At 39.8% G+C, this 72,089-nt stretch overlaps 1 protein-coding gene across 1 annotated transcript; it reads left to right on the top strand.

Annotated features, from left to right (window-relative positions):
• The first annotated feature begins 31,617 nt into the window (after nucleotides 1-31,617).
• LOC145582106 (uncharacterized) lies at nucleotides 31,618-53,964 on the top strand. The gene is made up of 8 exons (XM_081639131.1): nucleotides 31,618-31,704; nucleotides 31,968-32,398; nucleotides 32,850-35,068; nucleotides 35,145-35,414; nucleotides 35,505-35,585; nucleotides 52,755-52,857; nucleotides 52,956-53,022; nucleotides 53,278-53,964. Exons 2-8 carry the CDS (start codon nucleotides 31,987-31,989, stop codon nucleotides 53,369-53,371), a joined length of 3,246 nt encoding a protein of 1,081 aa, XP_081495257.1. The 5' UTR covers nucleotides 31,618-31,704; nucleotides 31,968-31,986; the 3' UTR covers nucleotides 53,372-53,964.
• Nucleotides 53,965-72,089: the final 18,125 nt, after the last annotated feature.

The raw sequence follows: 72,089 nt of genomic DNA, 5'->3' as shown, positions 1-72,089 counted from the left end.
TATATGGAGATTTAACATAAAAGAAGAACGGTTAGTTTCCTGAGCACTTAGATAAATCACTTTTCTTTTATTGTTGAAATAACTTTAATTGAATAAATAGTGTTGTTTGATCACTTTAAACAAACTTTTAATTAATTTAATTCCCATAGTATTCTTGTATTAATCAAGACTAGAATTTGAATAATTAATTGATTATTTTATCGCCTAAGTCAAGGCGAACATTATTTACTTCTTGTTCTTTTCACGAATTTGAATAACAAAAGAATAACGACTTTTGCAATGTAATTCTTACGTGATTAATGCTTGTAAATAAAATAAAATAGCTTAGTTTTTAGGAGCCACGTTGCATATATTGTTTGGTGATGAAATTGTGAAAAAGGAAGAGCTAGTAGAGGCCGCACTAGGGCTAGAATAGCGATTCCTCCCTAAATGGAATGTTATTTTAGTACCCTCGCTCCCAAACTCATTTCTGGTACACGTAGACCAATTTGGGCATGGGTAAACTTACGATTCCTGCTAAATATCCCTTGAACTTTACTTGGGAGAAACGCATGAACGAGGTTTATGAGTTTTCCTAAAACTCATTGGCGACTCTTACTTGTTTCTTACAAAAAAGCGTAATGATTGGATTATTTCTAATTCAAGGTCCCCCAAACAATCAGGAATTCAAATCCTAATACACCCTAACAAGTGTAAAGTCCTAGGCTTTTAAAGGGATATGGGAATTTAAGGAGAAGGATCCCCTATGATGGGCACACCCTCCTTACAACGCTGTTGGTGGGTTTGGACATGATGCAAAGCTGCCAAGCGTTTTTCGTCAAGTAAAACTAGTTCATCATATCTCGCGCTAATCTAGTCGACTTCATCTAGTTGGCTTTCCAACGCAATTCGTAAAGAAGGGATTTCGAGCTCTATTGGTTGTATGGCTTCAACGCCCCCGTTGATGTACAAACGGAAGTTTGATATCCCCAAAGAGCGAAATGTAGCTTGCTTGGACAATCTTTGTAATTTTCTGTCATCTTTTCTATGATAGTTTTCACATTCTTATTGGCCGATTCAACCGCACCATTCGTTTGTGGTATGTAGGGTGATGATCTGTGATGCTTGATATGATATTTCTGTAATAGTTCGGCGCACTCAGCTTGGAAATGCATCCCATTGTCACTAATCATTTTGTGCGGTACACCCTAGCGGCATATGATGTTTTTCTCGATGAATTGAGCTACATGTTTTGTTGTAAGTTTGCATAGGAAGCAGCTTCGACCCATTTGGTGAAGTAGTCGATTGCTACAAGGATGAACTCATGTCCTCTTTGTCTTGGTGGCGTTATCTTCCCAATGATGTCGATTCCCCAAGTAGAAAAAAGGCCATGGAGAAGTGTATGTGTAGAGAAGCGAAGGTGGAACATGTTGCAGATTTGCGTAGACTTGACGCTCCATACATTTCTTGACATATTCATGGCAATCTCTCTCCATATAGTAGTCCAATAATAACCTTGTCATTGAATCTTTTGGACTAACATCTTAGCATTCATATATGTTCCACATATTCCGGCATGAAGGTTTTTCATGGTTCTATATGCTTCTTTTTTAGCTATGCATAAGAGATTTCTCCCTTGTGCGGTCCTTTTGTGGAGTTCTCCCCTGATGAGCATATACTGTGAGGCAAGGAGCCTCAAAGCACGGTGTGCCCTTTTGTTAGTGTTAGGAGGGTATTCTCCCTTTGTCAGATAGTTAAGGATATCTGTATACCATGGCTCTTCGTCTTTTTCTTGTGATTCTTGTTCATTATCAAGTGCATCAACATACGTCGGCTCTTATCTTCTTTCTATGGTTAATGGCATTCTGATTGTGTCTCTTAGAATTCGCACCATCGATGCCAACTTAACTAGTGCATTGGCAAACTGATTCTCTTCTCTAGGCAAGTATATGTATTCCACTTCATCTAGTTGCTCCATGAGAGTTTCCAGATGAGCTTGATACATAGCGAGACTTTCACTTCTCACTTTCCATCTCTTAGAGATCTGGTTGATGATTAGTGACGAGTCGCCATAGATTTTGAGCTTCTTGATTCCCAAGGCCACGGCTGTTTCTAATCCCAAGATGCACGCTTCATACTCTGCAGCGATGTTGGTGACATCAAAATCGAGTTTCATGGAAATGGGAATGTGCTCTTCGTTAGGTGATACGAGCAAGACTCCTACACCACAACCCTTTTGGTTCGAAGCTCCATCAAAATAGAGCATCCAGTTATCATCTTTGGTCATGAGTAGATCTTCGTCAGGGAAATCATACTCTTCTTCTTCTTCTTTCTCAACTTCTTCTAGTGGGATATCTGCTAAGAAATCAGAAAGTGCATAACCTTTGATGGCCTTTTGTGGTACGAATTTCAAATCAAAATGAGCAAGGTTGACTATCCACCTTGATAATCTGCCATTGAGTGTTGCCTTCTCGAAAAAGTACTTGAGAGGATCCATCTTTGATACGACATGCACTGTATGAGTGAGCATGTAATGTCTTAATTTCTATGCGGCCCACACGAGTGCGAGACACAACTTTTCAAGTGGCATGTACCGGGTCTCATAACCTTGAAGTTTCTTACTCAAATAGTAGATTGCATTATCTTTTCTTTCGATCTCTTGTGCTAGCAATGCTCCCATCGTTTCTCTTGTGATTGTAAGGTAGAGTCGAAGAGGAAAGTTAGGTATTACTGGCGCTATCACGGGTGGATTTGCCAAGTACTCTTTTTTCTTGTCAAAAGCTTTTTGGAAATCGTCATCCCATGTGACTGGAACATTCTTCTTAAGTTCTTGAATATAGGTTCACATATCGTAGTGAGTTTGGATATGAACCTACTTATATATTGCAACCTTCCTATAAAACCTCGAATCTCTTTCTCAGTCTTGGGTGGTGGCATGGCCATGATTGCTTTGACTTTTGTGGGATCTATTTTATCCCTCGAGAACTAATCACATAGCTAAGAAGTTTGCCTGATGTAACTCCAAATGCACACTTTGCTGGATTTAATATCATATTGTGTTTGCAGAGTCGTTCAAAGAACTTACGGAGTGCAATGATGTGGCCTAGTCTATCTTTTGACTTGACGATCATATTATCAACATAGACCTCCACCTCTTTGTGCATCATGTCGTGTAACAACGCTGTTGCTGCTCTTTGGTAGGTGGCACCCGCGTTTTTCAACCCATTGTGTAATGAATATGGTTTTCTCCATTACTTCCTCGGCCATCAGTACTTGATTATATCCAACATAGCCGTCCATGAAGGAGAGGAGTGCATGGTTTGCTATGTTGTCAACCAGAATGTCGATGTGAGGTAGAGGAACCCATCCTTTGGGCTTGCCTTGTTGAGATCCCTATAATCAACACACATTCTGACCCTTCCATCTTTCTTGGGGACTGAAACCACATTAGCTATCCACTCTGGATACTTGGATACTTTGATGAAACCTACAGCCAGTTGTTTTCTAATTTCTTCTTTGATTTTAAGAGCCACATCTAGTTTCATACGGCGTAGCTTTTGTTTAACAGGCTTCATACCTAGAATGAGTGGTATCGTATGTTCAGCTATATCCCTGTCAATACCTGGCATATCTTGGTATGACCAAGCAAATACATCAAAAAATTCACTAAGCAAGTTAATTCGCCCTTTGCATTCGTTTTGACTTAGTGTTAATCCAATTTTAACTTCTTTGATAGTCATGTCATTGGAAATATTAACTGTTTCTGTATCTTCAATAATTGCCATTTTATTTTCATGTTCTTCCATTGCTTTTATTATTTCTTTATCATTTTTATCATTAGCAAAGCAATATTGATCAGGGTTAGGGGAATGACACACATCGTAAGCAAAGGTACCATTTCATTGAATTCATTAATCATTACATCAAAGAGGGCGAAGTTAGTTGCGACCTCGCCGAAATCATTTGGGATAGAGGGAGGAGACTCGACAAGAGGCTCAACACTAGGAGGAACTATAGAAAAAGACTCGATAGCAGAAAAGGGGTCAGCCTTATATCCTACAGGCTCATTAATAGACTCAAGCTCGGACTCGGACTCAGACGATTTAGATTCATTAAACATAGGGCCTTCGCCAATGGTCACTTCTAGATTTTCTCCACTCGGCATAGTGATCTTCACCGTTTTGTGCTAACCCTTTAGAATACCATCAGCTGGGACAATCAACTCAGAGGGGTCAAAATATTTGCTTGATATGACAGCTTGAATGAGCTCATAATTATCATTGTCGATGTGCTTAGGTTCATTTTTTTCCATCCCGAAAAGAAGACTAATATTCATATCACCAGAGCCTAGACTAGTTGGTTCCCCGACTGTTGAGAAAATATAACCTTCGTCGATGAAATCACAATCCATGAACATCTCAAACCTTGGCTCACGCTTCCCATTGTAGATGAAAGGCTCAGGAAATTCATAGCATGGGAAATTCTCCCCTTCCTTGATGTATTGGCCATTCAGAGTGAGGGGATAAGGACTCATAGACATCTCTTTGTTTGTATTATGAGCTGTGTTGCGAGTAACCATCTTGATCGCAGCTTGCTTCATGTCTTCTTTTGTTGGCTTGAATCCTAAGCCAAATGTGTCCTTTTTGTGTGCACCAGGATAGCCCCAAAGTTCAGCCATTTTCTTTTTAAGTCCAAGGGTCATTCTAGGGAAATGCCCTTGCTTTGTCATAATTACATTGACGTTGACATTTGAAAAGGGATCGAAGTTGAGGTGACACTTCTCCTCTTTTTCAATCATGAGAACGTCTTCTAGAGAGAATCCCCAGAGATCCTCGTCTCCCTCATCATGCTCGACATGGACAATGGGAGTGTCAATAACTTGGATACGCATAGGAGAGGCATCAATGGTGATTGGAACCCCTCTAACTATAGCTTTGACCTTCTGGTGCAGCAATGATGGGATCGCATTTAGCTCATGAAGCCAAGAGCCCCCTAACAACAGATTGAAAGAAGCCTTAATGTCCACCACTTGAAACTTGATGCAACGTTCGATGACTCTAGTAGTGATATTCAATGTGATAGTACCCAGGCTTGATGGCGAGTATTATCATAAGCACGAATCCCTTGAGTAGAGGGAATCAATTCTTCATCTTTTATGCCCAACTTCTTTGCAGTGCGCAGCGGGCACACATTGATAGCTGAGCCATTATCAACTAGGCTCATACGAATATTCATTTGCCTATATACCATAGTAAGGTGTAAGGTCTTGTTATGTTGATTCCCTTCCGGAGGCAGATCCTTATCATAAAAGGAAATCAAATTGTTGGTGCTTGGTAGTTCAGTAGTGAGAAAATTGACTAGCCCTTGAGGAGTCATATCACTATCAACTCCTATCTTCACTAGAGCATTCATCACAGCCTTTCGATGCTCGTGGGAGGTAGCTAGAAGCTTCCATACATTCATTTCCACCTTAGTCTTTTGTAGTTTCTTGATCACATCGTTGCGTACAGGATCAATGGGATCAACTATCAGTTGTGCTTGCGGTGGAGGTGGAGGTGGATTAGGTTGATGTAAGCTTCCATTCCTGGTGAGAACCTTGACCTCAAGGTCCCCGTAAACATCTTCGCTATCTTCATGGTTGACAGCGCCAAGAGATGAACTGGCTATGCCTTTGAGATAGAGAGATAGACGTCGTCGTCACTATCCCAAATTCCATTCACTTCTTCATAGTTTAAAACAAAAACAACTTCTGGTAGAGGTTCATCAACAGATTGGATGAGTAGTGACGGATCAAAGGAGACTTCATCTCCTGTGACTAGTACTGTCAAAACGGTTTGACAGTTCGGGTTCGGTTCGGTTTGAAATCGGTGCGGTATTAAATCAGGTCGGTTTGAAATCGGTTTAAGTTTCTCGCGGGTCGGTTTCAGTTCGTTAGAATAATTATCGGTTCAATTCGGTTTTGGTTTATTCTTGAGCGGTTTTAATTCGGTTCGGGTTGTAAACAGTCCGGGTAGTAAACGGTTCGGTGTAGACGGGTCGCGGTTTGTTAACGGTTCGATGTAAACGGTTTTTACCCCGGTTCAAATAGTTTCAGGTTGGAAACGGTTTCGGGTTAGAAACAGTTCGGTTCTTTTTCGGTTCAGTTTATAACTAGTTCGGTTCTTTTTCGGTTCAGTTTATAACTACTTCGGTTCTTTTTCGGTTTAGTTTATAACTAGTTCGGTTCTTTTTCGGTTCAGTTTATAACTGGTTCGGTTCTTCTACGGTTTAACGTTATTCGGATCGGTTCCATTTCGAGTTTACTAAATTACGGTTCGAGTCGGTTTTCGGTTTCAAAAAATCGATTATTTATCGAGTCGTTTGGATTCGGGCAGTTAAATGGTTTTGGTTTGAAATTTGATAGTACTTGCTAACCTTTTGTTGGTTAACAAGTTTTATATTAAGTCGAGACTTCATCATTTCTTAAATAGCCATCATATTATATAAAAATTCTCATTGATTTTATAAATACATATCATGTTCTGTTTCATGTTTAGCCATACCGATCTTACTAGTTTGTAGCCGATTCGTTTATAAGCGGTCTGGTTCATAAAATGATTCGGTTTGCGAGCGGTTTGGTTAATAAACGGTTTGGTTTATATACAGTTTGGTGCAAACGGGTCGCGGGTTGTTAACGGTTCGGTGTAAACGATTTTTATCTCAGTTCAAACGGTTTAGGGTTGAAAGCGGTTTCGGGTTAGAAACAATTCGGTTCTTTTTTGGTTCGGTTTGATTTCAGTTCGGTTTAGAACTGGTTCGGTTCATTAATGGGTTCGATTCTTATACGGTGTAACATTATTCGGATCGGTTCGGTTTCGAGTTCATTCACATACGCTTCGGGTCGGTTTTCGGTTTCAAAAAAAAAGTTTTTAATCGATACAGTTCTCATTTGGGTCGGTTTGTTTCGGGCAGTTAAACGGTTTCGGTTTGAAATTTGACAGCACTACCTGTGACCAAAGAATCAGAAAGAGGACCTATTTGAATATTAGGCTTCTTGGCCCCTAGAGGGACAGGAAGCTGATTAGCATCAATCAGGTCTTGTATTGAATCCTTTAACTTCCAGCATTACTCAGTAGTATGACCCTTTCCTTGGTGAAACTTGCAATGAGCGTTAGGGTCATAGCTAGTAGTTTTGTTCTCAGGTCTGGGCTCCGGAAATGGCCCAATAAGCATGATCAATCCTTGACTGTACAGGCGATCAAAAGCAGTATCATAGCTCATTTCCAAAGTTGTATAAACCCTCCTTTTCCTTTGGAATTTCTAAGTAGGAGCATTGAGAGCCAACACATCATTGAGGTTGATGTTGTTAGTAGCATTGTTGGGCTTAGAAGATGAAGAAGAAGGACTGTCATTCTTCTTGTTTTTCCAAGTGTTATTGTTATTATTGCTACCTACAGTCTTTATCAACTCGTCCTCAATGTTGATCCCAATATCGTACACGGCTTCGAAAGTGTTCAAAGGCAGAAACTTCAAGTGCTGCTTATACTTATAAGTCAGATTCTGAATAAAGAGGCGAACCATCTTCTTCTCCTTAGGAGGATACACCAAGATTGCAGCTGTTTCTCTCCACCTCCTCAAATAGGCAGTGAAGCCTTCATTCTCTTTCTGTTTGAGAATAAAGAGTTCACGTTCAGAAGTCTTTGCCTGGATGTTACACTTGTAGCGACTCATGAAGCTTTCAGTAACATCGTCCCAAGTCCCAGTATGCTTGGAGACTAAAGAATAAAACCACTGTTGACATGCGTGCTCCAAGGAAAGAGGGAACACAGTAGGGAAGAGTGCCACATCTAATCCTTTGAGAGCCATGGTTGCTGAAAAGGCTTTCAAGTGAAACATAGGGTTATTAGTAGGCTTGAACTTTGGGATGTCAGCAGTAGAAAACTTCTCAGGAAGCTTGTCCTTGACAGTTAGAGAAGTGGAAAATTGCACCACATAGATAAAGTCCTCAGAAATCTTACTCATTTGTTCTTTGATCTTGTCCATTGTAGCCACATTGATATTAGTCTATTCCATGGTGGAGACCTTAGTAGTGAGCGTTTGCACCATGGCAGCGAGTGCCTCAATGGTCTTGTTAATGTTCTTGACGTCTTCCTTAGTGGGCATTAGAATGAACTCAAAATGAACTGGAGACGAAGGTAGGTTCTGTGGAGATGATTGTGGAGGTTTCCTTGTATGCCTCGTAGGTTTAAGAGGTTTTTGTGGTAATGATTCGAACCGTAACAATCTACCTCTTCTTCTCGACCAAGCGTTGTGATATTAAAAACAAACGCACCTTTAATGACTAGACTCAACCTTGACCCATCTGGAAAAGAAAAAAGCAAGAAATTTTTCGAAAAAAAAATTTAATTTTTTTTAGAAAATAAAAGTATGTATGGGAGGATACAATCCGACTTACTCCCTAAAAAAACGAAAAAACGACACAAGACCTTCGTTAGTACGGTTATAAATTACATGTGCATGACTCGAAAAGTGTGTGAACTCGACATGACTTGTGAGTGATTAAGTGAGGTTATGGACGCGTGGTATAACCGTACAGCTAGACATGGCTCTATACCGGACATACGAACCACATAAGTACGCACAAAAGCCAAAAAAAAGACTGATAGGGCATTTTTCCTGGGCACAGTGTCACGGTGCTAACTGTCGTGACACGGTGCAACATACTGTCAAACGGTACAAAGCTCCGTGTCATGGCACTGCACACCGTGGCGCGGCATATATGCCGTGACACGGTGCACAGTTCCAGGTCCAGTTTTGATTTAAGTTTGTTCTAAATTCTATGTGGAATAAAAACCCTCGGTCATAGGTTAATCCGAAAAACAAAATGAACAAACACATGTGGGGTTAGCACCAAATAGACCACGTAGCACTTAGTCACGATGATGCAAAGAAAAAAGTTCGCAACATAAGGTCAAGATCTATGTTCAACTATGGTCAAGCTTTTGGTGTCAAAGGGTACCATGGTTAAGAGTTTGGACGCGTTGGCAAGGCAGCCTCCCTTGAGGGTGTATGTGAACGGGCGGCTCCGCGAGTTCGTGATGAAATCGAACTCGACTCCATGGTTTAGGTGGATTTAACAACTCAGATGAACCCTTATTGCCATGAACGTTTTTGGGTTGATAGAGCTTAAATCCCTCGGCGCTAAGACGTATGTAGAACACACATGTTTTTTCAGAAAAATCGAAGGAAGCTGACTGTGAGAAGATAAATAAAGCCACTGGAAAGATTTCAAGACTGCCGCGACACGGCAGAATATACCGTATCACGGTGCTGAACACTGCGTGACGGTGCCCTGCGCCGTGACACGGCATGCTCTGCCGTGGCGCAGCAGTTAGGAAATCTGACTGATGCCTCTATTTTCTTCGTTCTCGACCAGGTTATCCAATTTTTCCTACGGGACAGACCTGGATACGACATTAAAACGTCTATGCTATGCAAAAATGCCAAATTAATCACAAGAATGCAATTCAAGAACTTTCCAAGTCTCATCCACTCATCTTAATTAAATACATATCACTCCAATCAATAAGTAACCAAGAATCCTCCCCAGTGAAGTCGCCAAATTGTAGGCTTCGTTTGAAGTGCGCCTATGTTAAGCATGTGTGAATATGCTTGGCACTCATAGGAAATGGGAATTGACGTATACAATTAGAACAAATAAAGTAGGGAGCCACCAAAAAGTTTTTAAGGAACTTGTAAACCGTTCACGGATCATAAAAGGCAACCACGAATAAAGGGACAACAATAGGCAACAACGATTGACCCGTGAAGGATACACCCCATTTATAATCCATGAGATTAATAACTCCATATGGTTCGGAACCACGAGAGGAGGATCGGGGATGATGGTACGAAGTGAGTCATGGAGTCACATTCGCCCGTATTGGCCTCTACTCGATTCTTATAGTGAAAAGTGATTCCTGCGATCTCAAAGGCAAGCAAACAAAGATTCAATTCACTCCAAACTATTTTTATGTTAAATTGGTTGAATATTAATGCAACACATAATTCTAAAATATCGTGATCACTTGATTAAACAACAAGATTAAAAAGGAACCTAAAACGGTCGTCCAAATTATCTTATTAGGCGTGATTTTCGATTACATATTCCCTTTAAGCATGCAATATGGTGATCATAATAACAATAGAATTAACATTAATATTGGAAGCAATTCAACAGTAATCCAATAATTAATAAATGACAAACATAATAACAATCGTTAGAAAAATAAAAGGAACATGATTCCTTACTTTGATTTTGTTTGCTTACAACTATAAAATAATAAACGCGTTAGCAACTTCAATAATATTAATAAAAAAATAATTGAAATTTAAATTAAATAAAGTTGATTTGGGGCCAAACCCTCAAACAGTTCTACCTTTCACGCCTTGGTTTAAGGATGGAACCTCGGGTAAAGTATGGACTCCTTGGAGTGCTTAAAGGAAGTATTGTGAGAGAATAGGGTAGGCTAGTGTTTAGGCTAGAGCATAGAAGAGAGAATAGAGAATTATTTCATGCCCCGAACTGCAGAATTGAGGCTCGTATTTATAGAGAAAATGAATAGGGGATCACACGAAACCCTAGAAAAGATAAAAACCCTAATTTGGGGCACCGGGACATGGCATGTCTGCCGTGACACGGCATTGAATGCCGTGACACGGTATAGGTTACCGTGACGCGGGTCACTCTTTTGCCCTAAATATATTCAGATGGATAAAGCGCGTGAAATAGTGTACGCGAATTGCACATAGACAAATCCTGTGTCACGGTATGTGTACCATGACACGACAATGGATGTCGCGACGCGGCAATGTCCACCGTGGCGCGGCACATGGCGCCATGTCACGGTGTACAGTTTTTCCATATTTGCGTCCAAATTCACTTTTAACCTAATTACGCTCGGTATTTTTAAGTGTTGTTTCGTAATTTCGGGCTATTTAGGTTTATTATTCATTAATCGGGCTCAATTAATAAATAAAACGAAATGAATTAAAAAGGGTTCGGGCCAAAATACAAATTGGACTATGCTTTGTCTAAACATCAGGACTGATCCGTTGATTATTTTGTGAGCTGAGTTTAATTGAACATGGACTTCAAGCACTCTCGGGATTAAATACTCAACCTGACCAATAATGGCGGCGAATGGTTGTTCATCATCGGGTTTGGTTTTGGGGAGACATTTTTAGGTGTCTACAGCACTGAGGGCATGATCTGAGATGGCTAAGTACATGTAAAGCGTCTCTTTGGGCAGAGAGCTAACAAGCCTTGGCATAGAGTGTAGATGTTCTTTCAATCTCTGAAAGGCCACCTCAGCATCATCCCCCCATTCAAACCTTGTCTTCTTTCTAATCGCTTGGAAGAAATAGAGGCACTTGTCACCTAACCGGCTGAGGAATCTCCCCAATGCCGCCAGACACCGGTAAGTTTCAAAACTTCCTTTACAGTGCGAGGTGACTTCCTGTCAATCATCGCCTGTATCTTCTTTAGGTTGGCCTCTATCCCCCTTTGATCAATAAAAAATCCGAGAAACTTCCCAAACTCAACACCAAATACACACTTCTTAGGATTGAACATGACCTTGTGCCGCCTGAGTGTGGTGAAGGTTTCTCGGAGATCAGCAAGATGATCCGTCTGCTGCTTGGATTTGACTATCATGTCGTCAATATACGCCGCTACATTCCTCCCAATCTGATTAATGAAGATTGTATTAATCATCCGTTGGAAAGTAACAGGCGCATTCTTCAAGCCAAACGGAATCACAGTATAACAGAATAACCCCTGATCAGTGACGAAGGCTGTCTTCTCTTGATCTTTTTTCCACAGGGGAATCTGATGGAAACCTGAGTAAGCATCCATAAAACTCATCAAGGCATGCCCGGCTATAGAGTCGACCAAGCTATCGATCTTTGAAGCGGGTAATTGTCCTTTGGACATGCCTTGTTCAAGTCAGTGTAATCTACACACATGCGTCAGGTACTGATACAAGTACAACGTTTGTAACCCAATCAGGGAAGTTACATGGCCGAATGAACCCTGCGTCTAACAGCTTTTTGACCTCGGCAGCTGCCGCCTGACTTCTCTCCTCGCCGTGATTTCTTTTCTTTTGTCGGATGGGCTTCTTTTTAGGATCAACGACGAGTTTGTGGAAAGCGAGATCCGGTCTGATGCCTAGCATCTCTTCCACTTCAAAGGCAAAAATGTCTTTGAATTCCTTCAGCAGAAGGTGCAAGTCTGCACCCAACTTTTCAAAAGCAACCGTCCCCACGTTAACAGTTCGCTTGGGACGGCTGTCATCTAGAGGAATATCAATGTGATCACTAGTCGGTTGGGGACAGAGTTCATCTGACCGTTCCCCGGTCAGTGATTGCTATTTCTTCTCCTTCTTCACCTCCACCAGCTGAGCAGATTTTCTTTTCTTGGTGGATGGTGGGGATGAATTAGGGTCCTTGACATCGTCAAAGTCTATTGGCTCCTTCCCCTGCCCGCCTGCTGCAGCCATGGGTTTGACGTCTGAAAGATAGCACTCCCTAGCCGTCTTCCGATCCCTATTCAGGGAGCCAACAGAGCCATCATCCCTTTCATACTTAATCGGCATGAGAGCTGGGATGATGACAGCCTTGCACTCGTTCAGAGTGGGATAGCCTAGAATAAGGTTATAGGCAGTCAGCTCTTCAACCACTAAAAACCTGACAACCATATGTCGCGCTTTTCCCTTCTCCCCCAGCCAGATGACTAGGTCAATTTGATCGACTGGGTGCACGACCCCTCCCTCAAAGCCAACAAGAGGGTGGGAGAAGTCGTGCAGACTGTCCAGCTTGTACCTCAGCTTGGATAGACACTTGTAGCTGATGATGTTAGAGGAGCTACTCGTGTCTATAAGGATCCGACCAACCAATTGGTTGGTGACCTTACATTTAGTGACAATCGGGTCATCATGCGGCCGGCGAACTTTGCCCAATCTCGCTCAGTAATGACGACCTCTAGGAAGGTGCTGCTGGTAGACGCTTGCCCCTCATCAACAGCATTGACCATCTTTTTCAAATGATCTTTGGTGCCCCGAATGGTCGAGCCACCTCCAGCGAACCCGCCTACTATGGTGTAGACTGGCTCTTTATCAGTGTCTAAGCTACTAGTAGGCTGGGAAGTCTTGGACGACTGTCCAGGATTCGTCTTGTGAGTCACTTTGGACTTCAAGATGTAAGATTTCAGCACCCCCTTGTCAGCCAAATAGTCCAACATCCGGTTGAGGCTATAACAATCGTTGGTGTCATGGCCAACATCCTCATGGAAGTGGTAGTATTTATTTTTGTTCCGTGACTGGACGGAACTCTTAATTGGATTCGGCTTCTCAATGGTCAACCGATCCTTTATCTCCATGAGGATGGAGTAGCAGTCTTTATTAAACTCATACCTTGGGACGTGCGGTTTAAACTCCTTCTTTTTCTTCTGGGTCGCCTGATCGAATTCATCAACAACCCAGACTTCTTTTCTCTTTTTACTCTCTTTAGCTTTCTGAGCCGGCTAAGCAGTCCGACTCTCCTTTTGTTTGTCAGACTTTTTTGAGTCTGACTGATTGCTGGACAAGCAGAGATCAACGCCTCTTGGAGGGTGAAGATCCTCTTCCTGACAAGGTCAAACTTAAAGGTTGACCCGTCCTTCAAACCCTTAAAGAAGTCTATGTAGGCTACCTCGTCAGACAGTCCTTGAATCTGGATTCTCACCAGATTGAACCGCCTGACGTAGGAGCGTAGGCCTTCTCTCTCTCCTTGCCGTATGGTGCTCAAGTCGAGACTTGTTTTCTTGGCAGGGATGTTCATCGAGAAGTTTGAAGCAAACAAGAAGGCAAGCCTCTTAAAGCTATCAATACATCTGGCTGGCAAGTTGCCAAAGCATTGTTGGGTTATGCCCTTTAAGGTAGCCGGGAAGCATCTGCACCACATGGCATCATCCAACGCCTGCATGTGCATAAGGTTGGTGTAGGCCATGAGGTGATCCTCGGGGTTGGTGGTACCATCGTAGGCACCAACCAAGACATTCTTAACCTTAGTCGGCTATGCCGTCTCAGTTATTTCCCTGGTGAACACAGAGGTTTGTTCACCAAGTCTGAGCAGCCGGAGTTACCAGTGTAGGGGCTAGACATTGTATGTCGACTGTTCTCCAAAGAGGGCCGGCTGCATGAATGGTAGGACATATTGCCCGTATGGCATCTAAGGCACATAAGGGGCTGACCCGATCATTTGAGGGATAGAGTGGACGGACTTGCCGCCTGTATGGATCTCATGCAAGGATTGAGAATTCCTTGCAGAAGTGTTTTTGAAGTTGTTTAGGAAACTCGACATAGAAGCCGACTCAGACAGCTGCTAGGTTCTCTTGTTCTCGATGATGTGTCGAGCGTCAGAGAATGATTTTTTACTTCCATCCAGTTAGACTTGCCAAATGACCTTTCTTGTGCCCTTCTAGGGCAGTAAAACTTTTCACCAGTCGATTGTTGGCGTAGCCTTTTCCTTTGAATGTGGAGTAGGCTGCCTATCCTTCACCGACTTCCTCCTCTCAACTTGAGGAGTCTTCTTGGCCGACTGACCCTTGCTGGAGCCAGCCGTCCTTTAGTTGATCAGGTCCTTGATTTCACCTTTGAAACTTGTCATAATTCATGAGCTCGTCTCGTGTGCCTGGAGCCTGACCTCTTGCCGTTTGGGTTTCTGATAGGAATGGTGTCCTTCAAACAAGTGTATTATTCCGATAGAGGGTTCGAATCTATTGGAAAGATATTTATTCAATAAGTTCAAGTGATCGGAATGCCTAGGTGGAGGCTGCTTCCAATCAGTAATATTAGTGCATAATTAATATTACAGCTTAATCTTGACTGAACCCTTCGGGTCACACCCAAGAAACTAACGACCCGGCACAACGAATTAATTCGGAAGGAATTAATGAATTGCACGAGTAATAAATATTTAGAAGTCGGAAATCGAGCTAGGAGCATCACAAGTCGAGTCGAAATAATAAAAGACGAGACGGTAAGACCACTAATTAATCAACAATTTACCAAAATACCCCTAGCATCGGAATGCCCCGAGCAAACCGAGTGCAAGGGGAATTTGGTATAGCCAAGGTGGCTAGCATGCACACCAAGCCAAGCCTAGCATGACTGGTTAGGTGGTGCTGGCATTGCTAACTATGCTTGTTGGCTGGTGCATGGAAGGTAGGTAGCAACCCGCAACAATGCGTGACGTGCTGGCGCATGCTGCTGGGGTAGTGCGAGCAGCTTGCGTGCCCAGCCAAGGGGCCAGGCAGCCTTGGCGCCCAAGGCTGGCAGCGCCAGCTTGCGCACGTTGATTGGGGCATGTGGAGTGTTTGGCCGGTTCTTGGGAAGCCTTGGGATCAAGTTTTGGTCCCCCCCCCTTCCCTTGTGGTCCTTACCTAACCCCTCCTCTTAGAATTCCACTTGTTGATTAATTAGTTGTTGGCTATTTTCTTTTGTTTTTGATTTAAAAATAAAAGGAGAAAATTGATTTTACCAACCCTCCCACATTGATAGGAGAGTGGATTTCTCACTTGAGTCTCCCTATAAATATCCCACTTGGGAAATGGGAAAATCACTTGAGTAAGAGCTCAATTAGGCATCTCCACTTGAGAGAAAACCTATAAGCTCATTAATTAATCGGGTAGTCTTTTTGGTCGGAGTTGGCTAATCTCCGATTAGTAGACAGGTCGGGTCGCGTTGTGGGTGGACTTTGTGGGAGGCCTTCGCCGTTTGTGAGACTCGGCTTTTCTCAAGTAGGAGCTCCATCCAGTTGAGCGAAGCACGGTACAAGGGTAATTTAGTCTTTTCTCTATTCTTGTTATTTATGCATTTTGTTATATTCTTGGGCTCAGGTTTTATTTTTCGTGGTGAGTCGGACTCATCAAAACCCAACAGCGGTATCGGAGCCTTGCTCATTTATTTTTATAACAAATATTTTCAAGGTGTTTTTTAATGATTTATTTTTCTGGTTTATGTTACTAATTAGATTAGTAGTTCGGTTTTATTAATTTTAATCCCGTTTTAATGTGATTTTTGGCCCCGAACCCAAATTTTCGCCCAAAAATAGTGAATTTTGGGTGGAAACAGCGTTCTGGAAAGTTTTCATCCCTTTAAGGACTGTGAAAAGGCCAAAATCCCACCAGAAATGCCTTTTTTGGAGGGTTTTTTGTTTTTGACGAAAAAATTTTAAATCTTTTAACCTTGAATCTTAATGGCATATTTATGGTGATTATGTATTTGGTTCTTTCCTTAATGTTTCCGCATTTTTTTTTACCTCTTTAAGCATGGTTACTTTGTAGTAATTAGTGCTTGAAAGATTGGTTAAATTTTCAATTGCAAATCCATTGCATTAATTGTGAAAAATTTATTCTTTGAGGCTTCCAAGTACTAAAGATCCAATCTTTAATTGTTTTAAGTGGTTGGAACTTTGAGTTACTAAATTCCATGAATTTTTGTTGAACTTTTGATTTAATCATGTATTAAGTTGATTGGAATCATAAAGTTTCGATCTTGTGATAGAAATTTCATTTATCTTCATATTGGAAGATATAATTTTTCAAGGATTCACAAGTTAAAGTTAAAATCTTTATTTGAATTTTGTGTTCATAATTCCAACTCCCCTTTATTTTTGTCAAATCTCATGATTAATTTAAATTAATTAAATTAATAGTGAGTATTGCCCTTATTCATTTTATTGCATCAAGTTGAACTAATTTTATTAAAGAATAGTTCTTGTGAATAATTTTGGTTTTGTGCACTTGGATGAATTTATTTAAGTTGGACTTGTTATAATTTTTCATTTTGCTCATTAAATTAATTCTAAAATCAATTTGGAATTAATTAATTAAGTCATGCAAAATTCAGTTTTAAAATCCCGAAGTTTTGGCATGAAAACCGAGGCGAAACCACCCTTGGCTAGCTGAGCTGCATAGCAGCCCGCATGTGGCTGCCAAGAGGTGGCTGCCTGGTGTGCGCTGCCATGTGTGGCTGCTGCCTGCTGACCAGCAGCATGGCGCGCCATGGCCAGCCAGCGAACCACAGCACAGCGCAGCAACAACTAGCAATGTGGGTTGCTGTGCGCGTGTGGCTATGCGAGGCATGGCTAGGCGAGCGTGAGTGAGTGTGTGCAGCTTTGGTGCGTTGCGAGAGGGGAAAGCAACCTTGTGCGTGCTGCCTTTCACCTAACAACCCGCAGCAAATGCTGCTAGGCTTGGTGCCTAGCAGTGTTGTGTTAGGGTGATGCGGGCGCACGCACTAAGCCGCATTGCCCGGGGCTGCTAGGCAGCCTTGGCTAGCAGTGGCGCGCGTCTAACTAGTCTAGGTGCACGAGCCACTTACGTGCGGTTAGCTACGTGTTTGCAATTTTTGCCGTTTTAATTATTTTAATTAATTTAATTATGTTTGTTTTAATTATTTAATTAAACTTTGGAGGGTAGGCCTCGGTTTTTTGAGCGGCATTTGCAAAATTAATTTTGACAAAATTTTGGGTTTACCGGCTTAATTAATTGGATTAATTAAGATGGATGCGGAATTTAGTGGGAGCTTCTATATTAATTGCGCTAAATTACATAATCGGTTAAACAACTTTGACTAGTTTTAATTAGGCGCGTTAATCGGATTAACAACCTAAATTAGTTACTAGTTTACGCGTGTTTGTGCATTGTTACTTGTTTATCGTTGTAAAATGCATGGGCCATTCACAAATAGTGAATGGATGAATGGAATGTATATTCTCCCATAGGTTTTATAAAAATGGCAACTAGTGGGGCCCGATTAGGATAGAAAATACGGACTGCGTTCCAACTTGTATTTTTCTAAATCTAAATACGGTTTACGAACCGTTCAGTATTTTTATACCTTAATATTTAGATTGGTCCTAATCGTAGATACTAGTACTTGCATTATTTTGGTTATGTCTTGAAGATGGAGGTTGTTGGAAGACGAAGCCATGAAGTTGCTAATGACGACCCTTGAAGACTTGAAGACTCAAGGGGTCATGCTAGTTGCCAAATGCATCATTTATTTATGTTTTCGATATATATTTATGATTATATATATGAATTATATGTTAGATGCATGTTTAGGATTTCGAAAGTTGCGATGATTAATTAAGTTCACTTAAATCAACCAACACATAAACCCTAGGTCCCTATAATATTATGTAAAATTTGCCATTCCAAAACAACACTTACTGACCTATTGAGAGTAGTGATAGGCTACGCCAAAGCAAGGCATCACTATTTCTCTCTAGGATACGTAAGGCATACCGGATATGCAAGTTGGTTTTGGTTATACTCAACGATATGAGTGATGGAGTCCTAACATGTCGTGGCAAAGTGGATAAGTTGTTGAGAGAGCATTAGATGCGACGATTTATCTAACCAAGAGTGGCTTTGAGCCATTAGCAAAGAGTTTCTTACCTTAGAATTCTAAGTGTTAAGACAAGTCAAAGCATGCTTAACTACTCACTGATTCTTTGGATCTTGGAATCTACTTATTCTCACCAAATGGGGACAATTTAATGTGTGAATAAGACGTTTAAATAAGTCTAAATAAGATGCATGATTTCGATCTTATTTAAGCATTATGAATGGTTTTTCATTTCAAATTCTTTCAATTGTAGAACAATGCCTGCAAATAACTCAAACAACCAATTCTCGTTGCGCTCAATTCTCGACAAGGAGAAGTTGAGTGGGCCAAAATTTCTTGATTGGCAAAGGAACTTGCGTATAGTTCTCATATAAGAGAAAAAGGAATATGTCCTTGATGAGGAAATGCCCGAGACTCCCAATGAGGAGGTGACTCAGGCTGCCCTAAACCGATGGCAAATTGCCAATCGGGATGTCAAATGCATCATGTTGGCCACAATGTCTCCCGGCCTTCAAAAGACTTTCTTTGAGACAACATTTGAGATCCTTTCTGAGCTGCAAAACATGTTCCAAGAGCAGGGTCGAACTGAAAGGTTTGAAACCTACAGACAGATCCTTGAGAGCAAGCTCGAGAAAGGAGAGTCAGTCAGCCCATATGTACTCAAAATGATAGGATTATTTGAGAACATGGAAAGGCTTGATGCAGGGTATTCAACCAAGATGGCAATTGACATCATTCTCCACTCGCTGCACAAAGCTATGATCAGTTCAAGATGAACTATAACATGCACAGCATGGAGAAAACCCTCACCGAGCTTCATGATATGTTGAAGCAAGCCGAGGAAACGCTCAAGGATGAGGGGAAGCATGATATGCTCCTGATAAAAAAGGGCAAGCCGTTCAAACACTCAGGCAAGAAGAAGAAAGGCTTTAAGGGGAAGGGTAAGAAGAAGACCTTTCCGCCTAAGTCAAAAGCTACCAAGGATAACAAGGAGAAGAAGGTAGCATCTTCTAAATCTAATTATGAACGCTTCTATTGCAAGAAGAAGGGACATTGGAAAAGAGATTGCCTTAAATTTAAGGAAGATAAGAAGAACGGAACCGTTGCTTCTGGATCAGGTATATTCGTTATAGATTTAAACTTCACTAGCTCAACATCATGGGTATTAGATACCCGATGTGGCTCACACCTTTGTTCCAATTCTCAGTAACTAAGGAACACTAGGAAGCCAGCGAAGGGAGAGGTTGAACTCCGGGTCGGCAATGAAGCCAGAATTACAGCCGTATCCGTGGGAACTCTTAGTTTGTCTTTGCCCTCGGGGCTAGTTTTGGAACTTGAAAACTATTATTATGTCCGAACATTACCAAAAACATTATTTCAATTTTGGCGTTAGACGCCAAAGGTTTTGAATTTCGAGAAAAGGACAATGATTGTTCGTTTTATCTCGATAATGTTTTATATGGTATTGCACATTCTGAAAATGGTCTTTATGTGTTTTCATTAGAAAAACAAGTTTATAATGTTAATAATACCGCCAAGAAAGCTAAGACCATTGAGTCAAATCAAACGTACTTGTGGCATTGTCGTCTTGGCCACATTAACATCAAACGCATCAAGAAACTAGTACAAGAAGGTGTTATTGACTCATTCGATTTACAATCGTTTGAGAATTACGAAGGATGTCTATTAGGCAAGATGATAAAGAAACTAGTACAAGACTTGTTGGGCCTAATACACATCGATGTATGTGGACCAATGAGCTCCACCACAAGAAACAGCCATCGATATTTTATCACCTTCACAAACGACTATAGTAGATATGGCTATGTCTACCTTATGTCACATAAATCTGAATTGTTTGAAAAGTTCAAAGAATTTCAGAGTGAAGTTGAAAATCAGCTTGGCAAGAAAATCAAAGCCCTTCGATCGGATCGAGGTGGTGAATACTTGAGCCAAGAATTCGATGACCATCTGAAAGAAAAGGGTATACTTTCTGAATTGACAGCTCCGGGAACTCCACAATTGGAACGGAGTAACCGAAAGGAGAAATCGAACCTTGTTGGACATGGTACGATCAACAATGGGTCTTAGTGATCTTCCTATCTCTTTCTAGGGACATGCACTTCTAACTACAACACTAACACTGAACCGTGCTCCATCAAAAGCTGTAGAAGAGACTCCATACAAGCTATGGACGAAGAAACCTCCTAGGTTGTCTTTTCTAAAGATATGGGGATGCGAAGCATATGTCAAGAAATTAATTTCTGACAAACTTCACCCCAAATCTGACAAGGTTTTCTTTGTGGGCTACCCAAAAGAAACCAAAGGGTATTACTTCTACAATAAATCCGAGAACAAAGTGTTTGTTGCTCGCAATGGTGTCCTTTTGGAGAGGGAACACCTTTCCAAAATGACAAGTAGGAGGAAAATCAAACTCGATGAAGTTCGAGAGGACGAGAAACAAAATCAGATTGACAGTCAAAGTTCTCAAACAGCATCGGTTGACGCTGGTTAAAATGTGCAATGTTAAACCGACAATGCAAATGCTCAGTCCGTTACCCTGCGTAGGTCGTAGAGGCCGAGGTCTCAACTTGATAGGTATCTTGGTATTGTATTAACCGAGAATCAGGACATCCTGGTAATGGATGGAGACGAACCGACAACCAACAAGCAAGCGATGGCGAGCACCGACTCTGCTAAGTGGCAAAAGGCCATGAGATCTGAAATGGATTCCATGTTTGAAAATCAAGTCTGGGACTTGGTTGACTACCCCGAGGTTTACACACCTATCGGATGTAAGTGGGTTTTTAAATTGAAAACCGACAAATATGGAAATGTATTCATTTACAAAGCTAGATTGGTAGCAAAAGGTTACAAGAAAATTTATGGTATTGATTACGATGAAACCTTTTCTTCGATTGAATGCTTAAATCCGTTTGGATCCTCCTAGGGATTGCTGCATATTACAATTATGAAATATGGCAGATGGACGTCAAAACCACCTTCCTCAATGGAATTTTGGAAGAAACTGTGTATATGACACAGACTGAAGGTTTTGTCGACCAAAACAATGCTGGGAAGGTATGTAAGCTTAAAAAGTCCATTTATGGGCTGAAGCAAGCTACCAGAAGTTGGAATCTGCGATTCGATGAAGCCATCAGTAAGTTTAGTTTTATCAAGAATCCAAATGAATCTTGTGTTTACAAGAAGGTCAGTGGGAGTGACATCGTCTTCCTAATCTTATATGTCGATGACATATTGCTCATTGGGAATAACACTCCGATGTTAGAGTCTATAAAGGCATGGCTTGGAAAATGTTTTTCAATGAAAGACTTGGGAGAGACTCAGTACATATTAGGTATCAAGAACTACAGGGATAGATCTAAGAGGATGATTTGATTGAGCCAGAGTACTTATATTGATAAGGTACTGGCACGATTCATGATGGAAGAGGCCAAGAGAGGTCACTTGCCCATGTCACATGGCATAACCTTGAGCAAGAAGCAGTGTCTAAAGACACCTGATGAGCGAGAAAGGATGAATGAGATTCCATATGCTTCGCTAATTGGATCGATCATGTATGTCATGATATGTACTAGGCCAGATGTATCTTATGCCTTGAGTGCTATGAGCCAATACCAATCAGACCCAAGAGAGGCGCATTAGATTGCGGCCAAGAATATCCTAAAGTACCTGAAAAGGAACAAGGATAAATTCCTGGTATATGGTGGCTCAGAAGAATTAGTTGTTGAAGGTTATACCAACGCAAGCTTCCAAACAGACAGAGGCGATTTCAAATCACAGTCTGGATATGTGTTCTGTCTAAATGGAGGAGCATTTAGTTGGAAGAGTGCTAAGAAGAGCACAACTGCAGATTCTACAACTGAAGTCGAATACTTGGCAGCTGCTGAAGCGGCTAAGGAGGTAGTTTGGATTCGTAAGTTCGTTGGTGAACTTGATGTTGTACCCTCTATCAAAGGTCCAATATCCCTCTATTGTGACAATAATGGAGCTATTGCTCAGGCTAGAGAGCCAAGGGAACATCAGAAGGTCAAACATGTCAAGCGGCGATTTCACATGATAAGAGAATGGAAATAAGAGGGTGAAATCAGAATTTGTAAAGTTGGAACGGATGACAATGTAGCCGATCCACTTACTAAACCTTTGCCTCAAGTGAAGTACAACAAGCACGTTGAGGCAATGGGAATCAGGCATGTTGGAGATTGGCTTTGATTTCCCTGTTTAGTGTTTTTAATTAATTTTTGAACATTTTAATGTAAGACACTAAGATGAACCATTCAGGCTTTAGAGTAATTTAGTTTCATGCAATTTTATCACTCCATTTCTATTTAATTCTGGTTTAGGATTAAATATTAAGTCCATTTGATTTTGAGAATATTCAAAATAAGGTATCAAGACCAGTCTTGGATAAAGAAACACCTATTAAGTGAACATTGAATATTATAATCGAAAATTATCCCTATTCGAGGTCATTTAAATGATGGACGATTAATGACCGCTTGAGATTAGTGTGTAGTTTGATTTATAGCACCGTTTCTTGTGCTACAAGGACATGATTGTCATAAATCATTTGCATAGGTATTAGTTTGGAACCATACTGGATCGACCTATGAGAATACTTTAAGAGATTTAAAAATCGTCATAAGTATACTTCTCATTATGACTATCGGAACCTCTTTCCTCGACCATGAGTATTGTGAGTTCTCTTGTTTGGGTACTAGTCCGTTTTGATGTTAGTCAAACGTCTGCCGTACATGGAGATTATAACGGCAACACTCGGACGGCTAGGTCCTCTTAGTAAGAGAAGCCTACATTACAAGACTGGGAATGTCCCCTACTAATAATAGGGAACATGTCTTTGTTGTTTACAAGGCCTCTCGAAGAACGAGATTGTGAAAATGCATGGCCGTGCTCGAATGAATTTTAGAAATCATCTGTTTATTGACAATCAGACTCGGATTTCGAGAAACACTTCTTGACGTAATAAGGATGACGAATAATCTTACCTTATAGTTCATGAAGAGACATTAAGTGACATATGAAAAAGGCTATACACTAAAAGCGCACTTGTCCGGATGGACAAGTGGGACACCATTCGAACAAGTGTATTATTCCAATAGAGGGTTCGGAGCTATTGGAAAGCTATTTATTTAGTAAGTTCAAGTGATCGGAATGCATAGGTGGAGGCCGCTTCCGATCAGTAATATTAATGCATAATTAATATTACAGCTTAATCTTGACTGAACCCTTTGGGTCACACCCAAGCAACTAACGATCCGACACGACGAATTAATTCAGAAGAAATTAATGAGTCGCTTGAGTAATAAATATTTAGACGTCGGAAATCGAGCTAGGAGTGTCAAAACCGAGCATTGCAAGTCGAGTCGAAATAATAAAAGACGAGATGGTAAGATCACTAATTAATCAACAATTTACCGAAATACCCCTAGCATCGGAATGCCCCAAGCAAACTGAGTGCTAGGGGCATTTGGTATAGCCAAGGTGGCTAGCATGCGCACCAAGCCGAGCCTAACATGCTTGGCTAGGTGGTGCAGCATGCTAGCGCACCATCGCAAGCATGTGCGAGCAAGCAGCAGCGAGCTAGCTAGCAGTGCGCTAGCGTGCTGGCACTACTAGTTGTGATTGCTGGCTGGTGCGGGGAAGGCAGACAGCAGCGCATAGTAGCCCGTAGCAATGCGTGGTGTGCTGGCGCATGCTGCTGGGGCAGTGCAAGCAGCTGGCGTGCCCAGCCAAGGGGCCAGGCAGCCAGCTGGGCAGCCTTGGCGCCCAAGGTTGGCAGCGCCAGCTGGCGCACGTTGATTGGGGAATTTGGAGTGTTTGGTCGGTTCTTGGGAAGCCTTGGGGATCAAGTTTTGCCCCCCCTCCCTTGTGGTCCTTACCTTACCCTTCCTCATAGAATGCCACTTGTTGATTAATTAGTTTTTGGCTATTTTCTTTTGTTTTTGATTTAAAAATAAAAGGAGAAAATTGATTTTACCAACTCTCCCACATTGATGGGAGAGTGGATTTCCCACTTGGGAAATGGGAAAAATCACTTGAGTAAGAGCTCAATTAGGCATCTCCACTTAATTAAGAGAAAACTTATAAGCTCATTAATTTCTCGGGTAGTCTTTTTGGTCGGACTTAGCTAACCTCCAAGTAGTATACTGGTCGGGTCGCGTTGTGGGTGGACTTCGTCGAAGGTCCTCGCCATTTGTGAGGCTTAGCTTTTCTCAAGTAAGAGCTCCATCCGGTTGATCGAAGCACGCTACAAGAGTAATTTAGTCTTTTCTCTATTCTTGTTATTTATGCATTTTGTTATATTAATTGTGAGTTTGTTCTTGGGCTCAAGTTTTATTTTCCGCGGTGAGTCGGCCTCATCGAAACCCAACTGTTTCCCCAGGCGGTGGTCCAGTAGATTTACTAGGAGCAGCCTCAGCGTTGCTCCGTTCCAGTTTATCCCTGGGACGGATGCGCTTAGAGATGAGTAACCCATCAGGAGCCACATGGGTTTTGACTTCACAGTCGTTGTCTGTATCATGGTTTGAATAGACCACCCCTTCGGCTCCAGGCCGGTTCGGTTCAAGCGGCAGTACAGACTCTTGAACCATCATAGGAATACTCTCCCCACAGACAGCGCCAAATGTTTTGGGTGTTTTTTGGTCCCTCGGGAGAGTTACGTCACCAACACTGATTTCACGCGGCCTGTACCTGCAAAACACGGAGACCCCGGTTGGTAGGAGCTCCGCCTCCGACGATCAAGTTAGTATTGGTCGCAGAAGATGAAAAGGTGCGGAAAAGGTAAAGGTGAGATCTTCTCAAATTCCGAGATCAGGTGTTTTCTTTGATGTGAGAGAATTTTGGTATGTTGTAATAAAAATGAAGGTGTCCCCAAAATGGGGGAAATCTCCCTATTTATAGGGTCGTTGGAAAATGTGCCCTTCATTAGGTTAGGATGACCTAATGGGCCGCAGCATTTTGCAACATTCTTGGGAATTGGGCCTTGAAGGCCGCCATTCCATTTGTCATCTGAGGCTGACACGTGTCAGCTTAGGAGTGGTCCATGTTGGACCCATCCAAGAGTGACACGTGTCCCTCTCTGATTGGGCCATGTGTCTAGGGTATTTTTACCCTAAACAAATCACACATATTAAAATCTAAATTAAGCAAAGCAAATAAACAAGACATAATTAATTAAAGCAAATAATATTAAAATCTAAATTAAGCAAAGCAAATAAACAAAACATAATTAATTAAAGCAAATAAATTAATGAAAATAAAAGGGGAAGAAATCGTTACCAAAGTAAACAGAAATAATGAATTGCATAAACCAAAAGTGTAGAGAGAACAAGAGTAATGATCCAAAGCTTAAATCTAAAATCTGAGAAATTAACTAATGAAAAGACGTAATCAAAAATCTCGCTTAGAAAAGCCTATTTATACTCAGTCGGGGGCCGTCTTTTTGCTGAGAGAGTCTTCACTCGCGCCCGGTCGGGCGCACCTTCGGGCAAGGAGCTGCTTCTCTTCCTTTTGCCTCGTCCAGCCGGGCGCGCCTTAGGGCGAACCACTACCCGGTCGGGCGAAGGCTCTTGGACAAGGGAGCTTCTACGATTTGGGCTATTTTCTCTTGGCCCAAATTCGGGTTTCCTCCTTGGGTTTTTATAGCTTGGTCCATTGCCTCAAACTCTTCTTCGCCAAGCCCTTAATTACCGGTTTGAAAACTCCAATCGATCTTGGGCTACGGAAAATGGTCAAATGAACGCGCTCCTACTCCAATGCTCGTAGTGGCTCTAATAAGTCTAGGAAAATGCTCCAAATCTACAATTTCCTATAAAACCATACCAAATCTACGAAAACACTTGAAAACGCATATTAGTAATAAAAGTGAATCCAAAGAGCCAAAAATACTCCTAAATATGTAACACCCTAGAAATTCCTTTCTTTTAAAATACTTGTGTTGCTCTATTTAAAATCTCAAATTAGGAATATCTAAGACATTACCGCCACCGTGATAACGGCTAAGGCAACTATCAAAGACACACAGCGAAAGTCTAATTTCAAACCCTTTCAAAACAAGTCAACTTAAAAAGTAAATCAACGAAAATAAAGTCAACCCAAAGTCAAACGAAGTAAAATAAAATCAACCTACAACTTGGAACCATTATAGGCCCTTATTAAAACCAAACCAAATTCAAAACCTTTTTGTTAGTCACGCACAATAATATTATCATAATTAATTAAAGCGATAAACACATCATAAACTTATGGAAATTAGCATGATACGCTCTTCACTCATGCCCATTCATGAATATGCTTCAACACCTGAAAAACTTATCTCTACCTATTTCCACTACTCTCCATTATAAATGGGTCATCATAGGGCCAAGATAAAAACAAGGCCAACAAACACACAAAACACATAAAACAAACAATCAGCAAAGCTGAGTACATAAGCGTAATTAACACACTAACATACAATTTCCTATCAACACACTACTTACCTTGTTGCACCTGTTTTTTAAGCATACCACATTCAATAAAAATTCTCACTAGACACTAAATAGTTTATTTAGCATTGATTACGCATCGAACGGGTTTCCCCCTAGCCTCCCCCAATAAATTGAGGTTACTGACACGGGAGCTAACCGTGCCAGCATCAAAAAACCACACATAGGTGGCGGAATTCCAGCGCATAATAATAATAAAAAGGAATATACAACGTCCTGTACTCCATTAGAAGTTATGGTTAAATATAAAACCCCATAACTCCCCCCATATGTTCATACTCAAGGTATATACGTTCCAAGAGTTTTGGTGCGTAATCACTTTCACTTTACGTTCTTTACCGATTATTGAACTTGGTGATGACTCTCAAACCATATCATTCAATCAACAATAATTATTCAAACAATCAAATATATCAATTTAATTCTTGAATAATTAGTGATCACATAATATTTAATGTTGAACCCTTTTTTAATTCTACCTCGGTGCCAATGACACCTTAAACGCATAAAGCGCCACAAATCCTATCCCTCGGTGTTAAAAACACATTAAGTGCACTAAGGCACCAACATACAATTTATTCCTCGTGTACATAGACACTTATATAGCTCATTTCCTCATGCTTATAGCATCAATAAAAATTATATGAACCATAAATAAATTCTTTTTCAATATCCCAAACCAAATTAAACATTTATTTTAATTAAACATGCTCTCTATCATGCCATAAATAAATGTGTGGTTCATAAATAATATTCCAAACTATTATTTTCCATCCAATATTCCATTACAAATAAATCATGCCTCATAATCCAATCATCAATAACATCCAAATCATAATTTCCAATCCAAACCTAGCATGATACTACTTGTAATCAATCAAACACATTTAGCATGCTATTACATCGACCTAATTATGCTAAGTACGCGAACGTACCTTGAATACGATCTTAATATCGCCACAATTAATAGAAATCACTCACTTCAAAGTCTCCTACAATTTAAAATCATAAAAGAATATTAAACCCACTCTACACAAATTTCCAGCAATATATACTAATCTAAAACCCCTCATAATTTATTTAAAATAAGCTGAAATTATATTTAAAACCTCATAATTAAATCTCAATTAATGGGTAATTAAAATTCCTTAAAGAAACTTGATTTCTAATGCTTTACTAAAAATTTCAGCACTTTATTTTAATTAAATCTTGCTGTAATTTAGTCTTAAAACACTTTAATCAAAGGTTTACACCATTATATATCATAATCCTTCAATAATTTATAAATCAAGAACCTAGGGTTTTAAAAATTGGGGCTTTTTAATTAAAAACATAATCTGAAAATTAATTAATATAATACTTCTAATCAAACACCAAAAATCAAATCACAAAACCCATAATTAATATTTAGATCTAGGATTAAATTGATTTTTAAAACAAAAATTTAATTTTTTTTTTCGAAAAAGAGGGAGGAAGAAAGTGGCAGCCACCACCAGCCAGCTGCCGGCGCCGGTGGCCGCCTGCTGCCGGCGGCTGGTGTTGCTGGCGGCGGCAGCCACCTGTTGCCGGTGGCTGGCAGCGGTGGTGGTGGGGTGGCCGAAAAAATAAGGGGAAGGGGAGAAGGAAAAGAAAAAAAAAAGAATAAGGAAAAGGAGAGAGAAGTTTACCTTGGATTTTCTCCACTCTGGGCAAAGTTTGATTTGCCTCATATGTGGGATATTTATACCCCTTCTCTAAAACCCTTTCTCCCTAGACTTTCCCTTTTTAATTTTCCTAATCCCATCCCTAATAAAACTTTACTAAGATAAACTTTCCTAAATTAAACCCCAACTTAATTAAAATAATTAATTAAATAAACTTTCCTTTTATAAAATATTACCAGTTTATTAAAATAAAATACTTTAAATAAAACATTTAAATTCAATTAAATACTTCTCAAAATACTTATTTTAAATAAAATACGTATAAAAATACGAGGTATTACAAAATATGACCAAGGGACGGGGATAAATCACTATATAAAATGAACATATCAAGATTGAAACACACAAACCCCATAACGGGGAGGATAAGACACGAACACAAACCCCATAACGAGGACAACCCCATAACGGTGACTAGAAACTCTCGTAAACGAAGAGAGACTTATTAACAGATTAGACCTAAACAAGTACTTTAAACCACCCCAGCCCTTGGACAAAACAGACCCATACATCGAGCAAAAACCCGACCCCAACCCAACCCCAAACCCTGACCCCAACCTTGACAAAAGCCCTGACCCCAACCCCGTAAACCTCGGGCCCAACATAAACCCCAATCCCCAACCCCGACCCCGACCCCAACGTAAACCCCGACTCCAACCCTGACGCAAACCCCAAACTAAAACTAACACTAAAGCCAAGGGAAGAAACGTGAAGGAAATACAACAACACAAAAAAAAAACAAACAACACTAAGGGCCTGTTCTAATTGACTGAACTGAACTAAACTGAACTTATTGGAGCTGAACTGAACTAAACTGAACTTATTGGAGCTGAACTGAACAGGATTGAACTGAACTGAATATTTTATGAGAGAAGGAAATTAAGAATTGAACTGAATTGAACTTATTGAAATTGAATTGAACTGAACTAAAGTGAAAATAATCTGAAGAGAATAGACCCTAAGACGGTCGGAGGCTCACCGTCGGGAGTAGATTGGAGGCTCGCCGGTAGGTTGCCATGGGAGTTGACCCTCATGCGCCTCCGGCGAGCCTCACACACGAAACTTGGAGCAGTGGAGCATTGAGAGGTTAACAATTGAAAAATTAACTAGCGGATTGAAAAAATAAAACAAATTAGGGATTAAGTTAACAATTGAATTGAAAAAATTACCACATGAACTGAAGTATATACTAACCCTAAATCCCTATATTACAACAACAGTGAGTTATTGACGGTGACGGCAACAACAATTCTCCGAAGTTAAGCGCCGCTCTTAATGGTGGCGGAATCAAGTGGGGTTCTTTCAAGAAGTAGAATGGTTGTGGGAGATGGATATTTTATTGGAAGCAAAACATGAGAGAGAATAAAGGCCTATTCTCTTCAGCTTATTTTCAGTTCAGTTCAGTTTAGTTCAGTTCGTATCTTAATTTCCTTCTCTTATAAAATATTCAGTTCAGTTAAGCTCCAATAAGTTCAGTTTAGTTCAGTTCAGTCAGAACATGCCCTAAATACTTCATATGAACGCTTTTTTTCTAGTACGTTTTATAACTAATTAAGTAGCGGTTTTCTATAAAAAAAACTGTAAAAATAAAAAACGCGCTCGAACGGTGACGTGGACGGTAATGTGGGAGTTAAATAAAAAGGAACGGTATATATGAAATTGGGTCTTTTCTCAACAATATTTTGGGAAAGGGAGGAGCATCACTGGGCAACGCTTGAGTTACTCACTAGTTATTTTTAAAACCGATGTAAATAAGAAATTATTTTATCTTTAAGCAATTTTGAGGGAAATCGTTGTCGTGCATCTAATCCAGTAGTTTATTCTAAAACGGAAGAAACATATGTTTATGCTTTGGGCCCCCTTTGGAGCTTATTCACTTTTACAGTTTACTAGTGTAAGACCCATGCCATGCACGGATACAATTGAATTATTATTATTATTATTATTATTATTATTATTATTATTATTATTATTATTATTATTATTAATCATGGTCATTATATAAGACCTTTTTGTAATGGATTTTGTTTTGTTCTTTTTATTTTTATTTATTTTTTTTATATATGAAGAATTGTTATAGGGCTATATCCATCTATAAGAGATAGTTTATTTATTTTTTTATTTATTTTTTTTATGAAGAATTGTTATAGGGCTATATCCATCTATAAGAGATAGGTTTTTTTTTCCAAAGAATTAGAAGTTAAATTAGTAAGTATTAACCATTCTTATAATCATATACTTTAATACATATATCGTCACAAGATTGTTCTTTTATATTGATTTTTTTTATACCATACAACATTTTTGTAGTTAAACTTTTAGATTCATATATAAGGTCGTGGCAGGTACATACTCCATCCGTCCCTTATTGATAGTCACTTATGACCAATTTTAAATTCCAAAATGATAGTCCCATTTGCTTTTATCAAGTACCATTAATATCATTTTTTTACCAAAATTTCCTCCAATTTGCAACAATATTTGTGCAAATTTAACTTTCCCATGTAAATTTGTCTTTTCATGTTCTTTTATTACTTTGTCAATCGTACATAAAAGTAATATTTAATGGTAAATTCAAACTATATTTAGATAGTATGTATTGTGGAGTATAAAAATAATATTGGAAGTTTGAAAAGATTTTATACTGCCTTTTCACATTATTTCTATTTTGTGAACGATATGATTGATATATTTACTATGTATATATTTTCTTATATTAGTTTAATAATAATATTACTCAATAGAATCATACATAAATATTATACTATAATAATATATAAGAATATAAGTATATAATAAAATATAATAAGGAAATAATAATATTATAAAAATATAATAATAATTAAATACGGAAATAATAAAATTGGCGGGAAAATAATTAATGAAATTGTGCCAACTGTCGTAGGTTCGCTTTTAGTATAGGTTAATAGATACATAAATAGATAGATTAATGCTACAGCCCTTCCTCACTCTCTCCCCTCCATTTTAGCGTACTTTGAGAAATACTCCATTGAAGCGCCTTCTGAATTTTCTCTCCTGCATTAAATCGGCGTCTCAGAGGTATGTTGTTTTCTTTGATCATTGATTATCAATTTCTCATTGTACCATTTCAATTTAATTGTCAATTTAGTAAATTTAGGGTTCTTCAAAGGTGATTTTTTTAATTATTGGTTATAATTACTGAATGAATTTATGTAAGATTATAATGAGCCATTTTATTGGTAGAATTTTTCTGTTCATATCTTTTAGCCAGAGAGAATTTAACGTGATTTTTTGAGTTATTTTGATAATTGAGTCATGAATTTGTTGCTAATTTGTTGCAGGCTTTTGTTCATAACTTTAATGTTAGGACGAAACTATGAAAATGTACCTTGTCCCCCTGAGCCGAAGGCGGCTGCCTCTCCGGCTTTGGCTCAGGGACCAGCTTTTGACGAAACACAACCAATGGTTTTTGATGATGAAACACAAATTATGGAACTTTCTGGTGAAACTGATGTGATAGATGATGATGGGGGTGATTTTGGTGATCAAATGGACACCCAGTTGTTAGAAGTGTCGGATGATAACGAAGGTAGCGAGTGCACTAGTGGTAGGAAATGTATTGAAAAAGCTGAAACTTCGGGTGATGCAGTGGGTTCAATTGATGTTGAGTTGCAGGACAGAAGTGGCAACCAAACAGCTGGCTTTGTGGAAAAGGAAACTTCTAATTGTCAGCGAGAGGATGGAGGAGATAGATCAGAATCAATGTTATCAGGTGATGTAGTACCGTGTTTGGGTTGGCCAACTGCCTTTCTTTTTTCTTACTGTTTTTTTCGGATTTTGAGTTTCTATGTATATACCTGCATATTCATGGTTTATTTAAGATTAAATGGCAATTTTGCTTCTATTATAGTAGTTGTTTGGGGTTGCTGGAGAGGGGTTGTTTAATTTATGTATATACATTGTCCCGCTGCCTATGAGCTATGGTTATGCAACTTGTAAATTGTGTATAGATTGAGTTCTAAAATTACGATTTTTACTTTTTTGTATGGTGCTCCAATTACCAGTTCATTGATTGCAGTTGTTATAAGCTTTGTCATTTTGGTGTCCTGAAAGTCTGCAACAGATACTAGTGCTTATTTGTAAAAAAATTATTTCAATTGTTACAGCTAAAATCTTCTTTCTCAAATGTGTTTAGTCCTCTGATTGAGCAGCCTTTCTTGCAGGTTCTGCAAAAAGAGGATCTGCTTCTGTTCGTATAGCAACTTTACGGGCTGCTGGACTTGCAGCACGTCAGAAGAATGTTGACAATGGGTCTGCTGAGATTCATTGTTTTGATGATCGTGGCATTAGTTCTAATGTTGAGAGAGCTTGTGGAGAAAAAGATATGGAAATTAGTGAAGAGGAAGGATCAAGGGGTGGAGAGAAAAGCAGTGTTGTCAGATCATTGGCGCGTAAACTGTTTAGGGAAGAGGATGTAACTGATCTAGAATCTGATTATAATATCAGTGATAGTGATAGTGATAGAGAGGATGATGTCTGTAATAATGACGTGGCAGGACTGAGTTATGTAGATTCTCAAGAGCCTGGAGAACTATCACAAGCTAATGCTCTTGAATTTGTTGACAGATTCCTGAAAGTTAATGTGTTCGAGTCAGATGAATCTATATTACGTAAAAATGCTGTGGCTGAAAAAGAAAGTCCTGGAGCCATTGCAAAAGGAGCACAGAGCGTTGCTCAACAAGCTAGACGTAAAAGTAAACTTGCTGAAGCTTCAATATATGAATGGGATGACAACCTTGAGGATGAAGGAGGTGGCGAGTTCTTCATTAAGAAGAAAGATATGCTTTATGGGACCCCTAAGTCTTGCCCAAAACCTCAGAGTTCCCGGCATCGTGAAATCAGAGAAAATAAATCTCTTGGAAAGTTACGAAATGAGAAAAAGAAGCAAAATCTACATAATTCTGTGACAGGCCTTTTAAATTCTGATTTAAAAACAGTAAATGGTGGAGAGAATGGTAAAGGCAAGGAGATACATACACAAAAGAAAGTATATAATTGCTCAGGTCAGGAATTAGGTTTGGGTTCTTGCAGTAAAGAGGAATCAGCAGGAGTGCAAGAGGCATCAGCAGGAGTGCTTTTTTATCAATCAGCGGATATAAATAACGTGGGAGTTGACACTCAGATGGCCGCTGAAGCTATGGAGGCACTGGCTGCGGTAACTGAACTTGTGAATAGTAATAATAATGCTGATCTAGGTTGTCATAGTAAGGAAGGGCAAACTCAAAAAGAAGTTATGAAAAATGATCCTTCCAAGCAATGTTCACTTCAGAAAAGAGTGTGGTTCTCTACATCAGGAGTTGTTACTAGATCCAGAAGTAAAAGGACAATCATGACACGTGGACGATCTGCCATGGGAAAGTTTGATGTTGACCTAGTTAACTCTAAGGTGAAACATAACAGGTCCAGTATGAAATTTTTTTCGACAGTAGATAGGGAATCATCTGATGGAGGTGCAGTGAGTGTTGGTGGCAAGCAACCAAAGAGTAACTTTGAAGGACAACTAATTAATAATCCACCTCAACCATTAAAAAGGCGGAGTTTACGAGGGAGAGCTAGTACATTTACACCAGTTGTTCAACAGGCTGCTCAGAGTATAATGCATCATCATAAAAAGAGGAAAACAAGAAATAATATGGTCTCTGAAAATATGGATGATTCACTTGGTGATTCTGGAGAGAGGCACTGGCTGGATTTAGTTTATGAAAGAAAGCGAAAGACAAGAAATAACGCAGTCTCTGAAAATTTGAACTATGGAAACGACAGTGCTTCGGCTAACAGCAATAAGGTTGATGGGTTGAATTGTAGAACAGGACACATTCAGCGTGCCTCTAACGAGGACCAACAATGCGGAGACAAAGGGTACACATTTAGTGCTGATAGGGGCCCGGAATTCACAATGGGGTCTATTGCTCGACGGACAAGATCAAGGTCAAGGTCAAGGTCAAGCACTACTCAGCGTGCAGGAAGTACACTAGATGAGATAGGTCTCTATTCTAGTGGAATGCTATCATCGTTAAGTACTCGCCAATTTTCTTCCAAGAACCAAGATGCATCATCCCCTCTTGCCAAAGGAACCTTAACCTCTGCCACAATAGATGGATCACCTGGAAACTTGCCTAAATCATCTATCCCAACATATAGTACTCCTGTTAACTTAAAAACTCCTAGAACTTCAGTTTCACCCATTTGCATGGGTGATGGGTATCATACACCATCTTGTAAAAAGAGTTTATCACTCAAGAAAGAAGTCAGTGGTTTGATTGCCAGCGAGCAGAGAACCAGCTCTCCCTTTAAAGGTTTGAGGCAGAGAAGAGATATGCATAATGTTCGTGTTTTGTTCAGCCAACACTTGGATGACGATATCATTAAGCAGCAGAAGAAGGTAAGTTTTCTAATGGACCCTGGTCTTTATGCTGTTAAGTTTGAATAGCTCCAACTGTGTGCCAATCTTGCTGCAGATTTTGTCTCGTTTCGGTGTTTCAGTGGGTTCTTTAATTTCAGAGGCCACACACTTCGTTGCTGATAGGTTTGTACGCACAAGAAACATGTTAGAAGCTATTGCTTATGCAAAACCTGTTGTGACACACTTGTGGCTTGAGAGCTGTGGACAAGCTAACTGTTTCATTGATGAGAACAATTACATCCTTCGTGATGCTAAGAAGGAGAAAGAGCTAGGTTTCAACTTGCCAAGGTCATTGGCGCATGCAAGTCGCTATCCTCTTTTGGAGGCAAGTCTTATTTCATTTTTGAATTTTCCTTCTTGCACAGAAAAGACAATTTTCAGCAGATAAGTTTACTTATTAGTAATTGACCTGCAGGGTAAAAGAGTTCTGATCACTCCTAATGCAAAGCCTGGGAAAGAAGTAATTTCAAGCTTGGTGAAGGCAGTTCATGGTCAGGTATAGATTTCATTTGTCAGTGTTGCTTTATCTGCACCCCTCTCCAAAAAAGAATTTTTTCCCCCTCAATACTTCCTCCGTTCTCTTTTACTCACTACATTTTGACTTTCATGCTTTGCAATGCATAATTTTAACCCTTTATATCTCTAATAAAGTAATTATAGAAAAAATTGTAAAAAATCAATATTGTGAAAATATAAATCGAGATGAATCTAACTTGACCCCACTGACTATATGTCGTCCAACCTATAAATCAACAAAGGTGATCAAATAAGAACTTGAATATTGCAAATTTTCAAACGTTGCAAGTAAAAGAGAGAGGAGGAAACAATTGTTTCTATTTGGAAATATCTAATCTACTTTTGAATTTGTTTACATGATGAAGGCTAGAGTGATGTTACCTATGTTCAATGAAGCATGTGAGGTAGGCATTGAGTAAGAAGCTCTAGGGATTTGAAAGAGGGGAGAACTTTGAAGTTTTAGTGATTAAGGCTAATCATGAAAAGTGTATGATATTGAATCAATCAAACTCATTAACCTGAGCAACTCCATATTATCAATCTCAAACCAACTAAATTATAGTAATTAAATTGCAATGCAAAAGGGAAAAGTTAGTCACATAGATTAGAGAGAAATTTTCATTTAATGAACAATGCTTAAGGTGTTTTACATCTCAATCCCCTTATACTGGAGGCAACATAAAAGGATGCAACCTTGCTTATCTCTTAGGATCTGTTCTCTTCAACTTAATTTCAGTTCACTTAAGCTCCAATCAGTTCAATTCAGTTCCTAATTTCCTTCTCTCATAAACAATTTACTTCAGCTCTATTCAGCTCAACTCAGTTCCAATCACTTCAGTTGCTCAGTTCTAAACAGTAAATCAAAACAGGCCCTTAACCATTTGATTTTAAAATAGAAGGGAAAACGTCCATTTGATTATGCAAAGTGCTCTGACTTTTTGTGCAGTTTTGTGTTTGCCTTGTCCAAGATCCTTATAGTTACTCCACATTGAGAGGATTCCTCTTCCGTGAGCTAACTTGCAAGTCTCCCTCTAGGTTAAAGTGTAGCTTTATTAATAGTTACTAGACTAAACATAGGGAAGAAATCGGAGGTTCAACACTAGATGTCTTTACAATCACTAGATGTGTCCTTAATGCCTATCTATTTCGCACAATTGACATTATTTAATTAAGGAGTTGTTTAAAGAGGCTGCACCTACTTCTATGTTTGTTGAGTATGGGTGTTGGATTCAAGTCACGTATTCAAGTCCGATTCACCGATGCCTAACAAGGCTTGGGATTTTTTTTTTTTTTTTTTTTTTTTTTTTTTTTTTTTTTTGAAATTTGAACATGGTTAGAGTGACATGAAATTTGAAATGTATTTATCTACTTTTATTGTGGAAAACACATAATTATTTTTTTTTTTAAAAAAAAAAAATCTAGTCATAATCAATATATTAAATAAATTTCCATAAATATCTCTAATTATCAATAATTTAAAATCAAAGGAAGTTGATATTTTGAAATTACACGTTGAAAAGAATTAAGATTTCACATGACTTCTTTTTTTCCTTACTTATAAACCATGATTTTCCCAATGCATAAATTCAACCATAATTATCTCTAATTTCCAATAATTGAAAATCATGAATAGTTGATATTTTGAAAATACAAATTGAAAATACAAATTGAAAATAATCTCGTAAGATCCCATGTGACTGTATTGTCTTATCTCTAAACCACAAATTCTAGTCAAATTAAAATTAGTGAATAATGTCAAAAGTTAAAACATGTCAACTAATTTGGAACAAAAGAAGTACGTGTCAGAGTAGATTTCCTTTCTATAAGGATGCGTCTTTTTGCTTTAATTAGGGTGGAGTAAGTGATTTTCCATCCGAAGAAAGACCTACAACTTTTTCTATTTTCTTGATGAAGGAGATAATTGCAAATAATTTGTTAGATATATTAAAGGTTCATTACAAATACATATGTCAAGAGAGAATATTATTTTAATCATGTAGATTCAATAAAACTATGGAAATAATCCCTTACATTGTGCAAGGTTTTCCTATTTGTAAATCCTTAATTAGTGAAGCTAATGGAAAATTTGGTGCCAATGATGGTCTAATGGAAGAAGTATAATCTAATGATTACGATCATTATTAATACAAAATTGGTCTTTTAAAATGTTCTCAATGTCCCTACCCTTCCTTCTCTATCTCTTTGCTCACTATTTCTTTGCTTTATGTTTTAGCGAAACTTAAGTTGATTCTTAAAACTTTGCAATACAATATCTATAGGATTAACCTGCAATGCATCGAAGCCATAAGGCTAACCCTCTTTCCAATGCATCTAAACCAAAAGTCCACCATCTTTCCCCTCTCCTTCTTCCCCTGCCTCTCTCCCTCATTCTCCAACAATTTGTTACTTATTTGTATTACTATATACTTAAGTATTAAAATTATACTTCAGAACACACTTTCTTTAAAGTGCTCTACCTTACCCTTTTCCTTGCTCTCTTTATCCCACTCCTTCATCCTTTTCCACCCTTGCTATTCTATTATGGCTTCACAAGTTTCTTAATAGAAAAGTTGTGCGAAAGAAACATATCCTCTCAGATTAATGTCTTTGTTGCAACCTTTATGTTTCCCCAACAATGGAATACAAATTTTAAATTTCTCGCGATTCATATTGGTAGATATTTGGTCTCCCCCCTCCCTAATTCCTCTTCCAAATTCTACACTTTATTACTCTCTTAATTCACTACATCCTTTAATTATAAACTTTCATGTTCCCTCCTTCCTTTGGATAGTATATATTGAGTTGAGTTTATACATCTCCTATAATTTCTCTCCCTTCATTTACCTACGTATCCTAATACTACAACTTCAACCTCTTCTTCACTCTCCTTCCCTCCACCTTTCTCTCTTTTGCTCATCTAATCTAATTTCACAAGTTTAAGTGAGCCTTTTTTTGTTTCCTTATGTTCCTTATTCCCTTCTTTTATCTAAGGATATTATTTTATGGTTTAATTCAAAGATTAGAAAGTAGAAAAACAATATATTCTTGAGGAACAGTAATAAAATATTGTGTTAGGATGAAAATAAATCTTCATTGTTTTAAAACCCTTTTACATCTATTTCGAATATATTTGTACACACATTTTAGAAATAGTTCATGCATTATAAATGTTTTTACTTCTTCCGTTTTTTTTAGTTGCACCACTTTTATTTTTATTGTCTCCTAGGCCATTTTTGAAGACGAGTAAGATAAGAGAGAAAAATAAGAGGCACCCATGTGGGTAGGAGAGAGATAGAGAGAAAGAAATTTCAAAAATAGAAAGTGTTGCAAGTAATAAACAATTTCCAAAATAGGAAAGTATCTTATCCTATTCACTTGAACGAATTATATTTTAATTGATTTAACATGTGTAATGTTGAGCCTTATAATTAAGAAACTTATTAATCCCAACCAACGTTACTCGGAACCCGGAACGTAGGTCGTTATGGAACGTGGTACGGGAACGGGAACGCGGTACGTAAACCCGGCAATCCTGAACCAGACCCGATGACCAAACCCATGACCCGAAAACAGTGACCCGAAATTGACCCAAAACCCGAATAAATCCGACCCGACCCATACCCGACCCGAAGTGGAATTGACCTGACCTTGACCCAAAACCCGAAATGACCCGACTCGAAGTTGACCCGAAACGACCCAATCCGAAGTTGACCCGAGACCCGAAGTTGACCCAACCCGAAGTTGACCCGATACCCAAAGTGACCCCACCTATAATTTGAATTAATTGACCCAAATAAACTCGAAACCCAAAGTGACCCGAACCAAAATTATCTTATACCTTAAATGACCAAATCTATTTAAGCTAAGACTTGACCTGAGCAAACCGACACGAAATAGAAAAAAAGGGCAATCAAACTGACATATTTTTTTTTTTTAATTAAATTGTAATGTGTGACAATGTAAGTAATTTACATATTTTGAACATTACTTTTCTCGATTTCTTCGGCCTTTTATCTCTACAAGTTATTAAAAATTCATAAAAATATTGAAATTTAACGACTATTCTACGGAGTTTGTCCATAAGATTAAAAAATTAACTAAAGCTCGAAATAAAAGTCACAATTCTCACAAGTCTAGGAAAAAAAAAATAGTACGATAATAATGCGTATATAACATATTGTTAAATACCAAATGAAATTACAAAATATTCTATAGTCAAACAATTACTATGTTTCATGAAAAAAGTTGCCTTAATAAATATAGTGAGTTTCTCATAAAAAAAAAAAAATATATATATACAGAGTTGAAGTTAACCCAATGCATCGACCCGAATATGACCTGACCCGAAAATTGGACCCAAAGATTAACCCGACCTAAACTAACCCGACCCGAAAATTGACCCGACCGAACTGACCCGACCCAAATCTGACCCGACTCAAACTTGACCCAAAATGTGTGACTATCAGTCGACCTGAAATCAACCCGAAACCCAAAATGACCCGACCCGACCCAAATTTGACCTGACCCGAAATGACCCGACCCGAATGACCCATTTGCCGGGTCTAGCGGTACGTAGGGTATAGAGTTCCCAGATCATTTGGTTGTTTCCTTGAATACATACTACGTATATATAATCTGATTTCTTTGAAAAAAAAATGGAAATTAAAAGTTTAAAGTTAAATTAGAAAAAAAAACTTTAGATGCTATGTGTTTAGGGTAAAAATACCCTAGACACTTGGACCAATGAGAGAGCTCCACATGTCAAGGGCCGGTAGGTCATCAAAGACCACTCACTAGCTGACACGTGGAAATCTTAGGTCTTCATCAGAATTGCGGTTTTCAAGGGCCCAATTCCCAAGAATCCGCACTTTGCGGCGCAGCCCACTAGTCATAGGTTAGAATCACCTAGGGAGAGGCACATTTCCCAACGACCCTATAAATAGGGAGATATTCCCCCATTTTGGGGACATCTACAATAATTTATTACACATATTCTCTCTCATTAGAGAACACCCGAGCTTGGAATCCAAGCAGATACCCACCTAAATTTCCTCACTCTTTATTCCTTTTCAAATTACTAACTTGACCGTCGGAGGCGGAGCTCCAACAACCGGAGTCTTCGTGTTTTTGCAGGTGCAGCTCGAGCCGGACCAGACTTTGTGACGTAACTCTCCCAAGGGACAAAAAACACCCAAAACATTTGGCGTCGTCTGTGGGGAGAGTACCTCAAAGATGGTTCAAGAGTCTGTACCACTTCCTGATCCCAACAATCTACAACCGGTTATTCAGCCTGAAAACACAAGTATTCCTCAACCGGTGGTCTATACAGACCAGGAGGATGATGATGATGATGAAGTGGAGATGCATATGGCCGAGGATGGGTCATTCATCTCCAAGTATGTTCGTTCCAGAGATCAACTGGAACGACACACTAACCAGGCGGGTCTAAGCAGGCCCTCTGCGAGGCCGAAAGGGGAAACCTAGACGGCCAGAGGATCATGAAATTCATGAACTCCTTCGAGGGTGAAATCAAAGATATGATCAACAAATACAAGGCTGACTCTAGCAAGGGTCAGCCGACTAAAAAGACTCCTCCAGCGGAGAGGAAGAAGCCGGTAAAGGACAGGCGGCCAACTCCTCATCCCAAGGAGAAGGAGAGGGCAGCCGCAAGACTTGACTGGTCTAAGATCCTTTTATCAAAGGAACCTCTGCGGCACACCCGGCATAATCAGCCGGAAGCCAGCAAGAAATCTGTCTCTGACGCTTGGCACATCATTGAGCGAAGGAGACACCAGCAGCTGTCTGAGTCAGCCTCAGCCTCGACCTCGAGCTTTCCAGACAGTTTTAAAGGAACCTCTGTAAGGAACTCACAGTCCTTACATGAAAGTCGGACAGGCAGCAAGTCCGTCTACACCGACCCTCAGATGATGATTGGGTCTGCCCCATGTGCACCCCAAGCTCAATAAGGGCTGTATGGCCTTCAATTTATGCAGCCGCCTCCCTTCGGAGGTCAGGCAGCATATAACAGCGTCCAGCCATTGGACTGGCAGCTCCGTCTGCTTAAACTAGGTGAACAACCTTCTGCGTTCAAGAATATAACCGAGGCGGCCCAGCCAACTAAGGTTAAGAATGTGTTGGTGGGTACCTATGATGGTACCTCCAACCCAGAAGACCACCTAATGGCATACACCAACCTCATGTGTTTACGGGACGATGCCACTTGGTGTCGATGTTTCCCGGCTACATTGAAGGGCATTGCCCAACAGTGGTTTGGCAACTTGCCAGCCGCTCTATTGATTGCTTCAAGAAGCTAGCCTTCTTGTTTGCCACCAACTTCTCAATGAACATCCCTGCTAAGAAAACAAGTCTTGAGTTAAGCACCATTAAGCAGGGTGAGAGAGAAGGGCTACGCTCTTATGTCAGGCGGTTCAACCTGGTGAGAATCCAGATCTAGGGACTGTCTGACGAGGTAACATTCACAGACTTCTTTAAGGGTCCGAGAGACGGGTCGAACTTTAAGTTTGATCTCGTCAGAAAAGGAGAATTTACGTTGCAGGCGGCCCTGAGGGAGGCGGAAAGCTATATTCAAGCAACCGACCTCTGTACGCCTGGTAGCCAGTCGGACTGCAAGAAGTCTGACAAACAAAAAGAAAGCCGGTCCGCTCAGCCGGCGAAGAAGAAAAAAGAGAGCAAGAAGCGAAAAGAAGTCTGGGCGGTTAGTGATTCTGACTAGCCGTCCCAGAAGAAAAAGAAAGAATTTAAACCATACGTCCCCGGGTACGAGTTTAACAAGGACTGCAACTCCATCCTCATGGAGATAAAGGACCGGCTATCTCTTGAGAAGCTGAACCCAATGAAGAGTTTCGTCCACGGAACAAGAACAAATTCTGCCAATACCATGAGGAAGTTGGCCACGACACCAACGACTACTTCAGCCTTCAACGGGCGTTGGACCGTCTGGCTGACAAAGGGATGTTAAAGTCCTACATTTCTAAGTCCCCAGGAGGGACTAAAAAGAAGAACAAAGGGCAGTCGTCCAAGACTCCCCAGCCTACTAGTAGTTCGGACACCGATAAGGAGCCGGTCTACACTATAGCAGGCGGGTTCTCATGTGGTGGCCCTACCATCCGGGGCACCAAAAGCCATCTTCGAAAGATGGACAAGGATGATGATGAGCAGGCGTCTGCTAGTTCCACCTTCCCAGACGTCCTGATCACTGAGAAGGACAGGGCAGCGTGCGCCGTCTGCATGACGACCTGGTCGTCATTGAATGTAAGGTCGTCAATCAGCTGGTTGGGCGGATCCTTATAGACACCGGCAACTCGTTGGACATCATCAGCCTCCGGTGCTTGCAAAAGCTGAAATACAAGCCCAGCAGCATGCATCCGGTAACCCACCCCTTGGTAGGTTTTGGGGGTGGGATGGTTTACCCAGTCGATAGGATTGACTTACCCATCCGGCTGGGAGAGAAAGGAAAAGGACATCTGGTCGTCAAATTCTTGGTCGTTGAGAACTGATCGCCTATAACATCATCTTAGGCCGTCCCACCCTCAACGAAGCCAAGGCTGTAATCATCCCTTCCCTCATGCTCATCAAGTATGAGAGGGATGATGGCTCTGTTGGTTCCTTGAACGGGGATCAGAAGACGGGCCTGGGAGCGTTACCTCTCAGCCGTCAAAGATACTGTGGCCCCAGACGGCCAAGGTCAGGAACCAATAGACCTTAACAATGTCAAGGATGCCAACCCAGCTCCACCAGCAGCCAGAAAGAAAAGAAAAGCTACTAAGCTGGTGGAGGTGAAGAAAGAGAAAAAATAGCAATCACTGAGATGAGCTCCGCCCCCAACCGGCTGGTGAAAACATTGACCTCGCTTTGGATGACAGTCGTCCAGAGTGTACTGTAAAGGTTGGGACGGTTGCTTATGCTACCTTAGGTGCAGATTTGCACCTTTTGAAGGAATTCAAAGACATTTTTGCCTTTGAAGTGGAAGAGATGCCAGGCGTCAGTCCGGATCTCGCTGTCCACAAACTCGCCGTGGATCCAATAAAGAAGCCCATCCGGCAAAAAAAGAGAAATCACGGCGAGGAAAGAAGTTAGGCAGCAGCTGCCGAAGTCAAAAAGCTGTTGGATGCTTGGTTCATTCGGCCATGTAATTTCCCCGACTGGGTGGCGAATGTTGTGCTTGTAAAGAAGCCGAATGGTACCTAGCGTATGTGTGTTGATTACACAGACCTCATCAAGGCATGTCCGAAGGACAGTTATCCGCTTCCAAAGATCAACAGCTTAGTCGATTCTACGGCTGGTCATGCCCTGATGAGTTTCATGGATGCCTATTCCGGCTTCCATCAGATACCCCCGTGGAAAAAAGATCAAGAGAAGACGGCCTTCGTCACTGATTAGGGGCTATTCTGTTATACTGTGATGCCGTTTGGCTTGAAGAATGCGCTGGTTACGTTCCAACGGATGATTAATACAATCTTCATCAATCAAATTGGGAGGAATGTAGAGGCGTACATTGATGACATGATAGTCAAATCCAAGTAGGCGGATCACCTTGCTGACCTCCGAGAAACTTTCACCACACTCAGGCGGCATAAGGTTATGTTAAATCCTAAGAAATGCGTCTTTGGTGTTGAGTCTGGGAAGTTTCTCGGATTCCTGATTGATCAAAGGGGGATAGAGGCTAACCCTGAGAAGATACAGGCGGTGATTGACATGAAGTCACCCCGCACTGTGAAGGAAGTACAAAGACTAACTGGTTGCCTCGCGGCATTGGGGAGGTTCCTCGGCCGATCAGGTGACAAATGCCTTTACTTCTTCCAAGCAATCAGGAAGAAGACTAGATTTGAATGGGGGGATGATGCTGAGACGGCCTTTCAGAAGCTGAAAGAACATTTGCACTCTTTGCCAAGGCTTGTTAGCCCCTTGCCCAAAGAGACGTTATACATGTACCTAGCCGTCTCAGACCATGCCCTCAGTGTTGTTAGTGTTGTTCTCCTTGCTGAGAGAGACGGCATCCAGCTCCCGGTCTATTTCATTAGCCATGCGCTAAAAAATGCTGAACTCCAGTACCCCATGGTTGAAAAATTTGGCCTTGCTTTGTATATGGCATTTAAGAAGCTGAAGTCTTACTTTCTGGCACATCCGGTTGTAATCTATACCGATCAGCCCCTCAAGCAACCAATGTCTACCTTGAAGTCATCCGGCAGAATGTTGAAATGGGCTATTGAAATGCAAAGTCTTGAAATCTCTTACGAACCAAGAAAGGCAGTGAAAGGTCAGGCGTTTGTCGACTTCATTGTTGAGATGACTCGTCCAGTTTCTCCGGATAATCTTGATCAGGTTTGGAAGGTGTATGTAGACGGGAGCTCCATGAAGAACGGCTGTGGTGCAGGCATTATCTATGAGTCTCTTGAAGGAGACAAATTTGAATATGCACTACGGTTCAAGTTTCAGGCCTCAACCAATGAGGCAGAGTATGAAGCCCTGTTAGCCGGAATCTGCATGTGTAAGGCAGCAGGGGCAACAAAGATTGATGCCTTTTCTGATTCACAGTTGGTTGTTAGTCAGTATGAGGGTAGATATGAAGCAACTCATCCGGCTATGATAAAATATCTTCAGGCAGTCAAAGAAGAGGTTGGGGCACTTGAAGAATTCCGTCTGATACGCCTCGGTCAGTATTTTGGGAAGTTCTGGAAAAAAGAAGTATATATGAAGAACCCATTAGAATTTTGGACCGAAGCTCTACCTGGATGGATGGCATCCGGGCATATTTAACAGACGCCACGCTCCTTGATTCACCACAAGGAGCAGCCGTCATGAAGAAACGAGCAGCAAACTTCGAGATGAGAAACGGGGAGCTCTTCCAAGCTGGTTTCCTTAAACCTTTATTGAAGTGTGTTACCCAGAAAAGGGGAAGGAAGTTCTCGAAGAGTTGCATGCGGCATACTGCGCCTCCCATATAGGCGGCAGGTCCCTAGCCGTCAGAGCCAGGCGGCATTATTTTTGGCCTACTTTTGAGGCAGATGCCAAAGAGCTGGTGAAGAAATGTGACAAATGTCAAAAGTTTTGCAAGCTTATTCACCGCCCGGCTACTGATTTGACGGCAATCCACAGCCCATTCCCATTTGCTAAGTGGGGCATGGACATTCTAGGTCCTTATACGCCTACACCATGCCGGAAAGCATTATATTCTAGTGGCTGTGGATTAGTTCACCAAGTGGGTGGAGGCGGCGGTCAAGAACATCAAGACAAAGGATGTCATCTCTTTCATTTAAAAGAACATCATCACTCGGTTTGTGGTACCTATGTCTATGGTGTTTGATAATGGCCCTCAGTTTAAAACGCCTCAGCTCGGGTTGGGAGATCAAGGGATCTCAAACTGTTTTGCATCAGTCGGCCGACCCCAAGCAAACGGCCAAGTTAAAGCCTTCAACAAACTCATCTCAGACGGCATCAAAAAGAAAATTGAAAGAGCCGGTGGATTATGGGCAGAAGAATTAATTCATGTCCTATGGGCCATCCGGACAACTGCCAAAGGGGCAACCAATGAAACCCCATTTCTCATGGTATACGGTGCTGAAGCCGTCTTGCCCTTTGAACATTACGAGCCAACTCTGAAAGTCATGCTTTATGATGAAGAGGCAAATTGGGAGGCCATGCGGCTGACACTGGACTCCCTCCCGGAACGCAGGAGCAATGCTGCCTGCGTCATGAGATATGCCGTCTGCGAATGGCGAGAGCCTAACAACAAGAAAGTGCACAAGCGCCCTTTGAAAGTTGGCGACTTCGTGTTACGAAAAATGGAGGCAACCGGTAGAGCCAATGAGCTTGGAAAGCTAACTCCCAATTGGGAAGGCCCCTACCGGATCTATGAAGAAGTAAGGGATGGCACCTACCGCTTGGAAACCCAGACGGCATACGCCTGCCTAGAATTTGGAATGTAGACAACTTAAAAAAGTACTACTTCTGAGAGTTGTAAAATTTTATTTTGAAAACAAAGAGTCCATTAATGAAAAGTTTCTTTTTGTTTTCAATTGTGTTATTGTTTTTATAATTTCCATTCCGTCTGGGCAATGCACAGACGGGTCAGTTGCTAAACCAACTAAGTTTGAAACTTAGTCGCAAATTTAACGTCCAAGTGACATGCGATAACTAAACTAGGCACAAAAACGCTTAGTGGTTATACAACCGGTCTCAACCTAGACTAGAGGCCAGTGGCCGGATGGTTGCTTTTTTTTTTTATATAAATCGCCTGTGAGCATGGATAACGGCGTCCGGCGACACCCCTCCGGGTGCAATGTCGTAGAGAGCAGCCTATCTGTTTGCTCTACGTACCTATGCAGACGGCAAAGATTGAACGACCAAGCTGGTCAACTCATAGTCGTCTTATTAGAATAGTCTATAGAACGATTAAGTTTTCGAAATACCGAATGTCCTTAGACATCAGCTGGTTTCCGACCGAAGTTCTTACTTAGGCTTTTCATTCCAAAATTGCACAGACTCTCCCATGGGGGCAAAAAGAGTTGTGTAATGGCTATGCAACCTTCTCAGACGTGGGTAGATGGCTGGAACACCTGTTGTTTGGACGACTGTGCACTTGAGTTGGGGCAATCACTATTGTGATTGATTGACTTACAAATTTATCATGCTCTTTAAAGCATCAAACATTTCTAAGCCAATCAATCAATTCAAGTTAATTCAACCACACAGCCGCCCAGGGGCAAGAACAACCAGGTTCACCATTTGCTGCATGCTTTCGATAAGCTAGGTAAAAACAACAAGTATACATGCAAAATTGAAAATTCAAAAATCAAACGCAAATATAAAAAACCGACTGAGTCGGAATACTTCATAAAATTAAAACTGGTACAAAGGCCAAAAAGATTGTTAGCCGGAATCACATCCGGTGCAGAAAAAAAAAACTAATGTTACCCAACTCCATAATCGGTAAAGGTACAACAATACTCAGCCTATAAGCCGGGTACAACAATACTAGGCCTACAAGCCGGAAAGGAAAATAAATGGCATACTGCCGCAGAAGTCGGAGTGGCTGACTCAGAGATGCTGAGGTTGCTGCTGCTCCGGCTGGTCATGGCCGGTAGGGAGGGTTCCTGACTGATCTCCAGCCGCTTGAGGCTGGCTGTCTTGGTTTCCCTGGCCCTTCGCCGGCTCCTCCTCATCATCGGAGACTTCGTACCGCAGCTCAGCAGCCCAGGCCTTGAAACGAGGCGGAGCTGCCTCCCCCATAACTTGGGCATCATACACCGCAGTGGCGTAATCATACCGAAGTTTGTAGACATCATAATCTATTTTCGGGTAGAGGAGCCCCCAGGCTATCTTCAAGCGGGCCTCATTGTCCCGCTCATTCTCCTCCACCAGCCAGTGCTGCTCCTTAGCAATGGCATCGCTTTGTTGGTTCCTCAGTGTGACCAGCTCGATCCCCAACCGGGTGACATCTGCCAGAGCTTGGTGTTCTCCTGGTTGAGCATTCTTCAGTTGTTGCTCAAGGTCATTGGATCGGTTGGTAGCAGCATCGTTGGCAGCCGTCAAATTCCGGATTAGCTCCTCCTGTTGCAACTCTACTGCTTTAATCTTTAATTCAGACATATAATTAACATATTTAGCAGAGTTGAGGTTTTGAGTGGCCCTCCGTTTGGCGTCATTTACCTCGTTTTGTTTTCGCCTGAAGGGGCTCCGGAGCCTGTCCACTCTCAGCATAACCTAGAAAGGACCAGCCGGAAAGTTTATACTTAATAAAATAAAATAAAAAATAAAAAAAACAAAAAAAAAACACAAGTGTTGAGTTGGAGAACAACTTAACTCCGCCAGCTGGCCCATTATCCGGTCAAAATCCACCACCTGCAGATCAGGCATTGATTCTTCTCAGACCGCGTGAGAGTCCTCACCATTCTCTTGGCAAATGCCGGGAGGTCTGGTGGCTCGGAAGAAGCATTTGCACCATAAGAATTACTTGGTGAGAGAGATGTAGCATAGCTGGCATTCATCCGTTGCCGGCTGCTTACCAATCCTCCGGAAGGGTCGACCATAGTCTTGACTCTCATGAATTCAAGTGGCCAAGGAATTTCAATACGGTTCTTACCTTGGGCTTGGGGCAGTGGGGTTTCCCCCTCCCCAGTCGCTGCAGCACCACCTGCAGCATTGAGTGGCTCGCCACTCTTCGATGCCTCAGAGGCATCCGATGTTTTCTTCTCTGAGCGCCCTGAGCTCTCACTCAAAGCCCTCAGAGCAAAGGGTGATTTGCCGCCGGTCGTAGGACGATCCGGCTTAGCCAAGGAGGTTGATTGAGAAGGGTTCTTTTTTGCGGCCTTAGTAGCCGGAGATTTGTTCAGCTCGTCTCGAGGTCTTTTGATAAGCTTGGAGATGGTGCGAGGAATGCTTTTGACGGTGCCCTGCAAAGGAAAGATTAAAAAGTTCTCAGCCTGCAAAAACCCCTAAGAAGGAAATTGAAAGAAAGGTCAGGCGGTCTTACCCCACCTTTCTTGGCCTCTTTGGCCTCAACGGCTGCTTTTTTAGCAAGCAGCTGCTCCTTGCGCAGTGGCGTAGTAGATTTCGCCGGGGTCTTCTCCGGGTCCACCATTCTCAAGGCGTCGGCTGCAAGGGGCAAACGGAAAGTTAGTCAAAGTAATAAAAGTTGAAGTACAAAAACAAAGATGGCAAAATTGCTGGATGTAAAGTGGATTTACCCTTGGGAAACATGATGCTTAACCCGCAGACAGACAAAAAGGCTTCGTCCTTAAAGAAGTCCGGATGGGGGATCCAGTTCTTTGGCACAATAATCTGAGTCCCATCCCCCAAGGGCTCAATTGTGGTTTCGAAGAAACCCGGGTCCATTATCTGCTCCCGGGCTCTAGAGGAGAGTACCGGGAGGGCACATTTTTTGCCCAGGAGAGTCGCTTCTTTATTATAGCAGCGCAAGGTCCGGTTGTGTCTCAGTGTGGGGGAGGAGATCAAGTAAAACTCCTCCTTCCACCCGGACCATTTGGACACCTTGTCTAAAGTTATTTGGTATTGGGGCAGAGTGGTAAGAGTATACCATGCCCCATGACCGCCTGGGGCCTTGCTCAGGTAATGCATATGAGCGAAGGCGGAGAAGCTGGGGTTTATATCTTGGAGCTCACAGGCGGCAATATAACTCAGTATATTCATCCACGAGTTGGGAGTGAGTTGCCAGACGCCCGGATCAGATTTTCCTTATCCCCGTATGGAGGGGGAACCGGAGGCCGGCTTCTATCACCGCCTCGAAGCAGACAAAGTAGTTGTCTGCATTTTCGATATCGTCCCCCCAGGCCATAACTGCGTTCCCAGGCGGAACAATTCTGAAGGGGTACTTCTCTTTGAAGGCTTTGAAGCCACTCTCCAGCAGGGCTATATCACTCGGAAGCATCCTTGTCTTCTTCTGTCAAGGTTAACAGAGGTCTTGACCGGCTGTTGGTAGTCGACCGCGAAATTATCTCGTCCAGAAGCCTCTAACTCTGATCTCTCAGCGGTGTCCTTGTCACCTGTCTCCTCTTCCGCCTCTTGAGAGGAGACGGCTTCCTCACCGTCTGCCTCCCTCACGTTACTTTGGGAAGAGGGGGCACCATCTGATGAACTTTCTTGCTCATCCGGACCATCATAGTCCTCGTCACGAATTACCTCATCTGCGGGCACTTCCCTAGCACGCCGCCGTTTGGGCTTAACAGCCGTTTGTTTAACTCTGGCCATTGTGTCCACACAGAGGGAGGAATTCGGGGATGAGCAAAGCAGTTCCGACTGATCTGAAAAGGCACCCTCGGTTCTAGATTCAGCCATACCAAGAGACCAACTGAATGTCCTAGGCAGTGCCGAGTGTGTGGATGGAGAGTCCATTTTTATTTTCGAAGAACGTATACAGACGGAAAAAAAGAATGTATACAGGCGGAAAGGAAGAAAAGCTAAAGAGGGTACAAGTAATTACCTTACTTTAGCTCTGAAAATTGCTACAGACGGGTGACCGGGTGTTGTCAAAGAACGCACACGAAAATCTTGAAAAACTGACGCAGACGGAATCAGAGTATCTCTCTCTAAAAATCTCTCTTTCTCTCTCTAGAAAGTCAATGAATTGGAAATAGTGAGGGGAGGAGGGGGGGTAAAATCCTATTTACAGAGGGGTGAAACGGGACATCCCCGTCATAACCCTAATTTATTACTAGCCGTTTTTACTGTTCACCTCTCATGGGGGAACACGTGTCACAGGCGCCACGTGGCCTGCCACGTCACTCCTGTGAGGGGCAAATGTTTAGGGTAAAAATACCATAGACACTTGGACCAATGAGAGAGCTCCACGTGTCAAGGGCTGGCAGGTCATCAAAGACCACTCACCAGCCACACGTGGAAATCTCAGGTCTTCATCAAAATTGCGGTTTTCAAGGGCCCAATTCCCAAGAATCCGCAATTTGCGGCGCAGCCCACCAGTCCTAGGTCAGAGTGACCTAGGGAGGGGCACATTTCCCAACGACTCTATAAATAGGGAGATATTCCCCTATTTTGGGGACATCTACAATCATTTATTACACACATATTCTCTCTCATCAGAGAACATCCGAGCTTGAAATCCAAGCAGATACCCACCTAAATTTCCGCACTCTTTATTCCCTTTCAAGTTACTAACTTGACCGTCGGAGGCGGAGCTCCAACAACCGGAGTTTCCGTGTTTTTGCAGGTGCAGCTCGAGCTGGTCCAGATTTTGTGACGTAACTCTCCCAAGGGACAAAAAACACCCAAAACACTATGTGTTTTTATTACGGGAAAAATTGATAGATTTTCTTTATTAAAAAAAAAAAAAAGTTACAGCTGTACTCTACTAACTGAGTGCAATATTAAATTATTAAGTGGAGACACGGAATACTAAGAATTAAATAAAATTTAAGAAAAAAAGATAAGATAAAAAAGTGGGTCCACAATTTTTTTTTTTTTTTTTTTATTTAGGTTAAGATTTAGTTAGCCGTCATCTTCCTCTTGCCTTAATATTTCTTCATCTTCCTTCATTAAAAGCTTCCATTAAACCTCAAAATTTTAAACAAAAAAAATACAGCTGCAACTCAAGAAAGAACCAGAAGGTTCCTAACTTCCTACACTCACAAATGGGTACTCCATCAAAGACCTACTGGATCGCGAACCACTACGAACCGGAACGAGTTAGTTCCGCGTTTCGGGACACACGATCCAGTTCGTAGAACGCGCCATCGTCCTGCGTTCCGTGTATCGTTGATCCCAACTAAATTGCTTGACGTCATGAATCCAAGTTTAGACTAGCATACAATAAAAAGAAGAAAAAAATGGGAGGTGTGTGTGCCTACACGAGTAAAAAAAACTCACAAGATATGACTCAATTGCAAGGCATATCCATAGACCGAAATGCGACTTTCTCTGCTCAACTCCATTTGAAAATGGATTCCATATTTTCCGTCTTCACAAGAAACAAATAAAGGTTGAGTAGGATTGCCATTATTATTTTCTACAGAAAATTATCAGGGGAGAGGAGAGAGAGAGAGAGGAGGGTAAATAGAGAAGAAGGGTGTTTAATTTCATTATAAAAAATCTTGTGGGTTTGAAAAGTTTATTGAATAATTGGATTGATGACCTTAGTGGGATTACACTAGATTGGGAAATGTGAATATTGAGAGGAAGATGAAGGAAAGTGAAAAATTAAAAGGAAATGCTACCATGATTTAATCTGAGTTGTGAATTTTGGAATCTAAGGGTTCTTACTACTTTTCACCCTTCTCAGAGTTCTCGATGTCCTTTTATTTTTAATTTTTTACTCTTTCTGTTTCAAAATGATATTTCTGTTTTATATCGATGTAAATTTTTACCCATCTTTGACCGCACATATCTTTAATCTCACACTAGTAAAAATTATAAAAGGTAGATATTAATAATCTACTCACCAAGACGAATCAAACTAGATCCCATATGACTATTTTACTCTTATAGATTAAAAAAAATTTAGAAGATTTCTCTTTTTTTAAAAAAAGTCAAAAATTCCAAACAAGAATATCATTGTGGAACAGAGGGAGTATTTATTCTTTACCCACTTTCCGGTTCCCATGTCATGTACCACATGCATATTGTAAGATTTACTAAACTTCGCAATGAATGCTTCCAGGCTATAGAAAGGAGGATGGGCAGATTCATATCAAATAATGATGACCTGTTGGTCCTATCCTGTGATGAAGATTTTGAAGACTGTGTGCCATTGTTGGAGAAAGGTTACAACTTTAATGTATCGTTTTGTGTCATTTTAAAAATTGTTTGGAGCTTCAAAATGAGGTTCCAATCTAACTATTGTTGAGGTATTTGTTTGCAGGACTTGCTGTTTATAGTTCAGAGCTTCTACTCAATGGAGTAATTACTCAGCGACTGGAATATGAAAGGTAATTTTGTCATACAATTGAATTCTTCCGAAGATCAGTTAGTTTGTGTTAAAAAGAGGAGGAAAAAGAAAATCGTAACTGCTATGAAATTTGGCTCTATTCTTGCAATTATGTGGACCTGGTGGTTTTTCCCAGTCAATTGAATAAGAACATGAATATTTAGATTTTTGGCATGCTAAATTTTAGCTAAAAGGTCCTTGAGTTTGAATGTTTTTATTTATTTGTATGATTATATTTATGTGTTTTCAATTCCAGATATCGTCTCTTTGTGGCTAATGTAAAAAAAACTCGCTCAACGTTATGGCTAAAGAAGGCTGGAGAACAGTTTCTTCCTGTTACCAGAACTTAGTATACCCTTGACTAACTTTGTATATTCTTGTACGAGTTTTACCCTTTTCATGTTTGTGCAGCCTGCTAATGTAAGGGCCTGTTCACATTTACTTAATTTCAGTTCAGTTCAGCTTTAATCAGTTCAGTTCCGATCAATTCAGTTCAGTTCAGCTCTTAATTTTTCTCTCACATAAAATATTCATTTCAGCTCAATTCAGTTCAGTTCAGTTCAGTTCCAATCAGTTCAGTTCAGTTCAGCTCAATTCAGTAAATATGAACAGGCCCTAAATAGTTGCATTCGCTTTATTTGTTCTATTGAAGTGTGCCTTTGTATTTCTTCTCCATCTTAGCTTCAATCTATTTGTTGATTCTTTGTTCTTGGCTCACAATTAGCTAACCTGTGAAGTCTACTTTGTGTTTCATCCCCATCTTGGGTTTAATATATCTGTTGATTCTATTGTTCTTGGCTCACAATTTACAATTTCAGAGAAGGTAGTTGAGTCAATGTATGTAGGAATTTTTAGTTTCAATGGCGATGGTGATGATATTGTATACGTTTGTGAATCTTCATGTATAAACACTTCATTTCACTATATTAGTTACACTCGGGTTATCGAGTTACATGTTCATTCAAGTCTTACTAGTATATTGCGTTATCTTTGCACTATTCTGTTATTAGCTTAGACTATATATATATATATATATATATATATATATATATATATATATATATATATATATATATATATATATATATATATATATATTAATATGAAAACTTGATAAAGCATCAGCAACTTATCAAATAATAACCTATCTTGGTCTCACTAAGCAATAATAAAGGCAAAAAAAGGTTGAATCCATGAGAGGCGTTGAATCAACCACTAAATATTATTGTTTAAATGAGTTAGATTAATTCAAGGATTTTGATTCGATTTTATCTAGCAATTATTAGTTCTAGTCAACTAAAGTCGAATGATGAGAATTATAATAATAGGAAGGTCTAAGGGGGATCTACCATTCAATTTCATCACAAACAAGCATGCAAAACATAGCATTATGGGGGTATTAGGTGAAATTACCTACGGCACTCAACTACTCTATCAAGCTATAAAGGATAACTTAATCATGAAATTAAACTTATTCTCATAGTCTCATGATTACAAATCATAATAAAAAGTAGGGTTTTTTTTATATAGTGACCTTCCAACTTTCACTATTCTACGTTCTGCCCTTGCATATATGACTTTCTACACTTTAAGTCAAAAGCACAATTAGTAACCGAATTAGTAACCATACGGTAACCTACGTCAGCAAGCATTTATGACAGATGTTGGGGTTGGCATTTATTTCGTCAGCTAACTCTTACTATATAGAAAAACCCGACTTTGACAGTTTGACATAATGAAATTTCATACTCCCTCCGTTTTTAAATACTTGCTTCATTTCTCCATGCGCAGAGTTTCAGGAGATATTGGAGAAAATAATAAAATATGGAGGTAGTGGGGTTGGTGGAAGAATAAAAAATTATAAAAAACAAAAGTAGTTGAGAGAATTGAAGGAGAGAGAATATGAAAATAATAAAATATGATTTATGTTGGGTCTACTAGTTGAGGGAAATGAATTGTGTGGTGTAGGTTTGATGAATTGAGGGAGCAAGGGAAGTGTGGTGTAGGTTTGATGAATTGTGTGGTGATGGATAAGAGCAAAAGGGGCAGCGGCTTGATGTTATACATATGACTCAAATTCGTGAATCCAAAGTTGATTTGAACTTGAAAATCGAGCATCAACCCGAACACACCTACAACCAAAAACAAACACGAGGGTAGAACGTAATATAATAAAATAAAATGAAGTAAAATAAAAAGTTAAACTAAAATAAAATAAGAAAATAAGAGAAAAGAGAAATTATTAACTAAAATTATTAAATTAAACTAAAATCCATTAAAAATTACAGAAATACTCAAAATAAAGATCAAATAAGGAAAATAAGAAAGTGAGAGAAATAAAGCCAGAAATTATTAGAAACTAAACCGAAAAATAAGCATAAAAATACCCTAAAAGTGACATAAAAGTCACTTATTAGTGATCAAGCATGAGTAAGCAAGGAGAAGGTCAAGCTTGGTTGATAGAGAAATGGAGGAAGAAGGATGAGTGCCTTAAAGAGAAATGAAAAGCTTTTAGCCTGGAAAGCCTTGAAGGGTTGTTTGCACAAGGGTCAGCTTCAACTGACCATAAATTTTGTTCTACTCAACATTTAAAAGTGATTCAAATTGGAGATTAAAGTTCGTCTCAAGAGCTTTCCAACGACTAGTCACAAGTCCATTTCCAGCGAGAAACGAAGAAGTTATAGCCTCTCGAAGTCAAGTTGTTCATGCAGGGGTTTCTGCACTGGCGTGCAACAAAATGGCACTTCCGTGCAAGGCCCACGTCCGTGCCAAAATATGCATGTCCGTGCAGACCTGCTCCCCATTTTTACCGATCTTACACGTCCGTACCAAAGTTAGTACGTCCGTGCAAGACTGTTTTCGGGCCTTTTTTCTTGTTTTCTCCGTCCTTTCTATATGGGGGTAATATAAATACCTTCTTAGCTCCGAATTGAAGGGGGAGACTTCTTAGTGTAGTTTTAGCTTAGGTTAGGGTTTTTATAGAGAGAAACTCTCATTTTCAAGAGAGAGAAAGTGGGAAAAACTTGTTGAAATTAAAGCTTGGAATATGAAGAATTGAATGAAGGAGACTTGAAGATTTGATTATTTCTTGCAATAAAATTATAATGATTTGTGAGTAGTTCTTTTACTTGGGATGGTTGAAACCATTGATGAATTCACAAATATTTGTTGCATGTGCTAATTTGGTAATTGTTGGGTGTTAATTAGTTGAGCTTAAGTGGTTTCATTGTTAGTTCTTGTAAGTGGCCATTGCTAGAACTATTCATCTAAGCTTTCTCAACGAAGGATCGAGAGATGAACTTGAGTTAGCTCCCTTATGCTTGTTAGGGACGGAGCAACTGATAAACACAATATCGGTAAGAATAATAAAATACGGAACAATAAGAAAACAACACACAAGATTTTTACGTGGAAAACCCCTCTTCAATAAGAGAAAAACCACGGTCCGGATCTCCATGGACAAAACAACTTCACTAGAAATAATTAAGGGAGTACAATGGACACTACTACAATTACAATATTAGATACAATGTATTTTAGAATAGTCTACACTAAGTACCCTTTAACGTTGGTACTTATACTAATCCTAAAATACCCCTCACACTAATACTCTGTTTGCCTCTCCGTCACTTCCTCCCTCACTACTACAACTTTTGCTCTCCTTCACTAGAGGTATTTTGGTGCTACTGCTCTCTTGCTAGTATCTCACTTTTGGTGGTCTATCTTCTCACACACACCGGCTACACAAATGTAAGAACATCCATTTATACTTGCATTGCCGACCATTATTTAACGTGGACTGCTATTCCACATCAAACCTTCTGCCATCTATTGGACTTTTAGTCCACACACTCAATACCCCAAAAGTCAAATACAAGTAAATGTCTTACAAACATTTACTCTTCCATTCAACCAACTTGGACTTTTAAGTCCATTCACCCAACCGTCCAAAATGCATTCACCTCTTTCTTTCATTTTTCTTACACCATTATTATTATTACTACTAATAATAATACTTACTTAATTGTGATTTGGGGAAATTAACCCAACAATGCTTAATTGACTTGAAATGCCATGAGAATAGAAATTTCCAGTCAAGGGAATGTTCATATCATTGTGATTATGCTTTAACACTTGTTTTATGCTTTTTATCCACGAGAGTAGGTTGTATTCATGACTCAAATAATCCCTCTAGCTTGAGAGAGTAGTTGGGTGGCTTAGATGACTTCCCCCTAATTTATCCCCAAATTGCTATGTTTTGTATGTTAAATTGTAGTTTGTGAATGACTTAATTGGTGGATACCTTCCCAAGATCCTTTTTTTTTATTATTGTTTGTAGTTTTTCTTTATACCTCAAAACCCAAAAAGACTTGACTTAGCTTATCAAAAATCGGTATTTGTTAGTGCTCCCCTTAGTCCTTGTGGGATCGACTTTTACTTGCCCTTTCTACCCATTAGAGAGACCAAGTTAGGTTTTTATCTTTGGTAGGCTCGATGACGGCCTATCAATTTCCATTTGTGGGAAAAAAGGAGTGACGGTGAAGGAAGTAGTTGAAGACGCCATTGTAGCACAGACGAAGCTAAATTGCGTGCACCAGGTAAACCCTAAATCCTTTAAAGTTGGGATTTTTTTCTATTTTTTCGTGTTAATTAAACATGTAAATGGTATTTGTAACTTAGAATTATGGTTGAATTGTGTGAATCGGGTCTGTGTTTTGCAATTTAATTTGAAATAATTGAATTTCATTTCTCGAATTTTTGGGTTTAGTTTTGCTTGATTACATATTGATTCTCGCTTTAAGTGCTCATAACATGATTGTAGATTTGCAATTGTTGTTTTGTTTGCATTTAGACTATAGGTTGCAACGGATGATAAGATAAATTTGAAATTTTGGCATAGTGGGCTGTTCAAAACCATTAATAATGGTGATTTGGTGTATGAAGGAGGTTGTAGACACCTGATTGTGTCTCCCCAAAAACCAAACCCAGTGATGAGTACCTTTCATGTCATTGATTATCCAGCAAGGTTAAATGTGAAAGAGTCTCGTGAATTCTTCTGTTTTCTTAAATGTTTTAATAAAAATACTTCTTTCTGTTTTCGAAAAAATTTCTTTTCGTACCCTGTTTATGAAAATGTGCCATGTAGTTTATTTTGGTCCATGATAAGGGTCCAATAATAGTGTAGTTGGATGGGGCTTAAAAAGACCTTTCCAACGATATATTATAAGCCCAATTCTGATGAATAATGAGGAAGTTATGGCCAAAATACAAAACTGGGCTCAAACCGGATTTTACCTACGGCCCAATGATCATGTAGAGGATCCAAAGGTTTAATCCCATTCCTAAACTAATTAGGATTAATTAGAATCTTCTATAAGTTTCTAACAAATCTTAATTATCCTTTTAGAAAAGATAAGATCAAAGAGTTTGAAATTGAATAAAACTTTCCTTTTTTAAGTCCTAATTTTATTCGAAATGAAATATGTTCAAAGAAAGTTAGATATTATTTTCGTGACTCATAATTTTTATCCAAATATTATATGGTTGGATAGATCTTGAAATTATCTTTCCAATGATATATTATAATATTAATTCTAAGCTATAACGAAAAGATATGAAAGAAATACGAAACTCTATCCAAAAACTGACACCTTTCCACTATTTCGGCCATATCTTTTTACATACAAAATATTTTAATCTGATTTTAGTTGGGTTTGAAAGTATACTTCTAGAGCTTTCCAACGACATATTATATGACTTATTTCGACTTGTGGATCAAAAGATATGATAAAAACAAAATCCGTAAAAAACTGTCTCGTCGCACCGTGACAGCTCTGTTGCGCTGTGAAGCATTCTGTTGTGCCGCGACAGAAACAATTTTATTCTGATTTGAATTCTGACTCTTTTCTATCATTTTCAGACTATTTTCTCTATAAAAAGGTTCGATATTCCTCGTTTTTAAATAACCAACGAACAATCGTCAACAACCATCTAATTCTATTCTCTTCTCTCAAGCAATAGCTTATTCTTTCTTTCTCTTTCGAAGCCTAGCCTTTTTTCAAACACAATACCGCATTTACAAGTTCTAGACACACCTAGACAAGCTCAAATTTTCCTTCGCCCTAGATGTGAAAGGTTGATAATTTCTGCGGGTTTGGTCCCAAATCCCTATTTCAATTATTTAAATTAATTGTTTAAATTAATATTTTCCTTGAAGTTACTAACGTGTGTATTTTGTTATTAGAAAGAGATATGAGGCAACAAAGTAAGTTATTTTATTTCTTTATTTCTATAGAAATCATGCTTAGATTATATTAATTCCTAATATCATGTATGTTTCTAGTATCATGCTTAGGTTGCTTCCTATTTCTTTTATCATGATAGTATCATGTTAGGGCTAAAGTTTTGATCTTTAATGCTTAGTGACATGTTAGGATTTGTTATTAATCTTTTTAGTATCATGCCTAGGATCTTTCTAATAATATTATTATGCTTTGAGATTGAGATTGTTATGATGATGATGATTTGTTGTGTCAATAATATTATGTTGATATATTATTGTTATTGCTTATTCACGCCTTCTCTTGCAGGATTAAAGGGAATTTGTACTTGTAATCACGCTTAATAAGATAATTAATAATCTTGTTTAGGCTAATATGATTTTAATTCCAGTGATCACCAATAATACTTTTGTTTGTGCATTAATATTCAACCAACATAGATTAAACAGGTTTAGGATTAATTAGTCAAAAAGTGCATATGAATATGAGAAGGATAAAGTAGATGCCTATTTTTAGGGCAGGTTCAATCTCTTTTAGATTGGATTTGTACCTCCATCCCCGAATATCCAGTCATGGCTCTAGACCACTATGGAGTTAGCGATCTCACGGATCGTGAAGGGGTATAACCTTCACCCTGTGAACGGTTTACAAGTTCCTAAAACTTGTTGGACTCTTTTGCTCTACCTTCCTTCCCTTTGGACGCCACCATACTTAAGTGTATGATCACAGTGGGGCTCAAGTGTGATGCTTGAAATTATTCCCTACAGAGGTGTTGGCAAAACTAAAGGGATTGATCTAGATTTTGTTAGTTTCTTTGACCTTGTTGAGTTAGCCAAGGAGATTAGTGGGTGGGATAAAGAAGTGAAAGGTGTTTTGTTCTTGGTTCTTGGGCTTAGTATGGTGAATGGATTGAGGAAGTTGGAAGGTGATGAAGATGCTTTGGAGGTAGCAGCTTTGGGTGTTAAGTATAGGTGTGTGGAGCTATATATATACCATGGTATGGAATTACCGAGAGCCCGCACTTGTTAAAACACACTTCCAACAACTAACACAAGCTTCACAGTCTACCCCACACACATCCAAACAAAAACCAAAAAAAAAAAAAACTAAAAACGGGACCACCAACTGTATTGATTCAAGTTAGGTCAAGTTCTAGGACCAAAAAAGCCATTGCCCCACCATTGATTATAGAAGAACCAAACATTCTTGACTAGCAGCTGCCCATAAAAGAATCTGCCACATCAAACAAACAAAAAGCTGCCCCAAGTTCACCCCTTGTTTCCCATACTACTACATCTTCAGATCTAGGTCTAGGAAAGAACCTAACTCCAGAAAAAACCCCAAAAACACAACCTACTACTGTGGTAAAAACAACCAGTGTGTTAGATGACTATGAGTGGCTTGATAATAGGCTTGATAGTCCTCTAAGGCTTGACGAGCTTCTATATGGGTATAATAGTGATGAAAGTGAGGGAGAGGACCCCCCTTATAACCCTGCAGTAGATAAAGGGAAAGATGTGTTAGTGGATAGTAGCAAGAAGGGGAATGAAGGCTATTGGTGAAAGCAACTTCTTTTAGGGAGTTTATACTGATGATGAGTCAACTGATGGAGATGATGATGAGTTAGAAGAATAGGGTTTTGTAGGGGGATTGGATGGTTTAGATGCAGAGTTAGATGATGAATATAATGAGGCCATTGTTGTTGATGGGGAATTGTATGACTCTGAGTTTAGTGATGAGGAATACACTCAGGCTAGAGAGAGAATGAAGGCTTGCACAACACAAGTAGTAAAAGCAGCTGCTCAGTTGGCTAAAGAAACAGTGGAAGGGAAGGTGAGTTATGAGAATCAAGAAGAGGAAGCAAAGGAGACTGATAGTTTGTCAGAATATGAAGAGAGTGCTGAGAAAGAGCAAACTCCACCAACAATTGAAGATAAAGGGGTTAAGGCTAACAAGAGAAAGAGATCTGGGTTGTTAGTTAGCCCAAACACTGACTTTTCTCAATTCAATTGGAGAGTAGGATTGAAGTTTTCCAAAAGGGATGACTTCAAGGAAGCAGTTTCAAAGTATGCAGTGTTCCAGGGCAAGAATCTTGTGATTAATGACAGCAACAAGAGAAGGGGTCAGAGAATTAGAGCAAAATGCATAAATGGTTGTCCTTTTAGGGTGTATTATTCTTGTCATACTGGGAAGGCTGCATTGCTACTCAAAAGAGTGTGTAATAAGCAAACCTGTCAAAGAAACATGTAAAAGAATAGGCAGCTGAAAGCCGAATGGGTGGCTCAATAGTATATTGATGTGTTCAAAACTAGACTCCATAGGCCTGCCAAGGAGATTGTAGAGTGCATTAAGAGGGCTTACAAGATTATAGTGACTAGGTTTTTGCATACAAGGTGAAGTATGCATAACACAGACTTCTTCATGGGAGTATGTTTGAGCATTACCAGAAGGTGGGAGGTTACTTGGCTTGTTTGCAACAGAGCAGCCTTGGAAGTCACACTGAGTTAGCCACAGTAGTGGGAAAGATTCCTTCTCCAGTGTTCTAGAGATTGTTCATTTGTTTTGAAGGCCTAGCTAAAGGGTGGAAGGAAAATTGTAGAAAGGTCTTGGCTGTGGATGCTTGTTTTCTAAAATATTTCTTGGGTGGCCAACTTCTTTATGCTATGGGAAGGGATGCAAATGATCAAATGTATCCTGTAACTTGGGCTGTTGTAGAGGGAGAAAACACCTTGAGCTGGGAATGGTTCTTCAAACATCTTTAAGTATGCCTAGACTTGGGTGAAGGAGATGGAGCTGCTATCATTTCTAATAAGCACCAAGTATGTCAAAAACTTGTGTTTTACTAATAATCTGTCATGATCTAAATGCTTTTGCTTAACATGCCTAATGTTATTTATTGGTGTGTTTACTTTAAATGTGCTACTTGAATGTTGTGTCAACTGTTCTGCCAAAAGCAGAACATAGGCATTGTGCCAAACATGTCTTTGCACACTGACATAAGACATATAGGGGAGATGAGTTCAAATTGCAGTTTTGGAAAATTGCCAAGTGTTACAATAAGGCAGACTATGATGATGCTTTGAAAAAGTTGACTGAAATGAACATTGATACAGCAGAGGCTTTCAACCAGTACAACCCACCTTGCTTTTGTAGAGCTTACCTTAAAACTAAAACCAAGACAGATGCCATCACCTCCAACATTGATGAAACCTTCAGTGGTTACATTATTCAAGCTAGAACTTAGCATCTTCCGTACATGCTGAAGAGATCAGGTCTGGTCTTATGCAAAGGCTTGTGAAGAAGAGGCAAGAAATGCTCAAGTCCAATTCTGTTCTTTCCCCCATAATACAGTCAAAGCTGAACAAGGAGAAAGATAAGGCTGCATAGTGTGAGGTCTTCCCTTCTTCAGAGACTCTTCAATGTCTCCTACTTCCTTGATCGGGTAGTAGTGAATTTGGATGCAATAACATGTACATGCAAGAAATAGGACATCTAGGCATTCCTTACTATCATGCATGTGTAGCCATCTTCTTTCTAAACAAAGAACCAAAAGCGTTTGTGGACCCTTTTACACTAGAGATAATTATCTCAAAGCATATGCAAGTATACTTTCTTTCCCTTCATGTATTTGTTGTACATGTATTGTATGTGTTTAATTGGTTATTGTGTGTATTGTATGTGTTTAATTGAATGTATACACATGTGATAGGATCAATTCCACCCTTAGAAGGTGAAAGATATTGGCCTAAAATTATCTGCCCCCTAGACCCACCTCCCATTAAAATAGGACTAGGGAGGCCAAGAAGAAGAGGGTTAGGGACCCCTTTGAGGACCTTAAGAAACCGGGATTTTTAACTAAGACTAGTATTGAAATGTCTTGCTCTATTTGCAAATCCAAACAACATAATAAAAGGAGATGCCCACATATGGATAATGCAAATATCACAACTGAACCACCCCAAAAAAGGCTAGAGGGAGGCCTAGGAAATAGGGAAACCCAGTCCAAACCACTTTGGCTGCAACTGAGAGTGCACCTGCTGCACACCAGGATATCTCTGCACAACCCAAATTAGTAGGGAGAGGAGGAAGAGCAATTAGGGGTGGAAAAGGTGCAAGAGGAGTACAGCAGTCTGCAGCCACTTCCAGTGTCGGACAGTCTACAGGTGCTTCAGCTTCAACACAACTTGCACCTGCAGCAGCAGGTCAGGGAAGGGGGTCTGGTGCTAGGGGCAGAGGAAGAGCCAACTCCCAAGTTCCAAGGGGAGTTGGAGTTCTCTTTGGTGAGGATGGGTTTATACTTAATAATGTAAGAAAGATAACCCAACTCCATGCATGATTACCTCACAACTGTCATCATTTCACTAATCAAATCTACATATTTTGAACAGGTAAGGGGCAGATCTGCTAGGGAGCTAGCAGGGAAAGCAACCACTATGAGGAGTAGCAGCAGAGCATTGAGCCAACAAACCTTGAATTACGTCATTGGTGGTCAATCAAGTCAACAGTCAACCCTCCACAACCCAACTCAGTAGTACTTCAGCACTTGTGTGCATGTATAAAACAATTATCTTCTTAAGTTGTTTATGAATCTAGTATGCAACTGTACTTCATCAAGATAACTTGTAATGTAGCTAGATATTTTGGATTTGGCTACATAGATTAACATATATTTTGAGTATTTTGTTCAAACAATTATGTTAAGATATCAATGTTGCAATGCACTAAATTTAAATCAATTGACACATGTAATTAAGAAAGAAGAATTTAATTTTCCATTGCATAAAACATCACAGGTTACAAGCCAAACCAACAAGTTCTAATTCCAAAACACTATTGTTACTACCTAATCCTAACATACTTGGATTACAACATGACACCACTAAATTAATTTCCAAGTTCCAACCTTACTTCATCATGAAAACCACAATGCCAAAAAAACCCATGAGAAAAACAAGGCCAGTGTCAAATTGGATTCATTCGTTGAAGATCTCATGAGCTCAATCCTCAATTGGCTAATTTCTGCTTTCATCTCTTGCACTTCATCCACAAAGTGTCCCTTCTTTCCTTGCAATGTCTTCACTTTGTCTTCTAGCATACAGTAGGGAATATTTCAAGCCATCCTACACTTGAGCCCCACTGTGATCATACACTTGAGCATGGTGGCGTCCAAACGGAAGGAAGCTAGAGTAAAAGAGTCGCCAACAAGTTTTAGGAACTTGTAAACCGTTCACAGGGTGAAGGTTACACCCCTTAACGATTCATGAGATCGTCAACTCCAAAAGGTCTTGAACCAAATAGGGTTCGGGGATTAGGGTACAAATCCAACCTAAAAGAGATTGAACATGCCCTAAAAATAGGCCTCTACTTCATTCTTCTCGTATTCATGTGCGCTTTCTGACTAACATGCAAACATTAGATTTACCCTAAACCTGTTTAGTCTATGTTGGTTGATTATTAATGCACAAGCAAAACTATTATTGGCGATCACTTGAATTATATATTAACCCTAAACAAGATTATTAATTATCTTATTAAGCGTGATTACAAGTACAAATTCCTTTTAAACATGCATAAAAAGCGTGATCAAGCAACAACAATAATAATAAATATCAAGCAACATAACAATAATCATCATAATTATAATCATAATCATAATCATAATAACAATCATAATAATCATAATTATCATAATCATGTTAAAGCATAATAATAGCAAGATCCTAGGCATGATACTAACAAGATTAATAACAAATCCTAGCATGTCACTAAACAATAAAAATCAAAGCTTTATCCCTAACATGATACTAACATGATATTGATATGATATTAGAAAGCATAGGAAGCACCCTAAGGCGACAAGGTCTGTCGCGTGGCGACAAGGCTTGTCGCGTAGCAACAGCCTGGATTCCTACGCGCTTTCAAACACGGAGTCCACTTATCAATCAATATTGACTTGTAAAGTCCGTATGAAAACTGAAATCGTATTTTTCATAAAATAATATTTTATTCCAAGTAAAACTCATCAAAATATAATTATTAATTCTAATTTTATTAGGACTTAAAAGAACCTTCTAGAGAGTTCTAGAAGACTATAATTAATTCTAATAACTTTAGGAATAATAATTAACATTGGGCCCTCCCCTAGATCATCGGGCCGCATGTAAAGATCAACCGGGCCCAGTTTAGTATTTTGGCCATAACTTCCTCATTATTCATTGGAATTGGGCTTATAATATATCGTTGGAAAGCTCTTTGCAAACCCCATCCAACTACACTATTATTGGACCCTTATCATGGACCAAACTAAACTGGATTGGACGTTTTCATAAAACAGGGTGAGAAAAGAAATATTTTCAAAAACAAAAAGAAGAGATATTTTAATAAAAACATCCTCATCACTAGACTTTTCACACTTCCACTTCGTTCGATAATCAAATGACGTGAAAGGTACTCATCACTGGGTTTGGTTTTGGGGAGACACAAATGGGTGTCTACACATACTCTTTTGAATCTCCAATTCTGCAATTGTTGTTTCCCTTTCAAAAATCTGAAATCTCAAGTCGTCATCATTGTTGCAATCAACCCACTTTATGAAATTGCATTCAGTATCCTGCAGAATTGAAGTTAACCCTAATTTCAATTCAATTCCTATATTAATCAATTAACTAAGGCAAGTAAGGTCGAATTACCCACAACATTAATTAAACGAAAAATCAATGTACGTACAGGCCATTTTGGACAACCAAAGAAAAGTGAACCACCAAAGAATTTTGAACCAATATTAGGGTCCTTCTTCACTGTGCACACAACTGCATCCAATCCACAATTGTACTTCGTGGTTGAATACATCCCTCCCCTTGAGGTTGAAGACGAAGCAGAAGACCCACCTCCATGAGTCCTACTACCAGTCATCGCAAACTTGAAGGTGTTAAAATAAGTTTTATTTTTCCAATATTGAGTGACAGGGAAGGAGAGTGAAGAAGAAAGGAGAGAGAAAGGAGTATTGGGAAAAAATTTAGGAAAAGAAGTCTTTATTAAATTACAGCTAAGATGGAATTAAGTTCAAAAAAAATATTAAAAGAAATACACGTACATGGCCACGTCAATTTATGACCGGTATCAATAGGTAGTGATCTGATGGGACTACTCTTGGAAAACACCCCCAATAGTTAGGATTATTAGATAATAAACCATAGTTGGGCTTATTAAAAGTAAATCAACCATAGTTGGTATTAATAATGTGTATTTTTCCTATTTAAAAATAGTCAAAATTGAAAAGTGGAACAAGTATTTAAAAACGGAGGGAGTACTTGTATTAGAATTAGCGTTGTAATTAGAATTTTAAATCCTTGAACTTATGATTGATAACTTGATTAAAAATTGGTAATCAGCATGTTCTCAATTTTCATTAAAAAGAAGAATAGAATTAGACTTTTGCTGATTAGTTACAAAAAGTGATCATAACACAAGAATAATAGAATTAGACTTTCGCCAATGGAGAAGGGGTGTGGGGATGGGGGTTACTCCAGTAGGGAGGGGTAGGCATGGGGGGATGTTTCAGGTGGGGGTTCGAGAAGGGGGGAAGGGGATGAAGGGCGCTGGTTTTTATTTTTCTTTTTTTTTAATTAATTTTTTTTGAAAAAAAGACCAATTAGAAGGTGACATGTGACAAATCACTTTCTAAAACAGGTTACAATTTTACAAACATGTAAAGAGAATGTTTTGAGCAGATGAACTAAGTCGTTGACTAATCCTCCCTAAGTCAAACAAAATTTATAATCACTTAACAAACCTAAATACAAGTATAAAGGTAAGTCAAGGGTCGAACCCAAAGGAACGGTTATGTTAAAGTGCTTTCGATAGGGCACCTAAGCTAGGTCAAAGTCGAAGGTGAAGAATAGAGTAACCAAGACTAATCAACTAACAAAACAAACAACCAAACAAATAAAACACTAGGAAATGGGGATCAACAAGTAATTATGACAATTAGAACAACTTAGGAAGAACATGCCAATCAATGGTTGTGAAGACTAATGATAAGAGCTATCAATCGAAATCAAAGAGCTATCTCCTAATCGTTAAGCTAGTGGTATCTACGAATAACAAACTAGGAGAATCACAATCCAAACCAATCGACAATTGCAATTCCTAAATCAATGGGTCGTATCATTAGAAAATGCAATCTAGCATAATTCTCAAGGCCTAATCAAATTATACACATGCAAACTTACATTAATCACTTTAATCTCAACAATTAATCAACGCAATTCCCAAATTAATCACAATCAATCAATCATACATCTTTTACCCAATCCCTAGCCAAACAACTACTCAAGAATCATTATCTAATCATCAAGCAACTAAAGAAATCAAGAATTAACAAAATATGAAGAACAATTACTCTAATCAATAATCAAACATCAAAATCAAATCAAACAAACATGAAATTAAACAAAGCAATAAGATTACATAGAATTAGAAATGCTCATTGATAATAGACTAGATCTTCAACACAATTGTCACCCTTATATCATCAATCTCTCAAATCACCATTGAAATCTCTCACTTTCTCTCACTAAATCTACTCCTAAACTAACCTTAAAACTAGAGAGAGAAACTCTCAACTAAGCTAAAATTATGATCAAAATTATGTCTCAAACTTCGTACAAAAATTGGCTGAAAAAGGTATTTATAAGAGGTGCAAAAATGAAACCGAGCAAAATCCGAAAACAGGGAGGAGCGCCCGCACATGCAAGGGCGCGCGACCGCGCACTTCTGGGTTTCTTCCGACTTCTTCGATGCTCAATGCGTTCGCAAAAGGGTCTTCGAGTGCACGCAATATGATGATGATAGACACTAATCATAGCAGATTCAAATGGACTCTACGGTGGGTTCAACACAACTTCATGGGAGCACGGCTTGAGAGCGCAAGAGCTAGAACTTGGAGCTTCCACTTCCTTGCATCTTGAGCTTTCCCAATGCTATGAGCGTACTCCAAAATCATATTCCAACTTAGAAAACCACCAATATCGAGACCCGAACCTCGTACAAGATCTACAACCACGAAAAGAGGAGAAATAAAGGAGAAAAAACAAGAAAAACCATAAAAACACAAAACAAGAGAGAAAAAGGAAATAAAGAGAAAATGCATAAAAATAAGCATTTATTAAGAAAGAAAGCTATGAAATGAAGGTAAAAACAACCTAAATACTCATCAAATCAACAATATTCTAATTTGTTCGCGTGTATATCCTAATTGTGGGTTAGACACACCCAAAAAATTACAATAAACCATGTGCACATCTCACGTATATACAACTAGTTTCTTAGAAATTAGGTAAATTTGTCTATATAAATTTGGTAGTTTATTATTTCATGTCAATGTAATTTTCGATTATTCAACTTTACATTTAATTCATTATATTTATTCTACCCCAAATTGTTTACGTAGTAAAAGTTTATGGTATTCTTTTACCAATATGGTCAATTAGCACCAAGATTTCATTGGTTTACTTTTACTCCCACCAAATAAGAACCTAGAAAGAATCATTAGGGGGGTGTTCGGTTCATGGGAGTTGAGGGTGGAAATGGGAATTTTAATCCCAATTAAAAAAAATCTCTTGTTTGTTGGATATCATTGGGAATAGAAAAGGGAATGAAATTTGGAATAAATGGGGTGAATTCCCACCGTATGGGGTTGTTAAACGTCGCTCCCATTTACAAGGGAACGCTCGCATTTTTTTAAGTAATTTTCATTTTTACCCCTAGCATATAAATACGGAATTTCCACTCATCGACTCACATATTTCACTCTCTAACCTCATTCACTCTCATTTTATCTCTCTAACTCTCTAAAATTTAAAAAATTAAAATCTAAAAATTAAAAAAAAACAAAACAACCACCAACAACCACCACCTACAACCACCAATTGAAGGAGGTGACAAAGGGATGGATGATCCGCGGCGCATAAGGGTAATGTACAGCGGTAGGGGATTGGGCGGCGGCGACGGCGGTGGCGGCGAACATGTAAAGTAAAAGGAAAAAAATTAAATTGGAATTCAGGTCTTCCGCCTAGAAATTCCGGAAAACTCAGGCAGGATCCGCCTGAAATTTCCGGATCCTCCTTGGTCTATCCGGAAATTTTAGGCGGAAGTTGAGATCCGCCTAAAATTTCCGGGAAAACCAAGGAGAATCCGGAATTTTTCAGGCGGATCCTCCTAGGATTTTTCGGAAATTCCAGGCGGATGTTCTGGATTTCCGTATTTTTTTGGTTTTTTTTATTTTTTTTTCGTGAGTAATTTAGTTTAAAAAACTGTTTGTGATTATGATTATTGTTAAGAAAAAAAACATGATTAATAATTATTAGTAATGTCATTGTTAGTATGATTATTGTTATTTTGATTATTATTGTTGTTGTGTTGTTGTTGTTATTATTATTATTATGATTATTGTTATTATTAGTAATATTATTATTATTTTTATTTTTGTTATTATTATTATTATTATTATTATTATTATGTTATTGTTTGTATGATTATTGTTGTTGTTATTGTGATTGTTGTTATTGTTGTTGTTATTATGATTATTGTTGTTGTTGTTGTTGTTGTTGTTGTTGTTGTTGTTGTTGTTGTTGTTGTTGTTGTTGTTGTTGTTGTTGTTGTTGTTGTTGTTGTTATTATTATTATTATTATTATTATTATTATTATATCTCCAAAACAGATAATGTCATACAACCTACAAAAAATTGGTGGGAAGCCGAGATACAATCTAGGCCCCCACTCCTCTAGCTATAGAAAAGTCTACCCTAGTAAAATAGAGCAACACTGATTTGGGTATTTTTACCCCTCCAAGTGGACCAATGAGAGGGTGACACGTGTCGCTCTCTTAGGTGTCCAAATGGACTCCCCAGATGACGACACGTGTCGCTCAGATATGCCCTCTGGGAAAAGCGGCCTTCAAGGCCCAAATCCCGAGGTGAGCCGCAAAACGGCGCTGCCCTAATTCCTAGGTCATTAAACCCTAGGATAGGGCACGTTTTTCTAGGATCCTATAAATAGAGAGATTCCCCCAATAGTTGGGACATCTGAAATTCTACGTCTTAATCATTAAGACATTTATTGCTCTCGAAAACAGAGAACACCTGATCTCGGAATCCGAGAAGATACATACTTTCCGCACGTTTTTCTCCGAATCCGTACTAACTTAATCTTCGGAGGCGGACCTCCGACCATTCGGAGCTCCATTTGTTTTGCAGGTACAGGCGCCCTTGTCGGATCCAGTCTTTGAGTTGTAACTCTCCCAGGGACATTAAAACAGCCGAAACATTTGGTGTCGTCTGTGGGGAGAGTACCTCAAAGATGGCTTCACAAGATCTACCTGTACCGCCTCTAGAGACCAACCAACCTCTGGAAAATGTAGTGGTCCAGTCGAATCATGACTCCGGTGATGATGGAGACGTCGAAACTTATGTGGCCCACGATGGGTCCTTCATCTCTAAGCGCAACCGTCATAAAGACAGGCGGGAGCGCAATGTTGACCAGGCAGGTAGAAGCAGGCCCCCTGGATAGACAAGCAAGCCCTCAGGACAGCTGGCTGATCCATCCCAAGTGGCAGGATCAGCCCCAGTCACCCGAGATGAGCTCATGAAATTCATGAGCAGCTTCAAGGGTGAAATCAAAGACTTGATCACCAAGCGGACGGCTGCTCCTAGAAGGGAACAGTCAGCCAAGAAACCAGCTCAGGTTGGAAAGCAGAAGTCGATCAGGGACCATCAGCCGACTCCTCATCGTGCTCCAAAGGAGAAGGCTCGACCCCAGATCGACCTCTCAAGACTCTGTTTCCCAGAAATGATAACAAGAAAAGCCATCTGGCATGTACATCCAGATGGTAGAAAAAAGACATTCTCTGATGCTCGGCAATACATCGAGCAAAAGAAGAACCAGCAGCTGTCAGAGTCCGCATCCACGTCGACTTACCATGATAGCTTCCAGAATACCTCTGTGAGGAATTCTCAATCTGTGCATGGGACCCCGTCAAGTGGCCCTCTCGTCCAGTCGGGACCCCATGTAATCAACTCGGCGCAGTATATGGCCCAACCATTATACAGGCCGCCTACTTTGCCCTACATTCAGCCTACCTTCTTCGGACACTTGCGTTCTTGTTTGCTTCTAACTTCTCTATGAACATCCCTGCAAAGAAAAGGAGCCTTGATCTAGGTAATGTGCAGTAGGGGGATAGAGAAGGGTTACGCTCCTACGTCAGGCGGTTCAATCTAGTAAGGATCCAGATCCAAGTACTGTCTAACAAGGTGGCTTATACAGACTTTTTCAAAGGTCTAAAGGACGGGTCGACTTTCAAGTTCGAACTCGTCCGCAAGAAAATCTTCACCCTCCAAGGAGCCCTGATGGAGGCGGAAGCTTACACACAGGCGACCAAACTCTGCTCCTCAAATAAGTAGTTGGACTCCAAGAAGTCTGACAGACAGAAGGAGAGTCGGCCTGCTTAGCCGTCTCTAAAACCTGAAGAGAGCAAAAAGAAAAAAGAGATCTGGGCGGTTGATAACTCCAATCAGCCGGCCCAGAAGAAGAAAAAAGAGTGGAAACCGTACGTTCCAAGGTACGAGTTCCACAAGGATAGCTACTCCATCCTCATGGAGATAAAGGATCGGCTGACACTGGAGAAGCCGACTCTAATGAAAGGTTCCACTGAAAATCGGAACAAAAACAAGCACTGCCATTATCATGAGGATGTCGGCCATGACACCAACGACTGCTTCAGCCTCAAGCG

Source organism: Chenopodium album, chromosome 15, assembly GCF_948465745.1.
Source record: "Chenopodium album chromosome 15, dcCheAlbu1.1, whole genome shotgun sequence".
NCBI classification, from domain to species: domain Eukaryota; kingdom Viridiplantae; phylum Streptophyta; class Magnoliopsida; order Caryophyllales; family Amaranthaceae; genus Chenopodium; species Chenopodium album.
This window is presented reverse-complemented; position numbering and strand designations above follow the sequence as displayed.

Excerpts from the sequence above, each read along its gene's own strand:
- LOC145582106 (XM_081639131.1), top strand. The coding sequence starts at position 31,987 with ATGTTAGGACGAAACTATGAAAATGTACCTTGTCCCCCTGAGCCGAAG. Across the intron at positions 35,069-35,144 it reads TCATTAAGCAGCAGAAGAAG|ATTTTGTCTCGTTTCGGTGT; the intron begins GTAAGTTTTCTA and ends ATCTTGCTGCAG. Across the intron at positions 52,858-52,955 it reads TGTGCCATTGTTGGAGAAAG|GACTTGCTGTTTATAGTTCA; the intron begins GTTACAACTTTA and ends ATTTGTTTGCAG.